Source organism: Oncorhynchus kisutch, linkage group LG30, assembly GCF_002021735.2.
Source record: "Oncorhynchus kisutch isolate 150728-3 linkage group LG30, Okis_V2, whole genome shotgun sequence".
NCBI lineage: Eukaryota > Metazoa > Chordata > Actinopteri > Salmoniformes > Salmonidae > Oncorhynchus > Oncorhynchus kisutch.
In genome coordinates, this window is record NC_034203.2 from 10,458,523 (window position 1) to 10,530,611 (window position 72,089).

A 72,089-nucleotide genomic window follows, 5' to 3' on the forward strand; every position below is an offset into this window, starting at 1 on the left:
AATAAGCTTTCTTCTTTTCAACCATTATATCTATAACAACAGTGGGACAGAGCAATATTTTGAGTGAAGGTTGAGTTGATCCTCATGGGTCCAGTAACTTCGACCCCTCTGTTTTTGATACAAAGAGAGCACCGACTTATATAACTGTCTAATACTGCCAACTAGAGGCCAAAAGCAGCACTGCATAAAAATGTATAAGTCCACTGAAAATTGAATGTTGAAACAGTTATACATTTGTTTAGTCCATTAATCAATGTATTTATTTGCGGTGCTTCACATTAATACATAAATACGGAAAGTCGGATGTTATGACCGATTAAATCAGGTTGCCCCTGAAGAGATAAATAAAGTTGTATTGAAGGGAATTCAATTCATGTCCATCAGTTCTAGCTTAACCTCTGTAGCTTGCACATGTAGATGGGCCCAAAGTTAGCGGTGAGGTGAGGAAGGACCAGCTGTCCCAAGTGGGGGTCGGGGGCGAAGTGGAAAGTGTCCTTAAAGAGGCGTGTGATGGGTCGGAGGTCGACTACTTGTAGGCTGATGCCGTGTTCCTCCCGGGCCAGGTGCATGGCCCGCTCCACCACATACTCGTTCTGCAGCTGGGATAGGGAGCAGGTGGAGTAGAGCACCTGTCCCCCCGGACGAACCGCTTCAATACCAGCACTGGTGGAAGAGGAACAGGGAGAGATATTAACTGAAATTATTATCAGATATCACATGATCAAAATAGGACCGCCAAAATACAAAACTACCCATACATAGATGCAATGAATAGACACAATCAAAGAATGATGATATACTAACTTAAAATATATATATTTATTTTATGTGATTGTATTGCTTTAACAGTAACATGATAAGTTACTGAACACTTACAGGAGGAGTTCTGTCTGCAGCTGGGGCAGCCTCTGTCTCTCCTTTGTCCTGGCCCTCTTGAAAATGTTGTTCTCATCCTCCATGACAGAGTGTCTGTCTGTGGTGCAGGGAACATCAACAAGGACCTGGAGAGAAAAAGGACATCAGTCTAACAAACTTTAGAGCCCTGTAGAATTGGGATAAGCTAATAGCAGTAGGGCGATTCCATTGTAATGGAGACTCCCGATTTGTTTCCTTAAACTCTTAAATATCAGCTCCGAATTAAAATTCAACAATCTCTGCAGAAAGAATGGGGTGTCAGCTATGACATGACACCTTGACTGGAACTACAGTAAGTGAAGTGGATCAACACCCAGTAACAGAATTGCGGTAACAGAATTTCGTCATGTGTCCCTGATCTGTACTACACAGAAATACATAATTATGGATACGAATGTCATTCTCTTCATGGTGATGTATGCTAAATAGGTACACAAAAAGGCAGAAATATGCAATATCCTCCTTTGCATATTTGGGTAATATTCAACACACTGGCTATTATTTTAATGAGGTCCACCGCAAACAAGACCACATTTGTTGGACATCAAAAGTACAGCACAGAGTTCCGTACATTATAGCGTACTCAACTCTAGTGTGCTCTACTGTGTACTTTACTGAACTCTACTGTACAGTACAGAAGTGTACTGCATACCTGGGTTCAAATACTATTTCAAAAATCTCAATAACTTTCGCATACATTCAAAGTATTGAGATATCTTGTATTCAGAAATCACAAATTTGAAGGGGTGTCCACATACTTGTGTACATATACCCAGTACCAATCAAGTTTGGACACATCTACTCATTCAATGGTTTTTATTTTTTTTATACTATTTTCTACATTGTAGAATAATTGTCAAGACATCAAAACTATGAAATAACACATCTGGTTTCATGTGGTAACCAAAACAAGTGTTATATTTTGATTTATTTTAGATTCTTCAAAGTAGCCACCCTTTGCCTTGATGACAGCTTTGCACACTCTTGGCATTCTCTCAACCAGCTTAATGAGAAATGCTTGTCCAACAGTTTTGAAGGAGTTCCCACATATGCTGAGCACTTGTTGACCGCTATTCCTTCACTCTGCGGTCCAACTCATCCCAAACCATGTAAATTGGGCTGAGATCGGGTGATTGTGGAGGCCATCTGATTCAGCACTCCATCACTCTCATTGGTCAATTATCCCTTACACAGTCTGGAGGTGTGTTGGGTCATTGTCCTGTTGAAAAACAAATGATAGTCCCACTAATTGAAAACCAGATGGGATGGCGTATCACTGCAGAATGCTGTGGAAGCCATGCTGGTTAAGTGTTCCTCGAATTCTAAATAAATCACTGACATTGTCACCAGCAAAGCACCCCCATACCTTCTTCTCTATGCTTCATGGTGGGAACCACACATGCGGAGATAATCCGTTCACCTACTCTGTGTCAAAAAGACACGGCAGCTGGAACCAAAAATCTCAAATTTGGACTCATCAGACCAAAAGAACAGATTTCCACCAGTCTAATATCCATTGATCGTGTTTCTTGGCCCAAGCAAGTCTCTTCTTCTTATTGGTGTCCTTTAGTAGTGGTTTCTTTGCAGCATTTCAACCATGAAGGCCTGATTCATGCAGTCTCGTCTGAACAGTTGATGTTGAGATGTGTCTGTTACTTGAACTCTGAAGCATTTATATGGGCTCCAATCTGTTGTGCAATTAACCAATGAACTTATCCTCTGCAGCAGAGGTAGCTCTTGATCTTCCTGTCAACGGACCCCAATTTTTGGGGGGTTGCAATTTATATGGAGCATTCTACCACTCGCATTCATGGAGCTAAAGAAGACACTTTGAACCAAAGCTTCTTGCAGCTGAAACACTTTGTGATGTGTTGCTGTGATATATTTTGAACCATGTATGTTTGTTTATTTAACTTGATCTCGGGTGGTGTATGCATCATATCTAGAGGATGACCGATTATGATTTGTCAACGCCGATACCGATTATTGGAGGACCAAAAAAGCCAATGCCGATTAATCGGCCGATTTTCTAAAAATGTATTTGTAATAATGACAATTACAACAATACTGAATGAACACTTATTTTAAACTTAATATAATACATCAATAAAAATCCATTTAGCCTCAAATAAATAATGAAACACGTTCCCAATTTGGTTTAAATAATGCAAAAACAAGTGTTGGAGAAGAAAGTAAAAGTGCAATATGTGCCATGTCAAAAAGCTAACATTTAAGTTCCCTGCTCAGAACATGAGAAAATATGAAAGCTGGTGGTTCCTTTTAACATGAGACTTCAATATTCAAGGTAAGAGGTTTTAGGTTGTAGTTAATATAATATTTATAGGACTATCTCTCTATACCATTTGTATTTCATTAACCTTTGACTATTGGATGTACTTATAGGCACTTTAGTATTGCCAGTGTAACAGTATAGCTTCCGTCCCTCTCCTCGCCCCTACCTGGGCTCGAACCAGGAACACATCGACAACAGCCACACTCGAAGCAGCGTTACCTATCGCTCCACAAAAGCAGAGGCCCTTGGGGAACAACTACTCCAAGTCCCAGAGCGAGTGACATCATCGATTGAAACGCTATTAGCGCGCACCCCGCTAACTAGCTAGCCATTTCACATCGGTTACACCAGCCATTAGGCTGATAGGCTTGAAGTCATAAACAGGGCTGTGCTTGCGAAGAGCTGCTGGCAAAACGCACGAAAGTGCTGTTTGAATGAATGCTTACGAGCCTGCTGCTGCCTACCATCGCTCAGTCAGACTGCTCTATCAAATCATAGACTTAATTATAACATAATAACACACAGAAATACGAGCCTTTGGTCATTAATATGGTTGAATCCGGAAACTATCATTTCGAAAACAAAATACGGAACCATTCGGTATTTTATCGAATGGGTGGCAACCCTAAGTCTAAATATTGCTGTTACATTGTACAACCTTCAATGTTATGTCATAATTACATAATATTCTGGCAAATTAGTTCACAATGAGCCAGGCTGCCCAAACTGTTGCATATACCCTGACTCTGCGTGCAATGAACGCAGGAGAAGTGACAATTTCACCTGGTTAATATTGCCTGCTAACCTGGATTTCTTTTAGCTAAATATGCAGGTTTAAAAATATATACTTCTGTGTATTGATTATAGGAAAGGCATTGGTGTTTATGGTTAGGTACAGTCGTGCAACGATTATGCTTTTTTCAAATACGCTTTTGTTAAATCACCCCCCAGCGTTGCATCGATTATATGCAACGCAGGACACGCTAGATAAACTCGTAATATCATCAACCATGTGTAGTTAACTAGTGATTATGATTGATTGATTGTTTTTATAAGAAGTTTAATGCTACCTAGCAACTTACCTTGGCTTCTTCTGCATTTGCGTAACAGGCAGGCTCCTCGTGGAGTGCAATGTAATCAGGTGATTAGAGCGCTGGACTAGTTAACCGTAAGGTTGCAAGATTGAATCCCAGAGCTGACAAGGTAAAAATCTGTTGTTCTGCCCCTGAACAAGGCAGTTAACCCACTGTTCCTAGGCGTCATTGAAAATAAGAATGTGTTCTTAACTGACTTGCCTAGTTAAATAAAAGGTGTAAAAATAATAAATGTATATAAAAAAAACGACAAAATCGGCGTCCAAAATACAGATTTCCGATTGTTATGAAAACTTGAAATCGGCCCTAATTAATCGGCCATTCCTATTAAATCGGTCGACCTCTAATCATATCTGCTAGAGCAGGGCCGGGGTCTTGGCCCCTGGGGCGGTACAGACGTCCAGCACAGAGTGTCCTTCCTGGACATCCAAAGTTATGTTTGCTGACAATTATTACACTAAATAAACGTTTGATAAAAAAAGAAAATCGGTTCAGATTGGGTGGACCCAATCTGAACCAACCATGGACGTCTATGTTTGGGTCAAATTAAGGTCAGCCCGGACAGTAAAAAAAAAACATGCTGGTTACAGTAGATGGAAAGAGAAGGGATTGTCCAGACTATTTTCACACTTGCTTTGACCACCATATGAGAGAAAGAAAAGTTATGAGCTGAACATAACAGTATGCCAGTGGAAGGGAGAACTGTAGCAGGTTACACAACTGGTTTGTGACTACTTACATTTCCCATTGTAGTCAATTCAATTGCAGTAATTCCATGAGTGATTTTTCTTTTAACAATGTGGTAACATAATTGAGTTTTAATCACTTAATAAATCAAACCAAATTGATATCAGTAAAAACATGAACTAATTGGTAGGTCTACCTTTATGTGTTACTTCTGTGAACTTTCAATATCACGAGGAAGAGAAATGAGAAAATATCTTAAAGAATTTCATGGCACAGGGTAATGTTTCTTGAACTTACAAGGCAAATCATTTCTCCGAAACTACACTGAACAAAAATCTATAATTTTTATTTAATTTAAAAAAGGTTTGTATTTGGTGTGACCACCATTTGCCTCACGCAGCGGGACACATCTCCTTCACATAAAGTTGATCAGGCTGTTGATTGTGGGCTGTGGAATGTTGTCCCACACCCCTTCAATGAACGCGTGAAGTTACTGGATATTGGCGTGAACTGAAACACGTACACGTCGATCCAGAGAATCCCAAACATACTCAATGGGTGACACGTCTGACGAGTATGCAGGTCATTTTCAACTTCCAGGAATTGTGTACAGATCCTTGCAACATGGGACGGTGGATTATCATGCTGAAACATGAGGTGGATGAACGGCACGATAATGGGCCTCAGGATCTCATCCACGGTATCTCTGTGCATTCAAATTGCCATAGATAAAATGCAATTGTGTTTTTTTGTCAGTAGCTTATGCCTGCCCATAGCATAAATCCATTCTGTTCACAACCTTGACATTAGCAAATCGATCGCCCACACGACGCCATACAAGCTGTCTTCCATCTGCCTGGATCAGTTGAAACCGGGATTCATCCATGAAGAGCACACTTCTCCAGTGTGCCAGTGGCCATCAAAGGTGAGCATTTGCCCACTGAAGTCGGTTACAACGACGAACTGCAGTCAGGTCAAGACCCTGGTGAGGACAACAAGCATGCAGATGAGCATCCCTGAGACGGTATGACAGTTTCTGCAGAAAATCTTGGGTTGTGAAAACCCACAATTTCATCAGCTGTCCGGGTGGCTGGTCTCAGACGATCCCGCCGGTGAAGAAGCCAGGTGTGGAGGTCCTGCCGTGGTGACACGTGGTCTGCGGTTGTGAGGCCGGGTTGGACGTACTGCAAAATGCTCTAAAACGACGGAGGGGGATTATGGTAGATAAATTAACAAAATTCTCTGGCAACAGCTCCGGTGGACATTCCTTCAGACAGCATGCCAATTGCACTCTCCCTCTGTGGCATTGTGTTGTGTGACAAATCTTCACATTTTAGAGTGGCCTTTTATTCTCCCCAGCACAAGACAAACCTGTGCAATGATCACGCCATTTCATCAGCTTCTTGATATGCCATACCTGTCAGGTGGATGGATTATCTTGGCAAAAGAGAAATGCTCACTAACAGGGATGTACATTTTTTTTGCGAAAAAACATTTAGAGAAATAAGCATTTTGCACATAGGTAAAATTTTTGGGATCTTTCATTTCAGCTCATTAAACACAGAATCAATACTTTACATGTTGCATTTATATTTTTGTTCAGTGTAAATATAAGTGTTGATATTAGTTGGCAAGGGTCTTTACTCCAACATTACGGTGTTTTAAACCTTTTCAGAACTTTTCTGGTAGATGTTTTCCAAGACCCCATTTCCATCTATTTGCCCAGAAATCAAAGCCTTAGAATATTCCTAATATTTACGATAGAAAATAGTTTAAAATGTATATATATAGCTTAATTTCACAAATGTATACATCATAGTTCATGGGTCCTTTTAATGGAAAGGCCCAATGTCTTACATTTTTTAATATTTTATAAAAGCAACAAATGTTGGTCAAATAATCTCAGTACTTACATTCTGAATTTTTTATAAAACCAAGTAATGTGAAATAATCTCAGTACTTACTCTGTCAAAGGTGTCCCTTTCGATTTCTCCCCATTTCCTGCCGTCAAAGGAAGTAATGCGCATTCTTTCTTCTGTCAACAGCTCTTTCGGTACGTAGCTGTTGAGGACCCGCTGGAGGCGGTAGGTACGAGACACTGAGATGTCATTGACACACAGAAATCCTGAAAAACCCATGTCATTACAAATAAATACCAGGTCAATGCAAACTTAAATAGAACTGTAAAAAAAAAAAAAAGAAGCTTTACCAGTCTGTGAATTAGATAGAACTTCAACAATGTGTATGCATCATATCTGCTAGACCGTCTTACGGATGGCCTGTGTCTGGAGCAGGGCCAGGGTCTTGCCCCCTGGGGCGGCACAGACGTCCAGCACAGAGTGTCCTTCCTGGACATCCAGGGCCAGGGCAGGCAAAATGGACGCCGCATCCATGAGGTAGTACCCAAGCATCCCATACAAGTCGGGTCTAGGAGGAGAATGGGAATTTAAAAGTCATACAACTTGGCAATCAAACAATATCACAATATAAAACAGACTGAAGCCCAGATTTCATCCTTTTCTTCTCGTGTGTCTGTAAAAGAAGCGACGCAAATCTCACCTAGAAGGCTTGAATCTGGAGATATCTCCCCCGGGGAAAACAAAGCACTTGATATTGGTGCGGAGGCGAGGAGGAGCCAGATCTTGAATGACACCAACAGACTCGAGGGTTGAAGGGTTATCGTGGAGAGGAAATCCAGGCGCCTGCAGTCTCTCCAGAGCTCCTACACCAACTGGTTGGCAGATAAAGTCTCTACATCCTTGGGACTGCAGGTCTGCGATGACCCCTTCTGTGGTGGAGAAATTGTTTACCAGGGCCCCGTACTTCTGCTCACAAAGCATGCTGACGCGGACAGAGGGCCACTGCTCTCCCAGCTGTAAGCTGTAGGTGGCATCAAAGTTCTGTAGGGCCAGGTTTGTGGCAGGGTACTTGGGCTGAGAGCCAGCCTGTTGAAAGAGGATTTGGAAGAATTTAGAAAAATTGCGCTCGTCTTGTGCCATTGTCTACCAACCGGTGCATATTTTTATTTTATGGTGGCTGGCAACCAAAAAAGGTTAAGTGCATCCTTCCTTTATCCATCCCTTGAAGTAATCATTGATTAGACATGGTTGGACACGTGATCACTAGGGCTCCTCCACCACATGGCTTTCACCTGCCCACTCATTCCTAATTAGGGATAAGTCTACGAGGGAGGAAGCAAGGAGGGCCAAGCACTTCAGCACATTATTAGCTGGAAGAGTCACAGAGAAACGCAGATAAAAACCAAAGCTGCCATAACGATATTGGAAACCATCTCATCATCAAGCATCTTAGCGAAGAGATCCTCCGGCTGTTAGCTCGGCTGCGAGAATAGGAAAACCTGCTTTCTCAGTTTTAAATGCCTCCTACAAGGAAAGCTGCCTGAGTCGGGCAGTGTTGACCTGTCCCAATCAAACGGACAGATGTGAAGCTCAACTCTGGGGCCCACGGGAGACTGGACACTCGCAAGGCGTAGGAGATCACGAAGGCAGTCTGGGCACCCATCTATTCGAGAAGATCCAATCCAGCTATCAAACTGCTTTGCCCTGCCTGAGACAGACCTACCAGCACCAGGAGTCAGCACGGATCCTGGGTGTATACCAATAGCCAGCAGGCACCCACAGCCACCAGGTCATTTCCCCATCAGATTCCATCATGACCACCATCGTGGGCAGCTTGATGGTGACCCAGGATCCCGGTTCTGGCCAAATACTCCAATATTGACACTGTCACTTAAGTAGGTTTTAACAACTTTCATTTTAGGTGATCTGAGGTAGGACTACATTTGTTTTTTAAAGACCCTCACTAGCACAGGGAAGAGAATACTTTTCTCTGGCCCCCTCCCGTGCTACCAGAAGGGTTCAGAATGTTTCAGCCGACTCTTTGTCCTAAACAAGTAACCAAAGAAACTTTGCAATGACAAGAGTCTCTTTTTGTGACAACTTTGATTTGCCGTGGGAGCAACCAGCTCTTTTTAAAAGAGATGGGATTCACCCTAGCCGCCGGGGTTCCAGGATTATTTCCAGCAACATCGCAAACTATTTTAGACTGACAGACCGGGTCTGGTAATTCTCCAGTTCTCCCTGTCAGAATAAGCAAGAGAGGACTTGGAAACAACATCAACTCCTATAGAAATGGCACTATGGTTATTGTCAGATAACCTTATGTTCCTTTAACTCCGCCTTCTAGCGAATTTTTTCAAACTGTCATCTACCATTCTGATAGATTGGGTTCCTGAGTGGCGCAGTGGTCTAAGGCACTGCATCTCAGTGCAAGAGGTGTCACTGCAGTACCTGGTTTGAACCAGGCTGCATCACATCCGGTTGTGATTGGGAGTCCCATAGGGCGGCGCATAATTGGCCCAGTATCAGCCAGGGTAGGCCGTAAAATTGTCTAGTTTTACTAGATCTTTCTCGTGAATGACTTCATTACTGAGCGCAAAGTTGATTGCATGTTTCTCATTGAAATGTGATCATCTTCAGACTGTGGTGCCGCGCTGGACTCCAACTTTTCATAGGGCTCCTGAGTTGTACTTATTTCACCTTTATTTAACCAGGTAGGCTAGTTGAGAACAAGATCTCATTTGCGACTGCGACCTGGCCAAGATAAAGCGTAGCAATTCGACACATACAACAACACAGAGTTACACATGGAATAAACAAAACATACAGTCAATAATACAGTAGAACAAAATAAAACTAAAAGTATATATACAGTGAGTGCAAATGAGGTAAGTTAAGGAAATAAATAGGCCATGGTGGCAAAGTAATTACAATATAGCAATTAAACACTGTAATGGTAGATTGGCAGAAGATGAATGTGCAGGTAGAGATACTGGGGTGCAAAGGAGCTAAATAAATAAATAAATAAATACCCGTATGGGGATGAGGTAGGTAGATAGCCCATCTGTAAACAGCCCATCTATGTACAGGTGCAGTGATCTGTAAGCTGCTCTGACAGCTGGTGCTGAAAGCTAGTGAGGGAGATGCGAGTCTTCAGCTTCAGCTTAAGTGGTGCAGTGGCCTAAGACACTGCATCTCAGTGCTAGAGGTGTCACTACAGACACCCTGGTTCGAATCGAGACTGTATCACAACTGGCCATGATTGGCGCACAATTGGCCCAGCGTAGGCCGTCATTGTAAATAATAACTTTTTCTTAACTGACTTGCCTTGTTGAACAAAAAAATCATACTCTATCAGAAAATTCTCTCAGCTCTAAGGACATTGAATTTGACTTTGGGTCTTTTGAGCATCATGCTATACTGTTTAAATGTCAGCCACCAGCGCTGGACAAACCCTGCATACGCCACCAAAGCACTGCCCCACTTTTTTTATTGATATTTCTGAACTATTGTCTACTGTCCTTGAGAACTATGATGAAATCATTGTGTTGGGTGATTTTAATATTCATGTTGACCAAGTGACTGACTCTAAGGCCATTGAATTTATGAATCTTTTGAGCTCTATAGACTTTATTCAACCTGTTACTGGGCCCATCCATAACCGCAGCCATACTCTGGACCTGATTATTACCAAGGGGCTTTCTATTGACATATCCTCTATTGTTGATGTTGCTTTATCTGATCACCACTGTGCATTTTTTACTACCTTGATGCCCATAGCACAGGGTAATAATGAATGCATTAAGAGATGCTATCTTACCTCTGAAGTTGCTACAGATTTGATTGAGTTTATGAACAATACAATACTCCAGTCTGCTTTCCTTGTGATGATTTAGTTGATAACTTGAATAGCAAATTAAAGACAACCATTGATTCCATAGCTCCAGTAAAGTTGAAAAGGGCCATGTAAGAAAAAAGGGACCAATATTTCACATGTTGCGTTTGTATTTTGGTTACCCCTTGGCAGCGTTATCAGAAAGCACAGCATTGATTTTCACTGCTAAGCAGACAATACACAACTTTCCCTTTGTGTCACCTGAGGATTTTTAGCTCCACGGATAAATTATTAGACTGTATTAATGATTTAAAATACTTGGATGGCTCAACTTCCTCAAGCTAAATCAAGACAAAACTGAGGTACGCATTCTTAGAACTAGTGACGCACCGATATTACATTTTTGGCCGATACTCAATATTTTCCTTGCCAAAACAAAAGAACGATAACGATAACCGATAAATAAAATTTTAGCGGCCTTTTAAGCATTCTAGTACAGTTAAATAGTTAACACACACACACGGACGCAGCAGTCTAAGGCACTGCATCTCAGTGCAAGAGGCGTCACTAGAGTCCCTGGTTAGAATCCAGGATGTATCACATCCGGCAGTGATTGGGAGTCCCATAAATGCGGCGCACAATTGGCCCAGCGTTGTCCGTCATTGTAAATAACAATTTGTTCTTAACTAACTTGTCTAGTTAAATAAAGGTTAATTTGTTGGCATTTACATGTCCCGATTACCATTACCAGTAAAACCTAATCAAAAACCTGTTTCTTTCACTTACTTGCTGTGCTGCTTCGTTCATTTGTTCAGTATTTTCATTCTCAACCAGGATTTCTATGGAACGCCGTTTGGATCGTTGCATGTCAAAAAAGATATGTCAAATAGCACTATTTGATGTGTCAAATAATACAACATCTGTTTCCGTAGCTATAGTTAGCTAGCTAACTATATAGCTAGGTGCCATCATCTAAAATAACCCTAATTTATAAGACGGTTCTCATTTGATTAATGGTGGTCAGACCCATCTATGTGAAGCTAGCCACAATAAGGATTAGCCTTTAAAATAAAAGTATAGCATAATTCTAATATTTGTATTAATTTGCATTACTGTCAATGACAATTTTATTTTGAAGGCAAAGCGCAAATTCCACTATTCTGCCTAATCCTTACTGTGGCTAGCTTCAAAACACATAACCCGGTGCGGTCGAGCCTCACTAGCCAGATGAAGCTAGCTGGCTGCTTATAACTTTAGGTTTGGGCAACAGAGTTAAGTTGCTGACTAGCTATTTATTTTCATGAACTGAAGTTCAATTTCAATAGGTGAACAACAAGTGGCAACCTAGCTAAAAACTTTCTCACAAGGATTCCTAAATCATTGCTAAGAATAATGAAAATGACTGCAGGTTCCACTGGTCATTGTTTTCAGGCTGATTGTATTGGTGCTAGCTAGGTACCAACCTAAAGCTTGCTAACCCAGAAGTTGCGGTCGAACAAATAATGCTTTATTACCAACGCGGTATGAACTGGAAACGAACATTTCCAAGATACTTTTTACTGAATCAAGAAGGAAGAAAGTATCGCCAAGAACAGGTTAGTTCAAATCTATGTCGGCGGTTTGTATGGGGCTTTCCTGTAACACCCAGTAATAAATATTTGGTGAAATCACATTGTACGTCAGATAACGTAAACTCACTCACTTTTATACATCGCCTTGGTCCATACAATTGACCTTATTTTATCGCCCCCAAAAACGTAATACTTCCAGATCAACTGTAATGTTAATACCATTGTAAAGCACAATTTCTCCCCTTTCCAACAAAATAAATGACGAGACCTTCATGATGCCCGTTTCTGCATAATTCAACAAGGCAATGAGCTCCGTCGGGTCTTTTTTTTAATGGCAGGTGGGGAAGCTAAACTAATGCGTGATAGAAAACTGCCTTTTTTCACTCGATCTGTCCAATTTATCACCTTATCGCCTCTAAAATTTTAATAAAACACTATAAAGAGTTTATATAATGTGTCATTACATACCTATTTGAAGGTTTGTGTCAAATTTAAATCGGGTTTTTAGGGCTTTCTAAAGTGATCTTCAGAGGTAAACATTGTCTTTTGAGAGTCATGATCGCGTACAGTGACGACGCAAAAAATGACTAGGTATCCCCCTTACCCCCCAGTCACTGTCCATTTCTTGTTTTTAAAGGATGAGAGAAGTGCTACACCTGGTGGAGAGAGATTGTAAGACAGAAAGTCGCCATATGCGTGCTATACGTTACACGTCACGATGTAATGGAGGGCCCGTTTTTTCAACTTTTTTCCAATGCTTTAGAACCATTACTATGTCGATCAACGCTTGAATAGAAACCTAGTTCACATCCCCGATTTTGAAGTCAACACAGTCCCATTAGATTTCTTTGTAGCCTTGTTTGAATGTTACGGTTGCACACTTTTTTACGGAATGGGGTGAGTTTACGTTAATCTGTAGCTAAAGTCCTGCATGTGCGCAAGCAATTGAATCTGAAGAGGCTTACTGGGGTCTTCAGCAATTAGCACTCCCCTAAACATAGGTGCAGTCATTTGTGAGATGAAGAAATGCACCTGCTGCAGCAGACCTACATTTTGAGAAGGTTAATAATAGCTAGGTACCTTCGTTGTTTTCATCTAAATTTCACCTGCATATCTTCAGTTACTGCTTGCTGTTGCCAGTCAAGAGCTAGCTAGCTGCTAACCCATTCAAACACAAACTACCATTAGCATCTTCTGGCTGGGGGAGTTTTGTTAAGAGCCCCCACGCTCACTCAATGTTAAAACACATCGCTTGAGGTAGGGTTAAGAAATGCATCTTTCATATCAGTAAGGAATCATTTTCAAAAAACAAAGGATAAATTACTACACACTTTTTATAGTGTAAGTGTTCCCACACTGTCATATCGCCATGTTACAGCGCTTGTTTGCGTAAAACAGATGGAAGACATAGGTTAAGGTTCAAACTAGAGGTCGACCGATTAATCGGAATGACCGATTAATTAGGGCAGATTTCAAGTTTTCATAACAATCGGTACCGTAATTTCCGGACTATAAGCCGCTACTTTATTCCCACGCTTTGAACCTCGCGGTTTATACAATGACGCGACTAATTTATGGATTTTTCCCACTTTCACAAGATTCATGCCGCCAGAAAACTGAGCACCGTCACATAATGTGACGTAAATCGAGCGCGCCCAAACTTCCCATCATTCTGATTACGGTAGTAATTTTGTCACCCTCATCATGGCAAAGACACGGAGAAATGCATATGATGCAGCTTTCAAGTTGAAGGCGATCGATCTGGCTGTTGGAAAAGGAAATAGAGCTGCTGCACGGGAGCTTGGCCTTAATGAGTCGATGATAAGACGTTGGAAACAGCAGCGTGAGGAACTGACTCAGTGCAAAAAGACAACAAAAGCTTTCAGAGGGAAGAAAAGCAGATGGCCCAAAGTATTTGCAGCCACTCAACATCAGTGTAAATCGTGCATTTAAGGTGGCGCTCCTTGTTCAGTGGGAGGCTTGGATGACAAGTGGGGAGAAATCCTTCACTAAAACGGGCCCATGCGAAGAGCAACTTATGGTCAAGTCTGCCAGTGGGTCCTGACAGCGTGGAGCATTGTCAAAAAATCCACTATCATCAACGGGTTTCGAAAGGCTGGACTGCTGCGTGTTGAAGGGGCAGCATGAGCTCAGCGGGGTATTTGCCTCCGGATGAAAGTGACGAGAGCGACAATGAAAACGATCCAACATCGGATGAAGCAAATCTGAGGCTATTCAAGTCCGACACCGAAGGAGATGACTTCAGTGGTTTCAGTGCACAGGAGGAGGAAGATAGTGACCAAGTTAATTTGTTTCAATGTACCGGTAGGCACCTGCGGCTTATAGACATGTGCGGGCTTATTTATGTACAAAATACATATTTTTTAATAATTCAGTGGGTGCGGTTAATATTCAGGTGCGCTTAATAGTCCAGCAATTACGGTATTTTTGGACACCGATTTTGCCTATTTTTTTTATTTTTATATATATATTTTTTTACACCTTTATTTAATCGTTATTTAACTAGGCACGTCAGTTAAGAACACATTCTTATTTTCAATGATGGCTTAGGAACAGTGGGTTAACTGCCTCCTTCAGGGGCAGAACGACAGATTTTCACCTTGTCAGCTCGGGGGATCCAATCTTGCAACCTTACAGTTAACTAGTCCAACGCAATAACAATCTGCCTCTTGTTGCACTCCACAAGGACACTGTTACACAAATACAGTAAGCCAAGGTAAGTTGCCCGCTAGCATTAAACTTATCTTATAAAAAACAATCAATCAATCATAATCACTAGTTAACTACACATGGTTGATGATTATTACTAGATATTATCTAGCTTGTCCTGCGTTGCGTATAATCTGACTGAGCATACAAGCATACAAGTATTTAAGTATCTGACTGAGCAGTGGTAGGCAGAAGCAGGCGTGTAAACATGAATTCAAACAGCACTTTAGTGCGTTTTGCCAGCAGCACTTTGTTGTGCGTCAAGCATCGCGCTCTTTATGACTTCAAGCCTATCAACTCCCAAGATGAGGCTAATGTAATCGAAGTGAAATGGCTGGCTAGTTAGCGCGCTCTAATAGCATTTCAAACGTCACTCGCTCTGAGCCTGTGGTTGTTTCCCTTGCTCTGCATGGGTAACGCTGCTTCGAGGGTGGCTGTTGTCGTTGTGTTTCTGGTTCGAGCCCAGGGAGGAGCGAGGAGAGGGACGGAAGCTATACTGTTACACTGGCAATACTAAAGTGCCTATAAGAACATCCAATAGTCAAAGGTTAATGAAATACAAATGGTATAGAGGGAAATAGTCCTATAATTCCTATAATAACTACAACCTAAAACTTCTTACCTGGGAATATTGAAGACTCATGTTAAAAGGAACCACCAGCTTTCATATGTTCTCATGTTCTGAGCAAGGAACTTAAATGTTAGCTTTCTTACATGGCACATATTGCACTTTTACTTTCTTCTCCAACACTTTGTTTTTGCATTATTTAAACCAAATTGAACATGTTTCATTATTTATTTGAGGCTAAATTGATTTTATTGATGTATTATATTAAGTTTAAATAAGTGTTCATTCAGTATAGTTGGAATCGTCATTATTACAAAAAAAAATGTTTAAATAACATGTTTTATTTTAAAAATCGGCCGATTAATCGGTATCTGCTTTTTTGGTCTTCCAATAATCGGCATTGGCGTTGAAAAATCATAATCGGTCGACCTCTAGTCCAAACACTTAAAAAGACACCCCCTATCCCCTCAAATTAAGTGGACACTTCTGATGACGTCTGACGAGTACACACATCCAGGGCAAGGGAGGAAAGAGTGATTTTTAAAATGGACCACCCTTAGCTGGAAATTTGTCACTCGTTCATCCCGTGATGATTGTGTTTTCAGCCACCAGTAGCTTGTGGGTGCTTTATATGTGATAGTCAATCATTTGTATTCTTATAAATATATAATTATGAATATACACCTACTGTATGATAGCTAGCTAACTAATATTAGCCTGCCTAGCTTGAACTTCTAAAGGAAAATGTTTTATTTCTACAATTTCCAAAAGATAAACAAACATTTACATTTTATGAGACTTTTGTGCCGTCATGTGCATTAGTAGCACAATTTCTAACTTATTTTAACTTACACTTGTATGTTGACTTCTCTATTGATGTTGTTTTTAAGTTCTCACAGACTTTTCTTTAACGGATGTACAATTGTCAGGAATTGAATTATGGGGAGTTTCAGGCCCCGGAGAGAACATAATTGTGCACTCGCAAAGCCGACCAGAAACGAGGGCAGAGGTGCTTACGTTGTAAACTTCCCTTGCTTGGCTAATCATTTGGACCGCCCTCCAAGATGGCGACGGGGATTCCCCCAAGGGCATAAGGCAAGCGTAAGTGGACGAGGGTGTGTCTTTTAAGTGTTTGGACCGCAGCTATAGTCTTTGGCCATTTGCCTAAATATCAGACTGTTACCATGGTTACTCCATGGCTTTGAGTCTGAAAGAAGTCGCTTTAAAAAAATATGAGTCTCTACAAGCCAGAGAAATTATTTGAGGTTACTTTACAGGTTCTACATGCTGTGGGTCCTTTTGGAGGTAGGTGGAGATAGGGTATCCACAGAAAAGCATTGTTTACCTGACATTTTGATCACCAGTAGGTTCTGTCAGTTATATTTTCAATCTCGGCTCATTGAATAATATGTAAACGAAGTAGACAACCAAATCACTTTTCGTCGTAATTAGCTGGAAGTGTTTGCCTTTTGATCTGTGGTTCAGTTAGGCCATATTGTGCAAGTGTTTGTCACGTGTAAATTGCAACAGAATTGAAAAATAAATAAACAGAAGTACAAATCGATATATAACGTTAGACTAGTGTACTGAAAGTCAGGTTAATAACACTACTTGGTGGATAGTCTCAATTTTCGAGCAGCAGAAGGACAAACTGCAGACAACCGGTAGAGAGAGTTTAAAAGTAATTAAGTCAACATTCTGGCGTGTAAGGAACAGTTACACAATTTTGCACACAAATGTCTTGGTCTGTTTTTTGCTTTTTCCAATATGCTGTGTGTTGTAGTCACGACAGACCAAGATATAAAGTTAAGCAAACTTTACTATGCATGTTGTAAACCAGCACATGCATAAGGTAAGTAACAATTGGTTTCTGTTTCCTGTGTAACATCAATATTGCTACATATACATCAATTAACTGTGCATTACTGCCTGATTAATCAGACTAGGCAGCCACTTGGGATAATTAGCCATTTAAGCGTGCTCTAAACACATGCGTAAGCCCATAACGGTGGAGGAAGTGTAGTTTGACAACTGGAGGCACACGCAGCTCATTGATCTGTGCAAAACTGCAACAGTACATATCTTTTAATTTTAAAGATGATTTTTTTGCGGATATGAAAGATATGGGGCATATCAGCATGTTTAGCAAGCGATGATTAACGTTTCTAAACGTTAAAACAAAGAATCGGAAATGAAGTTCACACGCAGCCAACCTTGGCCTGGTCGAAGCTAAACGCTGATAAGGGTTTTCGAGCGTTAGCTATAACCGCCAACTTTAGTCAACGACTGGTTGTCGATTGTTCCAATTATTGTTAGCTAACTACGTCGTACGTACCCATTTGGCTTTCACGCGATTCCGTCGGGGTGTCAGGCACCGTAAATCTTTAATTTTTCGAAGCAATATTCTCGTGTCCATGAGCGCCGCCATGTTGGTGTACGACACCCTTTCCAGTCCGTCTTTCCATCTGACAGAAAAGGTTCCCCCTAAAGGACACACTCTTCACACCACTTCGATAGAAAGTGCTTTTCGTAGCAGATTGGAATGCATTTTCGCAAACTCTAACTCATACTTTTTTGCTTACCTCAACCGAAGTCACATAACCTGCTACGTTAATTATCCTAACCTGCTATTAAAGTAACTTCGGTATCGAGGTGTTTCCCCCATCAGATGGGACGATCCCATACCAATCGTATGGAGATTGTTGGACTGCCATCTAGAGAAAATGGATGCATTCGTTCAGTGAACTCTATAGCTACGTTATTTCCTGCGTGTGACCTAACATCTCCAGATTCAAATCTTGTTAGCAAGGTCATTTTCCTTCAACCAGTATTGTCTAAAATCATGGTTTTCCAAAATGATAATGTATGGGGAGCCTGATGAGGTATTTTACAATATCAATCTTCATATTTCAATGTTTTCGCTGCTAATCCTAGCAATGTGTCAAGAGTGAAATTAGCATTACGCAGCTCATTAGCAAAATAGTGAGCCAGAGAATGCGAGACGTTGATGACAAAATGTGCCACGAAGGACTGCCTTCCTGTTCAAGTGAGCACAGCACAACATGAGTCCAAAAATGTATTAAATGCTGCTGCATAAAGGATGTAATATGCTAGGGAGATATGTATACTGTAGCTAAGAAAGTAATAGTAAATGTAAGCTGTGCCTCACCCTAATAATTTGGTCCCTTTTCCCCCTCATAATTTAGCCTATTGTTCTGACTTGGTGGTGCACATGTAGCCTATTAGCTTATATCTGAATATTGTAAGAGCTTTCATTGTCTGCTTATATGCCCCCTTTTTTATCCTACGGTTCTGACTTGGTGTACAGGGAGAATACTGAAATAACTGTTCAGTCGCTGTATATTTCAAAAGTGCTGAACAAAGTTATTGACTACATCCGTCATAGCTCGCTCATGTCTTAATCGAAATTACAGATTGCCTCTTATCCACTCTCTTATGCCATAGTTTGTACATCTCAATTGTCAGTAGAAACCACAATTGTGTAAGTAAGCCATATCAGCAATTAGTTTTTTTTAAAGGCAGTAAATGATTCTGAATGAACTGTTTCGTTGCCAGACAAGGCTCTGCTGATGACCAGGTGTAGCAGTGGTAAGGTGTTGGGAATCTACTGCTTTATGTAGGCTCTAACAGTTTGTGTGCACCTTTTGTCACTGGTATAGTCCAATTAATGTATTGTTTAGTGTTGTTGTGTAGTGGTATTGATGGCATGCATAACATTTGAGGGGAGTTTGCCCCACCAAGATTTACATGCTAAAATCACCACTGCACCTAGGTATGAAACATGGTATGAAAACTAGCTTTAGAAGTAGATTATTTGAAAAAATCTAGTTGCTTAACTGTCATCTGATCATCATTATCAAAAAAGAGTAGCTAATTGCTATTGAACCCATAACCTAATAAAGTTTACAATAGATCATTTTTGTCTCTGATTTCCCAAACTCATATTGACTTCCTATGTATCGAGTCAAATGTCACATTTTTACAGTTAAGGTGTATGCTGCATCCGACTAACATTGTCACTGAACAGGAGGAAGAGGCACAAGCAGAGGAGGAAGACATGGTAACTGTTGAATATATATTTCCATATGAATACATTTTTTTTCAAGAACTGTTTCATTCATTTTTAGACTTAACTCTCACACTTTTGTTAAACATTGAGAAGTTGTGTTTTGGATGCTGGTCGTCTGCAGTAGTTTGTCCCTCCCAGGATCCCTGAGACACAATACGGACAAAATGTGAGGCAACGGACCACTGCGCCCACTAAAGGAAGAGGCCGGAGGCTTGCGCAGCCTGAGTGGGCTCACGATCACACTGAGGAGGAATGCACAGAGGAACTTCCTACATGCACGGGACCACTAAGTGTATTCATGAGGCACAACCTGTGTGCGCACACTATTGCATGCAGAATATATGTAAAGTGAATGTGATAGCTGTTTATTTTATTTATCTACAGTGCATTTGGAAAGTATTCAGACCCCTTGACCCATACCCCATAATAACAAAGCAAAAACTGGCTTTTTAGAAATGTTAGTAAGTTTTAAAAAGGAAAAACTGAAATATCCTATTTACATTTAGACCCTTTACCTGATACATTGTTGAAGCACCTTTGGCAGTGATTACAGCATCAAGTCTTCTTGGGTATGACGCTACAAGTTTGGCACACCTGTATTTGTAGAGTTTCTCCCATTCTTCTCTGCAGATCCTCTCAAGCTCTGTCAAGTTGGATTGGGAGCGTCGCTGCATAGCTATTTTCAGGTCTCTCCAGCTCTGTCTGGGCCACTCAAGGACATTCAGAGACTTGTCCTGAAGCCACTCCTGCGTAGTCTTGGCTGTATGCTTAGGGTCATTGTCCAGTTGGAAGGTGAACCTTCTCCCCAGTCTGAGGTCCTGAGCTCTCTAGAGCAGGTTATCATCAAGGATCGCTCTGTACTTTGCTCTGTTTATCTTTCCTTCACTCCGGACTAGTCTCCCATTCCCTGCCACTGAAAAACATTTCCACAGCATGATGCTGCCACCAGCATGCTTCACCGTAGGGACGGTGCCAGGTTTCCTCCAGATGTGACACTTGTGACATTCAGGCCAAGAAGTTCACCCTGGTTTCATCAGACCAGAGAATCTTGTTTCTCATTGTCTGAGAGTCCTTTAGATGCCTTTTGGCAAACTCCAAGTGGGTTGTAGTGTGCCTTTTTACTGAGGAGTGGCTTCCGTCGGGCCACTCCACTATAAAGGCCTGATTGGTGGAGTGCTGCAGAGATGGTTGTCCTTCTGGAAGGTTCTCCCATCTCCAGAGGAAATCTGGAGCTCTGCCAGAGTGACCGTCGGGTTCTTGGTCACCCCCCTGACCAAGGCCCTTCTCCCCTGTTTGCTCAGTTTGGCCTGCTGACCAGCTCTAGGATGAGTCTTGGTGGTTCCAAACTTCTTCCATTGAAGAATGATGTAGGCCACTGTGTTTATTGGGACCTTTAATGCTGCAGAAATGTTTTGATACCTATCCACAGATCTGTGCCTCAACACAATCCTGTATCGGAGCTCTAGGGACAATTCCTTCGACCTGATGGCTTGGTTTTTGCTCTGACATGCACTGTCAACTGTGGGACCTTTTATATAGACAGGTGTGTGCCTTTCCAAATCATGCCCAATCAATTTAACTCCAATCAAGTTGTAGAAACATCTCAAGGATGATCAATGGAAACAGGATGCACCTGAGCTCAATTTCGAGTCTCATAGCAAATTATTTGAATACTTACAGTTGAAGTCGGAAGTTTACATACACTTAGGTTGGAGTTATTAAAACTTGTTTTTCAACCACTCCACAAATTTCTTGTTAACAAACTATAGTTTTAGCAAGTTGGTTAGGACATCAACTTTGTATGTGACACAAGTCATTTTTCCAACAATTGTTTACAGACAGATTATTTCACTTGTAATTCACTGTATCACAATTCCAGTAGGTCAGAAGTTTACATACACTAAGTTGACTGTGCCTTTAAACAGCTTGGAAAATTCCAGAAAATTATGTCATTGCTTTAGAAGCTTCTGATAGGCTAATTGACATCATTTTTGAGTCAATTGTATTTCAAGGTCTACCTTCAAACTCAATGCCTCTTTGCTTGACATTATGGGAGAATCAAAAGAAATCAGCCAAGACCTCATAGAAAATATTGTAGACCTCCACAAGTCTGGTTCATCCTTGGGAGCAATTTCCAAACGCCTGAAGGTACCACGTTCATCTGTACAAACAATGGTACGCAAGTATAAACACCATGGAACCACGCAGCCATCATACCGCTCAGGAAGGAGACGCTTTCTGTCTCCTGGAGATGAACGTACTTTGGTGCAAAAAGTGCAAATCAATCCCAGAACAACAGCAAAGGACCTTGTTAAGATGCTGGAGGAAACGGGTACAAAAGTATCTATATCCACAGTAAAACAAGTCCTATATCGACATAACCTGAAAGGCCACTCAGCAAGGAAGAAGCCACTGCTCCAAAACCGCCATTAAAAAAAGCCAGACTACGGTTTGCAACTGCACATGGGGACAAAGATCTTACTTTTTGGAGAAATTACCTCTGGTCTGATGAAACAAAAATAGAACTGCTTGGCCATAATGACCATCGTTATGTTTGGAGGAAAAAGGGGGAGGCTTGCAAGCCGAAGAACACTATCCCAACCGTGAAGCACGGTGGTGGCAGCATCATGTTGTGGGGGTGTTTTGCTGTAGGAGGGACTGGTGCATTTCACAAAATAGATGAGGTCATGAGGAAGGAAAATTGTGGATATATTGAAGCAAAATCGTTTAATTTGGGTCAAATGTTTTGGGTAGCCTTCAAGACATCAGTCAAGAAGTTAAAGCTTGGTCGCAAATGGGTCTTCCAAATGGACAATGACCCCAAGCATACTTCCAAAGTTGTGGCAAAATGGACAACAAAGTCAAGGTATTGGAGTGGCCATCACAAAGCCCTGACTTCAATCATATAGAACATTTGTGGGCAGAACTGAAAAAGCGCGTGGGAGCAAGGAGGCCTACCAACCTGACTTTCACCAGCTCTGTCAGGAGGAATGGGCCAAAATTCACCCAACATTGTGGAAGGCTACCCAAAACATTTGACCCAAATTAAACTATTTAAAGGCAATGCTACCAAATACTGATTCAGTGTATGTAAACTTCTGACCCACTGGGAATGTGATGAATGAAATAAAAGCTGAAATAAATAATTTTCTTTACTATTATTCTGACATTTCACGTTAAAATAAAGTGGTGATCCTAACTGACCTAAGACAGGGAATATTTACTAGAATTAAATGTCTGAGATTAAATGTGGCTAAGTTGTTTTACATGTATTTGGCTTAGGTGTATGTAAACTTCTGACTTCAACTGTATGTAAATAAGGTGTATTCTTTCATATTTTGAATATATTGCCAAACAATTTTTCAAAATCTGTTTTTGCTTTGTCATTACGGAGTATTGTGTGTAGACTAAGAATTGTTCTTTTTTTTTCATTTTAGAATACTGTGGAAAAAGTCAAGGGGTCTGAATACTTTCCGAATGCACTGTAAGTGTTAAAATATAGTTATCGTGTTTAACTAATTGATTATTTCTTATTTTCTCTCACTGGTAGCGCACAATCTCTTCCCCAACGTCAAATGAACCTCTCCTCCATTATCTGTCAATTCCAGTAGTTTATTGCAGCTGTGGAATCTATTTAAATACTACAGATTTGTAGTGTCAGGGAAGGCTTGAGACCACAGCCTGTGTTGTATCTATTCATGTTAATAAATCACAGATCTTGTTAATATTGTTTTTCTTCTGGACAAAATATTCTTTTCTGTATACACCAGCTACCTGAGCCATTAGACATTCAATATGTGCATTTGACTGTATATGGCTGACCTGCTGCTTGTATTGGTGATGGTTGAAAACTTATTTGATCTATTTTGTGGCCAGTGAATGAAGACAGGCCAGGTGACTAACCACTCTGCAGTTGGACTGTGTTAAAATTCTAAGCACTGCAGACCCTGTGTCCATCTACTTCTTCCAGTCTTTGCATTACAGTTCAGACCATGTATCTAGTTTATGGATGTTGAGTCAGAGAACATAGGCTATTCAGTACTTGATTTGACTCCAGGAGACCCTTACATGAATGATTAGCCTCAGTTGGTTACTACACTAAGTACTGTAGCTGTCAAGGAGCCCCAAAGTCATAGGATTGTATCCATTTTCCATATACCCAATGAATGGACACTTAGGCACTGTTCAAAGTTTGGACACACCTATTCATTCCAAGGTTCTGATTTATTTAAAAATATATATTTTCTACATTGTAGAATAGTACTGAAGACATCAACTATGAAATAACATGTAGTAAACAAAGTGTTAAACAAATCAATATATATTTTATTCTCCTTTGCCTTGATGACAGCTTTGCACGCTCTTGGCATTCTCTCCACCAGCTTCATGAGTTCCCACATATGCTGAGCACCTGCTGGCTGCTTTTCCTTCACTCTGCTGTCCAACTCATTCCAAACCATGTCAAATGGCACTTACACACACTGGAAGTGTGTTATGGGTCATTGTCCTGTTGAAAAACAAATGATAGTGGGACTAAGTACAAACCAGATGTGATGGAGTATCGCTGCAGAATGCTGTGGTTGCCATGCTGGTTATGTGTGCCCTGAATTCTAAATAAATCCCTGACAGTGTCCCCAGCAAAGCACAATCACACTTCCTCCTCCATCCTTCACGGTGGGAACCACACAGGTGGAGATCATCCGTTCACCTACGCTGTGTCTCACAAAGTCATGGCGTTGTAACCAAAAACTAAAATTTGGATTCATCAGACCAAAGGACAGATTTACACTGATTGAATGTCCATTGCTCATATTTCTTGGCTCATGCAAGTCTCTTCTTATTGGTGTCCATTAGTAGTGGTTTCTTTGCAGCAATTCGACCATGAAGGCCTGATTTGTGGAGTCTCCTCTGAACAGTTAATGTTGAGATGTGTCTGTTACCAAATAGGGCTATCTTCTATATACCACCCCTACCTTGTCACAACACAACTGATTGGCTCAAACACATTAAGAAGGAAAGAAATTCCACAAATGAACTTTTAACAAGGCACACCTGTTAATTTAAATGAATTCAGGTAATTTCATGAAGCTGGTTGAGAGAATGCCAAGAGTGTGCAAAGCTGTCATCAAGGCAAAAGGTGGCTACTTTGAAGAATCTCAAATATATTTTGATTTGTTTAATTATTTTCTGGTTACTACATGATTCCATATGTGTTATTTCATAGTTTTGGTGTCTTCACTATTATTCTACAATGCAGAAAATAGTTTTTTTTTTTTTAACTGGAATGAGTAGGTGTGTCCAAACGTTTGACTGGTACTGTACTTTGAACTATATGCTTCTAAAACTGCCAAAGTCCATTCCTTTTGGTTTATGACCTTACAATATAGGCCAAATATTAAGCAAAACCTTGAATTGAAACTGGTAGAAATGTCCAATATGCTGTCAAGAGTGGTTAATAAGTCATTTTTTTAATGTACACCAAGTAGTTCAACTTTTATTTGCTTAATCATTTCAGAAGTTCACACATGGTCAAAGTCATAATAAACAAAACAGTAACAGTCACAGAAACAGTTGCTGGCAGTGCAGGTCCTTGATGAATACGGTTGTAAAAATAGAGACCATCACTTGAAAGACATAAAACCATAAACAAAGGAAATGTTAAAATCAAGTGGTGTGGATACCAACAGAATCATGTGTGTGGTGTTGAGGATTTTCTCCTTACCAATAGTTCTCATTGTTATTTCTGCCCACAAACTTATCCACCGAGGCCTGCAGAGAGAAAGAGATCTGAGCCTTTTGCTTTGGACACAGAGTAGTGGAAGCTTGGACATGACACACATCATTAATGCCGGACCTGACCAACCCTCAACGGGGTGATTAAACTAGGCTGGATTTATGGACATCAATGAACCTTTTCTAACACAGGGTGGCAGTACACAGTAGGATAACAGTAAAGGTCACCTCAGACTTCGTCTGAGGTGCAAAGCCAAAAAATACACAAAGGAAGATGTGAGAAACTACTTGGACACTTCCCATTGCTTCAAAGGTTTGTATATTGAACAAATATATAAACGCAACATGCAACAATTTCAACTATTTTACTGAGTTACAGTTCATATATGGAAATCAGTCAATTGAAATAAATTCATTAGGCCCTAATTTATGGATTTCACATGACTGGGCAGGGGCACAGCCATGGGTGGGCATAGGCCCATCCACTGGGGAGCCAGGCCCAGAAAATCAGAATTAGTTTTCCTCCACAAAAGGGCTTTATTACAGACAAAAAGACTCCTCAGTTTCATCAGCTGTCTGGTCTCAGACGATCCCGCAGGTGAAGAAGCCAGATGTGGAGGTCCTGGGCTAGCATGGTTACACGTGGTCTGCGGTTGTGAAGCCGGTTGGATGTACTGCCAAATTCTCTAAAATTACGTTGGAGGCGGCTTCTGGTAGAGAAATTAACATAAAATTATCTGCCAACAACTCTAGTGGACATTCATGCAGTCAGCATGCCATTTAGAGTGACCTTTTATTGTCCCCAGCACAAGGTGCGGCTGTGTAACGATTATGCTATTTAATCACCTTCTTGATATGCCACACCTGTCAGGTGGATGTATTATCTTGGCAAAGAATAAATGCTCACTAACAGGGATGTAAACAAATTTGTGCACAGAATTGTAGAAATAAGATTTTTGTGCGTATGGAACATTTCTTGGGATCTTTTATTTCAGCCCATTAAATATGGGACCAACACTTTACATGTTGCGTTTATATCTTTGTTCAGTATAGTTTGACCATGTAGCCAAGTCTTAACGCATTCTGGTTCCTCGTTGTGTTTTTTTATTATGACATTTTCACAGACCAATGTGTTTCAATGGAAATGTTATACACACAGCCAGAAACGCTTACCTGTAGCAGTAATCACTCTTTCCTCCGCTTCCTGTAGAAGAACAGCAGGTCGGGGTCGGCTCGGACCACACGGGGATTAAAGTCCATGACCCTTAGGTCCTCCAGACTCCTGGCTTGAGACAGAACCAGTTAGGCCTGGCCTCTCTCGAAGACCCTCGCCAGGGAGATCTCCACACAGTCCAGCGTCTTGCCCTGACAAAACACACGCACAGAGTGGGTAAGATACATGCCCAAAATACAGAGACGCATAGATATACACTGAGAATGTGGTGGAAAACTGCCATACAGAGAGGAAGACCTATTTGATACACGTGATATGAGTCATCCTGAAGTGTAGTGAAAACCAGCTTTGTTTGGATAGCTGCAGAGAGGATGAGTCACATGAGTACCGAATCGAGATGTGTAGCTCTAAGCGATATATCTTCAATGCGAATATAGGCTGTAATTATCACAAGGTTATGATCTTGTGACATCACTCTGTGTCTGTTTCAACACCGCCCTCGGAGTCGAGGGGAGGGAAAGCAAACATGGATGACACTGATGGTGACCAATGAACTCAATTACCCAGAGGGCTTGGCTCATCTGTCTAGCCAATCATACGGACACATTTCAGAGCAATGAGAGCCAGTTCTTGGGGCAGGAGGAGAGCTGCAGAGTCGGTGGTGGGCTGACTAATAACATACAGGGTCAAACACAGCTGATAAGTAACCGGCGCTGTCTGGTGGTTTACTGGCAAGACGTGGGGTGAATGAGAATTTCTAATGAGAATCGCTAAATGGACATCCATCTTCTGAGGCTAGCTGGATTCCATTTCATCCAGAAGTATGTCACCTTTCCTCTCCCCTTAATAACACGGCCTTGAGTGGATATATAAAAGCAATATGGTGATTAGCAAGGTTAGCTGGAGTTTCAGAGATATTGCCTTTACCAACATAGTAACATTAGTTTGGCAGGGGCGATTCATCAAAGCCAAGGGGAGATGATAGAGTTTTCTAAATGTGATCAAAGGTATGACTCATGCACAGCCCTAGGTCCGTCACCATTGAGAGAGAGAGTGCGCATGTCTCTGTTTGAATGTTTTTAGGATGCATCCTTCCTTTCTCTCTTTGTGTTATCAAGGATCCAACACAATTGTACGGGACAAAGCAGGGGGTACACTGCATAGCTTGAACCAAATCGTATCAGATCACTGATTATCTCAAGGAAGTGCAGGGAAGGATGTATTTTATTTTTATTTGAATAAATGGCCCATGTGTGAAATTTCCACCATAGTCCCAGTCGGTATTAAATCTATTATTTCCCAGGCTGAAAGTCCACTACGACTGCTCGAGCCCCGTTGACCAGGCCCCTTTGGAAGTCCGGGTTCTTTGTGAGCATGACCTGGGGATACAAAGCAGCCAAGTCAGTGAGCCTACAATGGAACATTTATATTTACTTGACAATTATTAAATCAAGCTAGCACAACAGTTTAGAGATGCATTCACTCTTATGTAGTTGTGATCACTAAAGGAGTAGTCTCCATGCAGTGACTTGAACGCCCACTTTGAGCTGCAATAGCCCGCTGACTGGACTCTTGGTCTTCACCAACACAGGGTCGCTGTCCACTGCCTCAAACAACCACACTGACCCTGGGAACGAATGGAGGACCCATTTAAACTTTGCAAATATTTTCTCATCTCTGTCAAGTGGTATAATGACAGCAAACGGCTACAAACAGTTAAATTTTTTGGGGGGAGACACAAACAAACAGACTAAGAACATGTTCAGTCGGTTACCCCACAAAGGAGCACATTTAGATTCTGTTTTGAGCAATCAGGGCACATTCTTTCTTTTTTTTAACACCTGATGTTTTTTTTAGGTGGCAACCCTACTTTCAATTATCATCTCCCCATTCTCAATTTGAAGCCATGACCCTAAAAACCAGCATGTCACACAGAGATTGAACTCATTGTGGCTGGTGACAAAGGCTCACCACAGGTTGTCCCCAGTATCAAGGGTAGCATAAGGCTCACACACAGGGCAGCAAAAACAAAATAATTCCTTTCAATTGTTCTTCCCAGCTTAATCATGGGGTATGTTTGCTCGAGGTTGCAATTCATTGGTGAATTTTTTTTCTTTTCTACAAGCTGTGTGTAGGGGGTCTAACAAAGGAAATGCCAACAGGAAGTCAAGTGGGTTGGAACATGACTTCCTGGAATGGCCTGCTTATTGGGTTAGCACCCCAAAGCACATTTGTAACTGAGACCCTCAAGGTCCTATGGTTGTCAGGAAGTCAACAACATCAGTCAACAAATGACTCAAGCCTGTGACACACAGTACTGGCCAATCGTCACCTGCCTCAAGGCACTGGTTTGTCTCACACAAAAACGTAAGAACTGTGGGGATAACAGTCACAACAATGATTAAAACTAAAGAAAAAATGCCAAACCTGACAGCTGCTGGAGCTTCTTGTCATTAGTCATCTCCACGTCAACCTTGTGAGTGCACAGCCTGGTTACCAGGATACCGTCCAGCTCGATCTTGTGATAGGCGCTCTCCATCAGCATGGCAGTGACCTCCTCTGTGACTCTGTGGCATTTAATGATGGACATTGACAATACCATTACTTTGAATAAATACGTAGCTTATTGCATGATTACGATTGCATTCCAACAGATAGAAAAGTCAATTTTCTAATTAGTTCAGAAACTCCACTTGGTACAGTAGAACTGGCATTTTATCATGAAAGACCATGCATATCAGTTGTTGCACAGTGGATGCATTTCAACTGTCTATAAAGTGGCTTTGTCTCTTTCTTAGTCGCCTTTTGTAAAATAACTGGATAGGTGACAGCTCCTCTTTCACCCAACCCTCATTTCATTAAGAGAACAAGCATTAGAGAGGAAGCCACTTTAGACTATTGAGATGCACCCATTGAATAGTCCCAGTATATCCATTCCAAAATGGCTGCCACTGCTCAGCGAACCTGCCCACTCTCACTGCCTGCAGGAGGGAGATGAAGGACTGGTCCGCTCAGTCAGTTCCATGTTCAGCTGGATACACTTCCGCCAGATTCCCCCGCGATATGCAACTTTTCAGGGAAGTCAGGAACCAATATACTCTGTCAGTTTGGAAAGCTAAGGCTAGCTTTTTCAACAGAAATTTGCATAGCACTAATTCCAAAAGGTTTTGGGACACTGTAAAATCCATGGAGAATAAGAGCACCTTCCAGCTGCCCACTGCACTGAGGATAGGAAACACTGTCACCACTGATAAATCTACGATAATCAATCATTTCAAAAAGCATTTTTCTATGGCTGGCCATGCTCTCCAACTGGCTACCCCTACCTCGGCCAACATCTCAGCACCCCCTGCAGCTGCTTGCCCCCCCCCACTTCTCCTTCACCCAAATCCAGACAGTTGATGTTCTGAAAGAGCTGCAAAATCTGGATCCCTACAAATCAGCTGCGCTAGACAATCTGGACCCTCTCTTTCTAAAATTATCCACCAAATTTGTTGCAACCCCTATTACTAGCCTATTCAACCTCTCTTTCGTATCGTCTGAGATCCCCAAAGATTGGAAAGCTGTCGCGGTCATCCCCCTCTTCAAAGGGGGAGACACTCTAGACCCAAACTGTCGATAAGTCGAAAAAAGACAGTACTGTGCAGCCGTCTTCGTCGACCTGGCCAAGGCTTTCGACTCTGTCAATCACCGTATTCTTATCGGCAGACCCATTAGCCTTGGCTTCTCAAATGACTGCCTCGCCTGGTTCACCAACTACTTCTCAGAGTTCAGTGTTTCAAGGAGGGCCTGTTGTCCTAACCTCAAGGAGGGCCTGTTGTCCTAATACCGGCTACACCCGAAAGGGGGGGGGGGGGCACTCGTGCAGTTATAACTGTTCAGTATGTCTGGATGAAAATGGTCCGATGCAGCCCTTAAACCTGACCCCCTCTGCGGATTGTCACCGCACATGTCGTTCTGCCTACTGTTACGAAAAACACCAAATTGAAACATGGCACCACAAGGCCCGTAACTCTGTAAGCAGTTGTGACATTAACAAGAAATGTCCAAAATGCCATTCCAATTACAACCTTAAAATAGACAGCCCTAAACCTCATGTGTGTGGCTGAAGATGAACATTCAGAGAAATATGTGTTCAATGATTTTGAGACAAATCAGCAATCAGGGGTTAATTTGCCTATTTTTGTATCTACCATGACTTAAAAGGTGATAAGTGGTCGGGAGAGGGGCCCAATTGTGCACGGCTCTTTCTAAAACACTTTAGAAAACCCCAGTACAGAAACTTCACGTTTATAGTGCACAATTCTAGAGCCTATGACTCCTACCTTCTTCTGAATACAGCAAGGCGTTGCACCCAGTGTCATAGATCAAGGTAGTAAAATCTTGTGTTTTGTATACCCCGCCTTCAACCAGAGATACATTGACAGTTTAAGCTTCTTACTCATGAGATTGGCTCAAATACCAGAGGCCTTGGGTTTTGAAAACTCTGTGAAAGGCTGGTTTCCCCACTTCTTCACAACTGAGGAGATTCTACATTATATCGGATCTTATCCCAGCCCCGAAATGTACGGGTGTGATCAAATGTCTCCCAAAGAGCGAGAGAGATTCATGACGTGGTACGAGACAGTAAGACATAGCACATTTGATTTCCATAAAGAGATGGAATCATACTGTGACAATGATGTGGTTATACTTCGTGAAGGATGCCTCAGATTTAGAGAAGAGGTAATCAAAGATGCAGGCATTGACTCCTGGAGTTGTACAACTATTGCATCGGCATGCATGAAAACCTATCGTACACACTTTCTACCTACAGCATCTATAGCTATCCCCTCGCCTGACAACTACTGATGCCAATTCAAGTCATACTCTAGTGGGTCCATTCCATGTTTGGAGTACTTGGCCCAGGATAAAGAAATTTTTAGTCAACAGGGGTGAGAAGGCGTTTGGGTCTTATCATGTAGATGGATACACACCGATTGACGGTGTTGAGACCGTGTTTGAGTACAATGGTTGTTTCTTCCACTGTTGTAAATCTTGCTTTGTGCCCCAGGCCATGTGTGTCCTAACCCAAAAGACTTTTGGGGAAATGTACCGAGAGTTTCAAGACAAATTGGATTCTTTACAGGCTGCTTACGGGTTAAAAGTGAATGTGATGTGGGAGCATGAATGGATCGCACTCAAAAAGTCTGATCCTCATGTTCGAGCCGTCCTTTCCAGCTTTGACACACCAGAACCCTTGGAACCATGACAGGCCTTGTATGGAGGCCGTACCAATGCTTTGACATTGAGGTATGTAGCGCAACCCGACGAGACAATAGGATATGTAGATTTTACATCCCTTTATCCTCGTGTAATGAGTTCCTCATGCTATCCTATGGAGCATCCTGAAATTATTCACCGCGACTTTGACTTACCCCAAAAGATTTTTGTCTGATCAAAACAACTGTCTACCCTCCTAGGGGTTTGTTTATACCAGTGTTGCCTTACAAGGGACCTCAAGGAAAACCTTTCTTTCCCCTTTGTCGCACCTGCAGTGAAAACAACAACCAGGAAAACCCTTGTGATCACTCAGATCAAGAAAGAGCCCTGACAGGTGTATGGGTCAGAGTTGAATTCTCTAAGGCTCTAGAGATGGGGTATCGTGTGGCCAAAATCTTTGAAATGTGGAACTTTTCCAGGAAATCAGACACTCTTTTTAAAGAGTACATCAAGACCTTTTTGAGATGCAAGCAAATGGCTTCAAGACTATCACGACAGAGAAGGCATACTTCTTGACCCTGACAGAATAGAGGTCAACAAAACCAAAAGAAATGTGTCGAAATTGTAATTGAACTCGCTTTGGGGGAAGCTTTCGCAGAGATGCAATATGCTAATAACGTCGATCATTAAAGACCCCGAAGAATTTTTGGAATTTGTTTTTTCGGACCAATACAAAATTTCACATTTTTCATTCTTGAGTCAAGACATTGCCCTGGTGCAATGGAGGCGTAACAAGAAGTGGGTTCTACCCCCTGGTAATGTAAATGGTTGACCTGGTTAGCGTGCACTGTGCTCGGCCCGCCACAGGAGTCGCTGGTGTGCGATGAGACAAGGATATCCCTTCCCGGCCAAACCCTCCCTAACCCGGACAACGCTAGGCCAATTGTGTGTCGCCCCATGTAAAGCCTGGGCGTGAACCCAGAGTCTCTGGTGGCACAGCTATGCTTTTAGGACTAAAGACAATCACGTGGTGTTGAAAGCCAAAGGCGTAACTCAAAACTATGAAAATGCCCCGCGTGTAAACTTGGAATCAATCACACGCTTGGTCGAGGGGTTCATAATGACCGGAATAGTGACTTGGAGATTTTGAGCTCCTAAAAAAAAATTGCTTGGGATAAAAAGGGCTTCCACCTAAAGAATGCCCCACTTACTAAATTAATCAGGGTAGTTTATGACAAGAGACTGCTTTTACCTGATGGGTCCACATCGCCCTTTGGCTACTGACTTATGCTACAAGCCCCAGTGTGTCTTAAAGCTTAAGATATAATGGCTGCTGTAGAAGGTTTTGACCCCCGGTTGCAACTACCATTTTCGGCCTTAATCGCAGGCCCATCCAATTATGGTAAAACTTGTTTTGTAAAAGGTATTTTAGAAAATTCTGAACATGTGTCATCTCAAAAGCCTGACAATATTGTGTGGTGTTATTCATGTTATCAACCTTTGTATGATGAATTGTTGAAGAAAATAAAAATCAAGTTTGTTGAAGGAATACCTGAATCCCTGTCTGATGATGAACTTCTCCCTCATAAAAACAATCTGCTGGTTTTGGACAATATGCTATTTGCAGGTAGCGAACATCTCAAAATTGCACAAGCTTTTACTCAATATACTCATCATAGAAACCTGTCCGTGCTTTACTTGGTGCAGAATGTGTTTCACCAAGGTAAAAATAGTTGTACCATTAGTTTGAACGCCAATTACATGGTTTTGTTCAAAAACCCTAGAGGCAAACTACAAATTAACACTCTAGCTCAGCAGATGTACCCGGGAAGGAAATTCTACTTTATGGAGAGCTATGAATCAAATCAAATGTATTTATATAGCCCTTCGTACATCAGCTGATATCTCAAAGTGCTGTACAGAAACCCAGCCTAAAACCCCAAACAGCAAGCAATGCAGGTGTAGAAGCACGGTGGCTAGGAAAAACTCCCTAGAAAGGCCAAAACCAAGGAAGAAACCTAGAGAGGAACCAGGCTGTGTGGGGTGGCCAGTCCTCTTCTGGCTGTGCCCGGTGGAGATTATAACAGAACATGGCTAAGATGTTCAAATGTTCATAAATGACCAGCATGGCCCAATAATAATAAGGCAGAACAGTTGAAACTGGAGCAGCAGCACGGCCAGGTGGACTGGGGACAGCAAGGAGTCATCATGTCAGGTAGTCCTGAGGCATGGTCCTAGGGCTCAGGTCCTCCGAGAGAGAGAAAGAAAGAGAGAAAGAGAGAATTAGAGAGAGCACACTTAAATTCACAGGACACCGAATAGGACAGGAGAAGTACTCCAGATATAACAAACTGACCCTAGCCCCCCGACACAAACTACTGCAGCATAAATACTGGAGGCTGAGACAGGAGGGGTCAGGAGACACTGTGGCCCCATCCGAGGACACCCCCGGACAGGGCCAAACAGGAAGGATATAACCCCACCACTTTGCCAAAGCACAGTCCCCACACCAACTTACCATCCTGAGACAAGGCCGAGGTATAGCCCACAAAGATCTCCGCCACAGCACAACCTAAGGGGAGGGGGGGGGGGCGCCAACCCAGACAGGAAGATCACATCAGTGACTCAACCCACTCAAGTGACGCACCCATGTAATGCTTTGTAGGTTAGCAGTAAAACCTTGAAATCAGCCCTTGCCTTGACAGGAAGCCAGTGTAGGGAGGCTAGCACTGGAGTAATATGATCAAATATTTTGGTTCTAGTCAGGATTCTAGCAGCCGTATTTAGCACTAACTGAAGTTTATTTAGTGCTTTATCCGGGTAGCCGGAAAGTAGAGCATTGCAGTAGTCTAACCTAGAAGTGACAAAAGCATGGATACATTTTTCTGCATCATTTTTGGACAGAAAGTTTTAGATTTTTGCAATGTTACGTAGATGGAAAAAAGCTGTCCTTGAAATGGTCTTGATATGTTCTTCAAAAGAGAGATCAGGGTCCAGAGTAACGCCGAGGTCCTTCACAGTTTTATTTGAGACGACTGTACAGCCTCCAGTATTTATGCTGCAGTAGTTTATGTGTCGGGGGGCTGGGGTCAGTTTGTTATATCTGGAGTACTTCTCCTGTCCTATTCGGTGTCCTGTGTGAATCTAAGTGTGCGTTCTCTAATTCTCTCCTTCTCTCTTTCTTTCTCTCTCTCGGAGGACCTGAGCCCTAGGACCATGCCCCAGGACTACCTGACATGATGACTTTGATTTGATTTGATTAAGATGAATTGTCAGATTCAACAAAAGATCTCTTTGTTTCTTGGGACCTAGAACAAGCATCTCTGTTTTGTCCGAGTTTAAAAGCAGAAAGTTTGCAGCCATCCACTATGAGGATGCTACCAAAGCGGCATTTTCTTATTTTATCGTGGATTTAAAAGCAAATACAGAACACCTGAGGCTACGAACCAATCTGTTCCCATGTGAGTGGCCGGCTGCGTACATTCCTAAAAAGTAACCGCTATGTCTCTGCTTTTAAAAAGAAACCTGCCCCTCTTGAGAAGCCTAGTTGGGGCTACAGCTAAAGGAAGGAAGGCCATCTTGGGTCACTGTTCTTCAGATCTCCTATTATCCCTATGTGAGATTGCTTTGAATCTTCAAAGGACGCATTTCATTCACCCTGACCCAATTGAAAAAATTAAAGAGACAAAAGACTGCGATCAAACTCTTTGCCAATAAAAGTGCCAGGCTTCAAAAGAGAAGACATAGTAAAGGTAGAAGAAAACCCCCAGACTGTTGTATGCTAAGTATAGCCGTGCCCTTCATCACCAGCCTTATTGCTGCCAGACATGGGGATTGAACACAGAGTGTGATGGCCAATAAAATGTACTTGGTGCGTCAACAAGAGTTGGATAGACTTAAAAAACAAATGCAGGGTCCTGAAAATATCAGACAAACAGCGGGAAATGATTTGGATACGACCATGAAGGATATTTTGAACCAAAAAGGATTGAACCCCTATGATAAGGTCCAAAAATACACAAACCTATTGCAAAGGTATTTGGCCTTGGTAAAACAAGGTGAGAGAGAGACCAACCATTTAACGGTTTCCATACCTGACCCTTTAAAAGATGAGCCTAGCGAGAGCCAAGCCCCTGTAATGCCTATACCTGCAATCTTACCGGCTGAAGATCAAATGCCTGTTGAAGATAACATGTCATGCATAACTTTAACACGTTCCGGCACGTAACAGTTTTTTTTTTGATACATTATGAACAAGATAAGACTCAAAGTGTACCGCTACGTGGAATGACAAAGGAGAGTTTATCCTTCAGGTCGCTGTTGTCAAGGGTTCACATATGCTTGACTTGCTTAAAAGTACCACGGCTGCCCACAAGGTTGCTGATGACAGAAGACCTCCCGGGTGGCGTCAGTTTCTTAAGGCCCTGGCAATCCTCAACATTCCCCTCTCGAGGGTGCCCAACTATAAGCTTCATCAACAGATTCAAGCTTTTAAACAAAAACCTTCAATGAGATAAATCACCCTTAAAGATGCCCCAACAACCCCGCCCCTCTATGAAAGGGATGATGATAACTCACTTACCCCCCTGAACGTCTCTGGACCTTTTCCTAATCCCGATCTCTCAGGGTGGTTAGACTTTTGAATGACTATGATTAAATTCAATACATTTTATTTGAAAAAATAAGCAGGTTAACATTTGTGGCATTCTTGAAACATTTGACGTGAGCATACGCCTTGATTACACGGTCTTAAAGGACACATGTTAGATTTTTTCTTATTTTCCAACAAAACAAGCTATAGCGTTATGATTACTTCTTAAATCATCATTATAAAGAGACATAGCATCTTCAAAAGAAACTCCCCGGGCTCTTTGGCATAGGTAGAATACACAGTGTTGACCACATGTAGTGGGAAGGTTCTTGCACTTGTTTGATGCTGTAGTATATATTTGATCCGTTTTTGGTCAAAAACTCTTTAATAGATTTGGGAAAATGTGAAAAATCGGGGGGAAAGCCGTAGGAATCAAAAAAATTAGAGATTTTTCTTCCTCCTTCGTCTTCTAATGTCACAGCTAGCCAATGTTCCCCCGGCATGTGTTTAGGATGGGTATTGACAATAAACATGGCTGGCCGCTCCGGCCATTTCTCAATAGGTAATTCATCACAAGCCAACACAAAATTGGCCCGTCAACTCTTGGGTATTCATGTCTTTGCTCAACGATCCTTAATAATTATCCACTAAGACCTGTCTTCGGGCATTCACTTCCAAGATTGAATCAGAGCATGCATAAACAATCATGCTAACTGTACAGGCTAAAGGTGTACGGAAACGCAAATCCCAGCCTGAGGTTACCTTGGGACACCATCTACAGATTTCCTGAGGTGTCATCATCAGGTGATAAATTGAAAGCATACAATGTGTAACCCTCTGCAAAATCATTTCTGTCAATAGGTAAAGAGAGATCTTTTAGATGCCGCCCTGTAACAAGGAATAGATTGTCAAATTCTTACACAGATATGTTGTTATTAAATTGTGGTTGGAAAGCCTTAGCAAGGACCTGATGTCCATCTTGACAGAGAGCTACATACTCTGCATTGAAGTGTTGAAAATTAAATTGTTTTTTATCTAAGCTGCCCATATTAGAGGCTTGATCAACCAAATCTATAACCATGTATCGGGGTAAAGGGCCTAGAAAAAGGTTTTCTTGACTGCAGATTCTACTGCCCACAGGTGTGCTAAAGGTTTTCATGGTAATTCTTTAGAGAGGGTAAAGGGCATTTCCTTTCATCAAAGCCTGTGAGTGACCCAGACAAACTGCTGGAGATAGACACTTTTTTAATAAAAAGCGTTTCCTCCAACACTTTAAAAAAAGATTCAGCTAATGTCTTCTTTCGTGTAAATTGATGCAGAATTGAATGAAATTCCAAAACATTTTTTAAATGAAAATTCTGACTCTGCTAACGAATGTTCCCCGCATGTGGAAATCCTTAAAATGCCTCTGCGCAACTGTAGCCCATGCCACATACTGTAACAAATGTTATTATGGCTTTATTATAAAGGGTCTTTATCTTTCTTTTCATCGAATTGCATATTAAAAAAAATATTTAAAAAGCCCCAAGGCCTATGATTTATTAATCCGGCCCTGGGTTTTTTAATAATTTATGGACTAGGAACTGCCACTGAGCGTTTTTCTATGAGTCAAGACTGGCTCTTGAAATTGTATTAAATAAATGCCAGCTAAATAGCTGATAGACTGGCTGGCTAGCAGCATCCAACAGACTGGGGGTAGAGAAACACTGGTGCATAACATGTATTAGTTTATTAACAGCCCAGCAACGATACAGTACATGCAAATAATATTCTAACCGCCAACAACACATGGATAAGGTAACATTTCAGTTTGTGGGATTTCTGGGATGAATTGTGTCATGGTTTCAGAAATATATTTACTCATCAAGTAACACTCATAGATATTAATATGTAGGTTAACAGTCTGTCATGAAAGATGTAGTAATATACAGTTTTTAGCCTTCTTTATGTTTACTATTTTCTACATTGTAGAATAATAGTGAAGACATCAAAACTATGAAATAACACATATGGAATCATGTAGTAACCAAAAAAGTGTCAAACAAATCTAAATATATTTTAGATGCTTCAAAGGAGCCATGCTTCGCCTTGATGACAGCTTTGCACACTCTTGGAATTCTCTCAACAAGCTTCATGAGGTAGCCACCTGGAATGCATTTCAATTAATAGGTGTGCATTGTTAAGTTAATTTGTCGATTTTTTTCCTTCTTAATGCGTTTGAGCCAATTGGTTATGTTGTGACAACGGGTGGTATACAGAAGATAGCCCTATTTGGTAAAAGACCAAGTCCATATTATGACAAGAACAGCTCAAATAAGCAAAGAGAAATGACAGTCCATCATTACTTTAAGACATGAAGGTCAGGCAATGCAGAAAATGTCAAGAACTTTGAAAGTTTCTTTAAGTGCAGTCGCAAAAACCATCAAGCGTGTCATGGAAATTCTAATCACCAATCAGGATATTACTTTATTAAATAACATTGATTAATTATTGCAATAATGAAGCTGGTCGACAAATTACTCCTAGATGATTCGTTGAGATGCTTTGAGTCACAGCATTTTATGGCAAAGTACATCCTCCTAAATGTTCATGGCAAACAGATGTATGGAATGGATCACAAGGTGAGACTTGATATATGAGACTGTTCTTATTGTACAGAGTTTGCCCCCTAAGATCTCGTCCTTGTTACTTCACAGTACAGAAACAGCAAGTCATTCTATGGCATAAATCAATTGTAAAGTCATGAGGGGAGTGAGTCTCTGGGTCATACACTATCCCAGGATAGGTGCAACATCAGAGATGACGTACAATGGTTCCAGACACTAACCCACACATCTCTTCTCAGACCTTATCTCCCAAGTCCAAAGGAGGGAGTGACTGGTGCACAGACATTGTGGAGACAAGTAATTGGTTCCCCATTAATCACGCCAGCTCTTCACATGGTTTAAAATAGGAAAAGAAATTCCAAAAAGTTTGTGACAGTCCGTAGAAACATGTCAAACGATGTGTAGAATCAATCTTTAGGATGTTTCTAACATAAGTCTTCAATAATGTTCCAACCGGAGAATTCCTTTGTCTTCAGAAATGCGACGGAACGCAGCTAACTCTCGCATGGTCAGCGCATGGTCAGCTCGTGGCACTCTGGGAGATCTCCTCTCATTCGCCCCCACTTCACAGTAGAAGCATCTAACAAGGTTGTAAAGACTGTTGACATCTAGTGGAAGCCTTAGGAAGTGCAACATGACACCATATCCAGTGTAACACTTTAATTATTTGTTCAGGCCAGGGGTTATTGTTATTGTGGTTGATTAGGGGTGTGTCGAGTGTAGGCTTGGCTGCCTGAGGCGGTTCTCAATCAGCAGTCAGGTGCTTCTCGTTGCCTCTGATTGGGAACCGTATTTAGGTAGCCTGAGTTCGCTTTGTATTTCGTGGGTGATTGTTCCTGTCTCTGTGTTGTGTCACCAGATAGGCTGTATTAGGTTTCACGTTCCGTTTGTTGATTTTGTATTTATTAAGTTATTTCATGTATCGTCACTTTTCATTCATTAAAGAACATGAGTAACCACCACGCTGCATTTCGGTCCGACTCTCTTTCAACGAACGAAGAACGCCGTTACACTAGCATCTGGGCCTGAGTAACAGGCAGTTTACTTTGGAAATGCTTTTCATCCGGATGTGAAAATACTGCCCCCTACCCCAAAGAAGTTAAATATCCTGTTATGGCACAACTCCACGCGCAGGGAATTCAAAAATATTCTTTAGAAATATTTAACTTTCACACATTAACAAGTCCAATACAGCAAATGAAAGATAAACATCTTGTTCATCTACCCATCATGTCCGATTTAAAAAATATTTTACAGCGAAAACACAACATATATTTATGTTAGACCACCACCAAATCAAAGGAAAAACACAGCCATTTTTTCCAGCCAAAGATAGTCACAAAAGCAGGATTAGAGATAAAATGAATCACTAACCTTTTGAAAATCTTCATCAGATGACTCATATGACATGTTACACAATACATTTATGTTTTGTTCGATAATATGCATATTTATATCCACAAATCTTGGTTTACATTGACGCCATGTTCAGAAATGCCTCCAAATTATCCGGAGGAATTATAGAAAGCTATGCCAGATAACAGAAATACTCATCATAAACTTTGACTAAAGATACATGTTCTACATATAATTAAAGATACACTGGTTTTTAACACAACCGCTGTGTCAGATTTTTTTTTAACGTTACGAAAAAAGCCTACCATGCAATAATCTGAGACAGCGCTCAGACGTAAAAGTATATCTCCTCCATGTTGGAGTCAACAGAAATACGAAATTACATCATAAATATTCCCTTACCTTTGATGATCTTTCATCAGAATGCAGTGCAAGGAGTCCTAGTTCCACAGTAAATCGTTGTTTTGTTCCATAATGTGCAATACTAGTGTCCAATTAGCTGCATTTGCTAGCACTTTCAGCTCACGTGCCCAAAAGCTGACGCTGGTCCAGGACAACTCGCACGAAAACTTCAAAAATATATATTCCAGGTCGAATAAACTGGTCAAACTAAGTAGAGAATCAATCTTCACATCTTTACATCACTTGCATATGCCTTAAAAAAGGCTTCTAAACTGTCTAACTACAGGGCAAAACAGACCAAAAGGGCAAAACAGACCAAAAGAACATAGCGGAACACTCAACCATTAACGGTTTGATTAACTGATCTCTTCCCATTAAAATGTTACAGACCTACAACCACACTTCAGTTAAATTGGTACAGCACTCTCACTAACGGGTCCAACAAATTTAGCCTCTTACAAGGCACACCTCAAAATATGTTAATGAGCCAGAAACATCAATATCATACGCCAACTAGCGTCCAAAAGGTTTTTGGCCCTCCAAAAATACAGTGTGGGGGTGTATTCTGTGGAGTGGTACTAAATTACCCAGATATTATTGACAAGCTGAGTATTGCACCGCTTGAAAAAAATATCTTCATGACAGTAACACGGAGGGCACCGAGCTTAGATTCTATATCACTCTGTACGCCTACAAATCAAATATGTACAAACAGAACACACACCTTCACTCACACACTCATTACTGACGCCACACACTTACACCCACACACACACACCCTGACATTTACACTAATTGCTATAGCAATTATTGATTTGATTTATTACTACCATTATGCTGCTGTCGCGTTTGTGAGGAAAGGCAGACCAAGGCGCAGCGTGTGTTGAGCTCCACATCTTTTAATAAAGTGAAACTTCTAAACAATCCAATAAACAAACCAACGAAACGTGACATCCGTGGTGCTACATGCACATACACAAAACAATATCCCACAAAGCAGGTGGGAACAGGGAACCCTTAAGTATGATCCCCAATTAGAGACAACGAACATCAGCTGCCTCTAATTGGGAACCATACTAAGAGCACCAACATATAAATAAAAAAACTAGAACACCCCCCTAGTCACGCTCTGACCTAAACACCATAGAGAACCAAGGGCTCTCTATGGTCAGGGCATGACAGCTGCTGTTCATTGATTATTGATTGACATAACCATTACTATCTACCTATTTATCTTGCTACTAGTCACTATGACTCCAGGTTACATGTATATATTACCATTAATATAACAATATGAGTATTTATATATTTCTACTACCAGTCCCTTTATATGTATAGACCTACCTTCACCACTCCAGTGTGTTTTTTTCAGGGGGTAGATCAGCTATAATATTGCAGATAGATTGTAGCTTCCATCAATGTAATTGTCTGCATCATTTCCAATCCCCCATATATTTTTGGGGTGAATATATAAAACATATATATTTTAATATATATTCTCCTTTATTATTTTTTCCTAACCCTACCACCCCTCCACAATTAGAGCAAACTAATGGACAACAACACTTAGGCTTCTGCTTCCAGCATATACATACTATATACAGTGCCTTGCGAAAGTATTCGTCCCCCTTGAACTTTGCGACCTTTTGCGACATTTCAGGCTTCAAACATAAAGATATAAAACTGTATTTTTTTGTGAAGAATCAACAACAAGTGGGACACAATCATGAAGTGGAACGACATTTATTGGATATTTCAAACTTTTTTAACACATCGAAAACTGAAAAATTGGGCGTGCAGATTTTTTCAGCCCCTTTACTTTCAGTGCAGCAAACTCTCTCCAGAAGTTCAGTGAGGATCTCTGAATGATCCAATGTTGACCTAAATGACTAATGATGATAAATACAATCCACCTGTGTGTAATCAAGTCTCCGTATAAATGCACCTGCACTGTGATAGTTTCAGAGGTCCGTTAAAAGCACAGAGAGCATCATGAAGAACAAGGAACACACCAGGCAGGTCCGAGATACTGTTGTGAAGAAGTTTAAAGCCGGATTTGGATACAAAAAGATTTCCCAAGCTTTAAACATCCCAAGGAGCAATGTGCAAGCGATAAAATTGAAATGGAAGGAGTATCAGACCACTGCAAATCTACCAAGACCTGGCCGTCCCTCTAAACTTTCAGCTCATACAAGGAGAAGACTGATCAGAGATGCAGCCAAGAGGCCCATGATCACTCTGGATGAACTGCAGAGATCTACAGCTGAGGTGGGAGACTCTGTCCATAGGACAACAATCAGTCATATATTGCACAAATCTGGCCTTTATGGAAGAGTGGCAAGAAGAAAGCCATTTCTTAAAGATATCCATAAAAAGTGTTGTTTAAAGTTTGCCACAAGCCACCTGGGAGACACACCAAACATGTGGAAGAAGGTGCTCTGGTCAGATGAAACCAAAATTGAACTTTTTGGCAACAATGCAAAACGTTATGTTTGGCGTAAAAGCAACACAGCTCATCACCCTGAACACCCTATCCCCACTGTCAAATATGGTGGTGGCAGCATCATGGCTTGGGCCTGCTTTTCTTCAGCAAGGACAAGGGAGATGGTTAAAATTGATGGGAAGATGGATGGAGCCAAATACAGGACCATTCTGGAAGTAAACCTGATGGAGTCTGCAAAAGACCTGAGACTGGGACGGAGATTTGTCTTCCAACAAGACAATGACCCAAAACAGAAAGCAAAATCTACAATGGAATGGTTCAAAAATAAACATATCCAGGTGTTAGAAGGGCCAAGTCAAAGTCCAGACCTGAATCCAATCGAGAATCTGTGGAAAGAACTGAAAACTGCTGTTCACAAATGCTCTCCATCCAACCTCACTGAGCTCGAGCTGTTTTGCAAGGAGGAATGGGAAAAAATGTCAGTCTCTCGATGTGCAAAACTGATAGAGACATACCCCAAGCGACTTACAGCTGTAATTGCAGCAAAAGGTGGCGCTACAAAGTATTAACTTAAGGGGGCTGAATAATTTTGCACGCCCAATTTTTCAGTTTTTGGTTTGTTAAAAAAGTTTGAAATATCCAATAAATGTCGTTCCACTTCATGATTGTGTCCCACTTGTTGTTGATTCTTCACAAAAAAATACAGTTTTATATATTTATGTTTGAAGCCTGAAATGTGGCAAAAGGTCACAAAGTTCAAGGGGGCCGAATAATTTCGCAAGGCACTGTATAGTGCATTCGGAAAGTATTCACACCCACTGACTTTTTCCACATTTTGTTACGATACAGCCTTATTCTAAAATGGATTATATAAGGAAAAATAAACATCAATCTAAACACAATACCCCATAATGACAAAGTGAAAACAGGTTTTGTAGACATTTTTGCCAATGTATTAAAAATAAAAAAACTGAAATACCTTATTTACATAAGAATTCAGACCCTTTACTATGAGACTCGAAATTGAGCTCAGGTACATCCTGTTTCCATTGATCATCCTTGAGATGTTGGAGTCCACCTGTGGTAAATTTAATTGATTGGACATGATTTGGAAAGGGCACACACCTGTTTATTTAAGGTCCCACAGTTGACAGTTCATGTCAGAGCGAAAACGAAGCCATGAGGTCGAAGGAATTGTCTGTAGAGCTCTGAGACAGGATTGTGTCGAGGCACAGATCTGGGGAAGGGTACCAATAAATGTCTGCAGCATTGAAGGTCCGCAAGAACACAGTGGTCTACATCATTCTTTAATGCAGCTGCAGCTGTACATAGTCTATTGGTAAATAGCCCACCCTTTTTCACCTACCTCATCCCCATACTGTTTTTATTTATTTACATTTCTGCTCTTTTGCACACCAATATCTCTACCTGTACATGACCATCTGATCATTCATCACTCCAGTGTTAATCTGCAAAATTGTAATTATTTGCCTACCTCCTCATGCCTTTTGCACACATTGTATATAGACTCCCCCTTTGTTTTCTACTGTGTTATTGACTTGTTAATTGTTTACTCCATGTGTAACTCTTTGTTGTCTGCTCACACTGCTATGCTTTATCTTGGCCAGGTCTCAGTTGCAAATGAGAACTTGTTCTCAACTAGCCTACCTGGTTAAATAAAGGTGAAATAAAAAAAATTATAAAATAATGGCAGAAGTTTGGAACCACCAAGCCTCTTCTTAGAGCTGGCCGCCCAGACAAACTGACCAATCGGGGGAAAAGGGCCTTGGTCGAAGAGGTGACCAAGAACCCGATGGTCACTTTGACAGAGCTCCACAGTTCCTCTGTGGAGATGAGAGAAACTTCAAGAAGGACAACTATCTCTGAAGCACTCCACTAATCAGGCCTTTATGGTAGAGCGTCCAGACGGAAGCCACTCCTCAGTAAAAGACACATGGCAGCCCGCTTGGTTGTTTGCCAAAAGGCACCTAAAGACTCTCAGACCATGAGAAACAAGATTCTCTGGTCTGATGAAACCAAGACTGAACTCTTTGGCCTGAATGCCAAGTGTCACGTGTGGAGGAAACCTGGCACCATCCCTATGGTGAAGCATGGTGGTGGCGGCATCATGCTAAGGGGATGTTTTTCAGTGGCAGGGACTGGGAGACTAATCAGGATCGAAGGAAAGATAAATGGAGCAAATGGTATTGCGAGATCCTTGATGAAAACCTGCACCAGAGCGCTCAGGACCTCAGACTGCCGCGAAGGTTCACCATCCAAAAGGACAATGTCCCTAAGCACACAGCCAAGACAATGTAGGAGTGGCTTCGGGACGAGTCTCTAAATGTCCTTCTCTGAATTTTGCTTCAACAAAGTAAAGTGTCTGAATTCTTGTGTTTCTAAACATTTCTAAAAAAGCAGTTTTTGCTTTGTCATTATGGGGTACTGTGTTTAGATTGATGAGGAAGAAATGCATAATATCAATTTTAAAATAAGGCTGTAACTTAACAAAATGTGGAAAAAGTCAAGGGGTCTGAATACTTTCCGAATGCACTGTACATTTTACAGACACCATAGTTATCTTTTATTTTATTTTTAGTCCCATCCTTCAGTTCCACTCAAACCCTCCCATCTATCTCTGAACACCATTCAGTTTTGATTTCTATTTCCAATACATCATTCCCATATCTCTGCATTGTTGGGAAAGAGCTCTCGAGGTAAGAGTTTCATTGTGCTGTTTTACACCTGGTGTATCCTGTGCACGTGGTCAATAAGCTTTGAAACTACACACACGATCGTTCATTATTTTGAACGTAAATAAGATGTGATTACATCTGCATTATGAAACCATTAAGAAGCAAGAAACACTGTTGCTACCATTGCCAATATCGTCTTGTTCACCAAACGCCTGGCTTTACCTATTAATAAAGCCAGGCTATCTGTCTACCTCTCTCTCCTCTCTCTGCCTTTAGTGCACTCCTCCTTTACAGCAGAACTCATCTAACCCTTTCCCCTGTTCAGGGATGGTGTCCTTTCTTACAAAAATAATAATAAAAAAAATAAGCAGTGATGTCAAATGTCATTGGCTTTAGCAGGAGCTTTTGGAGCAGTGACTTCTGACATTTTCTGTATCAATAAGCCATTTCCCAGTGACAGGTCAAATAAATCTCTGTCTCCTGGTGTGGAGGTGGTGGAGCTGTTAATAATACAAATAATCTGACAGTGACACGCACAGATTATCCCTTTATTTGTTTCATAACGCAGATGTAATCACATGCCAATCTTATTTCCATCCAAAGTAATGAGATTATCTGTCTAGTTTCAAAGTTTATAGGCCACGTGTACGAGATACACCAGGTGTAAAACAGTACAATGAAATTATTACCTCAAGCTCTTTCCCAACAATGCAGTATTAATAATAATAATAATATAGATAATAACAGAAAATGTAATAAACTATTAAATAATAATACAGGCCGATGCCATATTCAATGTGCAGGAGTACTGGAGTGGTTTGGGTAGGTTTAAACATATAAAGAGACTGGTAGTAGGAATCTATAAATACTTATGGTATTATATTTCTGGTAATACAGTGTATTTGGAAAGTATTGAGACCCCTTGACTTTTCCACATTTTGTTACGTTACAGCCTTATTCTAAAACTGATTTAAAAAAAAAAAATCTAATCAATCTACGCACAATACCCTATAATGACAAAGCAAAAAGAGGTTTTAAAAAACGTAAGATCACATTTACGTAAGTATTCAGACCCTTTACTCTACTTTGTTGAAGCACCTTTGGCAGCGATTACAGTCTCCAGTCTTCTTGGGTATGACGATACAAGCTTGGCACACCTGTACTTGGGGAGTTTCTCCCATTCTTCTCTGCAGATCCTGTCAAGTCCTGTCAGGTAGGAAGGGGAGTGTCGCTGCACAGATACAGGTCTCCCCAGAGATGTTCAATCAGGTTCAAGTCCAGGCTCTGGCTCGGCCACATGACATTCAGAGACTTGTCCCGAAGCCACTCCTGCCTTATCTTGGCTATGTGCTTAAGGTCATTGTCCTATTGGAAGGTGAACCTTCGCTCCAGTCTGAACATCCCCTCAGAATGATACTGAACCACCATGCTTCACCGTAGGGATGGTGCTAGGTTTCCTACCAGACATGACACTTGGTATTCAGGCCAAAGAGTTCAGTCTTGGTTTCATCAGACTAAAGAATCTTGTTTCTCATGGTCTGAGAGTCTTAGGTGCCTTTTGGCAAACCCCAAGCGGTCCTGAGAACTCTGGAGCAGGTTTTCATCAAGGATCTCTCTGTACTTTGCTTCGTTCATCTTTTTCTCGATCTTGACTCGTCTCCGAGTCCCTACCGCTGAAAAACATCCCCACAGCATGATACTGCCACCACCACGCTTCACTGCAGGGATGGTGCCAGGTTTCCTCCAAACTTGGCACTCAGGCCAAAGAGTTTAGGCATGGTTACATCAGAAACCAGAAGTGTTTTAACACTGCATGGTGTAAAGCCATATTTGCATATTTCCCAGGGTGCCTTTTCTTGTCGATTGAATTGTAGTTACACACGGTTATTGACTTTTTTCCTTTTAAAGGCCTGTGGCTTTCACCAAGTGAGTACCTAGATGGATGCTAGCATTAAACTTGAACTTGATTGCAATACAATACACTACAATACATACAGCATATCCTAAGGTCTTTGACGGCCTAGGTTTATTCTTACACAGTGGTGTTAGGAAACTCTTGGTTTACAGGCCACATCAGGCCTGCAAGTCACATTATGCTGGCTTGCAAAGTGATGTGTAATTCAAAGATAAAGACCCCCAAAAAAGCATGTTTGAATGACACTGAGTTGCAACGTTGTTACATCTAATGCCTGTTTGCCTGAGACAGACTGATCCTGCAAAGCTGTTTGTATGCGTGTACATATGCATATACACACACTCGCATTCAAACGCACACACGTGTTTTATTCTCGGGTGGGGGGGACTCGGATGGACGAGGGGCAGCTCGAGGGGAACTGTTGGGGGGGGGGGGTGATCTTGGAGGGCTGGTGGCTGATAGGTCGCTGGTTAGGGTCCTCGTTTTTGACCTTGTGGGAGATCTGTCAACGTGCCCTTGAGCAGGGCTTTAGGGCGTTGACCCTGATTGCTTCTGTGGGTCACTCTGGATGGGAGTCTGTTAGATGACTGAATGTAATGTAAATGTTGAGCTTCTTCACTGCAAGTAGATTGTATGCTTTAATATAAAAAAATTAAAATGTATATAATAATAACAATAATACACATACAGTATACAAAAAAAAATACAACCAAGAAATAGAAACATATTTTAGTGGGCAGGAATAATAGGAATATATATATACATAATAGGAATATGCAGACTATGATATGAATTATACAGAATACGCTAGGATGTGCAATAAAGTAAATAGTCATAAATGTAAAAAGATATATATATATATATTTTTTTTAAGTGTAATTCCTAGTGATGGAGAAATTAAGTTTCCTGAAGCATTGAACATTTCCAGCATATTGTGTCGGAAAAAGGTTCATTGCTCAAGGCTTTGGTCAACACAGTGTACAATAGTGGCACCTGCTGGTCAAAAGAATTTAGAACAGCAAAATGATTGTAGCGCATGCGCAGCGTAGCATTTGTGTCTTATACCAAACCAATAAGATGGTTGTTTGATGAAATAAAGCTTCAGATGTCATTAATCACACACTGATAATGTGATAAAAGCATCAGCACACCGCTTCAAAATAAACTGCTTAGCGATTTCGACAAATGCCCCAGAGCTCCAATATTAAAAGTAACATCACTAGTAATTCTTATTAGAATCCAGCCTTTTAGGATAGCCAACCGATGGAATGTTTTTTGTCAACCTCAATCTGCATTCATAACGACTGTCAGGATTAGGTAAATTGAATAGAAGACTACCTAAACCATTTAAACTGGAACAACCATTTAAGTAACGGGTGCAATAAATCTAACCAACTGATTTAGAATAGTTTAGAAAAATGTAATATGTATCTTTGTGTAAGCATTAATTAATCAATCAATGCAAAAATACAGATATTAAAAACACATCAGCCTGCAGTAGAGCATTCTGGGAAATATGATAATGATGGGTGTGGTTTTGATGGGATTGTTTTACTTTCCAAAGTTTAAAATTATAACTCTGGTGAGTGTTAATTTCACTCTTACACTAGAAATGTTACACTGAAAAATCAACACTGGAAAATATGCTGTGCAGTTTGTCAATAATCTCTGGGCAATTTGTTTGCTCCTTTAATTGTTCTCACCAGTGGCAGACAGAAGCAAATGTCATTAAGACTATAAGATACGTTTTCAGACACCTTGATTCAATGAACATTGACTGTGTCTACGCAGACAGACAGGAGCTGTTAATGTAGTCAGAAGATTCCACAAGACACATACGCATGCACACACACACATAGCATGTTTTCCTATTCTTGTCGGGATTTCAAATGGATTTCCATTCAAAATCATATTTTCCCTAATCCTTAAGATAACTCCTAACCCCTAATCACTTACCCTAACCCTAATTGTAACCCTCACCCTTTGTCCTCGTGGGGACGTGGTAAATTATTCGCTGTAGTTACAAGCAGGTGTTGGACTTGGAACCAAAATGATTTTCCATGAATTTCGTTGTGAACAGAACCATGGTTGATATCGTTCCTTTCGGTTCATTTTTAAACCTCTGAAATCGATAAAAAAATGTACATTTAGTGCAACATTAATAAATGACTTAACCAATGGATAGAGCAGCTGGCTTTGGAGCAGGCAAGCCATGTACATGCATTGGATGGACAAGTGTAGTGTAGAGTGGGATATGCGACAAAAATGTTGTGGGTGAGAAAAGCGCTGGGCATAAAACGCTGGGCCGCTTGTTGTTATGACATTAATTATCTGAATTCTGTCCACATTATTATACCTATGGAGGAGCAGCTTCTATGAAGGAACTTTGAATGTCTTTGAACTTCATAAAGTTGGCTTAATTAATGTTGGACCAGAGCTAGCCCTTGATCATGACTCTCAGTTCCAGTACATTACACATAATGCCGCCTCGAGTATTCAAGAGCTATACCAGAGCTAGCTAGCTAGCTAACAAGCTTGTGTGTGCAGAGCGAGTTCTGCAGGCTCTAGTATTGTCTAATCTTGATTATTGTCCAGTCGTGTGGTCGAGTGCTGCAAGGAAATACCTAGTTAAGCTGCAGCTGGCCCAGAACAGAGCGGCACGCCTTGCTCTTCATTGTAATAAGATGGCTGATTTAAGTACTATGCATGTCAGTCTCTCTTGGCGAAGTGTTGAGGAGAGACTTGTTCCATCACTTCTTCTTTTTATAAGAAACAATGTGTTGAAGATCCAAGCTCTAACACGAACACTTACCCCACCAGACATGCCACCAGGGGTCTTTTCACAGTCCCCTATTCCAGAACAAATTCAAGAAAGCAAGTATTATATAGAACCATTATTGTATGGAACTCCGTTCCATCTCATATTGCTCAAGTGAACAGCAAACCTGGTTTAAAAAAACAGATAAGGCAACACCTCACGGCACAACACCTCTCCCCTATTTGACCTAGATAGTTTGTGTGTATGTATTGATTTTTTCTTCTGGAAAAGTTTTATTGTTGCATTTACTTTAAAACAGCTCACATATATTTTTGCACGTCATTGTATACACATAAAAATGGCATAAAAGCATAAAACACAGCATTTGAATATTACATTTAAATTAGTTAAAAAGTACATGTTGTTAAAAACAATAGAAACAACCATGAATAAAAATGACTTTTTCTTGTCAAACATCCAATCTGTAAAATCCATTTAAAATGTGTACAAATGATTTAACAAAAGTAAAACATTTTTAAGACATGAAAACAAAAAGTGACTTTGTTAAAAAGCGGTCTTCGGTCCTTTGTGTGTATGTATTGATATGTAGGCTACGTGTGCCTTTTGTCAAAAAAATAAGAAAAAAAAGAAAATAAAAGATATGTAGTTCTGTTCTTGAGCTGTTCTTTTCCGTTAATGTTCTATATTATGTCATGTCTCCCTTTGTTACTCAGTCTTCCTGCTCAAACCCAACCCCCTTTCCTTTATGTAACCAGCCGTCATGTCGGCTCCGTCCACCAGGGACGGTTTCTTTATGACATAATTTGTAATCAATGTATGATCCATTCTCTGTATATGTAATTCTGTGTGATTAGTTAGGTATTTAGTAAAAAAATAATTAAACCAAATTTTGTATTGCTGATTCAAGTTGTTAGCCAGGGTTCGTGACGATAACCAAGAATTTACAACTTTCAGATGAGACTAAATTAAGGTGAGGATTAAATATTGACTGCTACTGACGTAAAAGATAACCAGGTCTTTAAGAGTTTATTCTGAAGATAACAGCTCAATAAACATCATTTTATGGTGCCCCGACTTTCTAGTTAATTATTTACCTGAGTAGCTTAATTAGGTAATATTAATTACAGAGAAAGGATTTTATAGAATAGCATGTCATATCACTTAATCCGGTATAGCCAAAGACGACACGACACTAGCAATGATCATCAACGCATTTGACAGAGCTATATCAGCTAATGTCACGACTTCCGCAGAAGTCGGTCCCTCTCCTTGTTCGGGCGGCGTTCGGCGGTCGACGTCACCGGCTTTCTAGCCTCCGCCGATCCACTTTTCATTTTCCATTTGTTCTGTCTTTGTCTTACACACCTGGCTTCACTCAACCAATTACTTGTTTATTATTTAACCCTCTGTTTCCCATGTTGTGTTTGTGAGTGATTGTTTATTGTAATTCGGTCCATCTTTGTGGGCTTGTGATGTTACTTTGTATATTTGTCTTTTTGAGTAAAGTTAGTTGATTACTCATATCTGCTGTCCTGCGCCTGACTCTCTAAACCAGCTACACACAGGACCCTTACAGAATCACTCACCTGAAGAATGGAGTCAGCAGGATCAGACGCCCTCCCTGTTGCAGTGGAGGAGCGCGATCAGCAGCACACGACCATGTTGCAACGTCTGGGCACAGCCATGGATCGTGTGCTGCAGACGATGGATTGTTGGGAGAGAGGAGGAGGTTTTCCAGCGCCTCCACCATCCCCACTGCGGCAGGTCCCACTATCCACCCCTTCACCCGGTCCCAGCGGGATTCGACACGCGCTCCCGAGGGAGTATGATGGGACGTCTGCCGGAGGCCAGGGGTTTCTACTCCAGCTGGAGCTCTACCTGGCGACCGTCCACCCGGCTCCTTTGGGGCGTGAGAGTGTGTCCGCCCTCATCTCCTGCCTCTCAGTCAAAGCCCTGGAGTGGGCCAACACCGTATGTAGTGAAGGAGACGCGGCGTTTGGCCCATTACGCAGAGTGAACGTCTGTTCCACCTGAGGCAGGGGATGAGGATCGGGCAGGATTTCGCCTTGGGCTTCCGGACCGTGGCCGCCAGCGCGGGATGGAATGACAGGGCCCTGATCGATCACTACCGGTGCAGTCTGCGCAAGGACGTCCGTCGGGAGTTGGCCTGCCGAGACACCATCCTCACACTGGACCAGCTGGTGGACCTGTCCATCCGGCTGGACAACCTGCTGACTGCCCGCGGACGTCCGGATCGGGGCCTGTCAGTTCCATCCCCCAGCACCTCTGCTCCGACGCCCATGGAGCTGGGAGGTGTTACACTTAGGGCGACCGGGGGAGGGGCCATTTCCTGCACCATCTGTGGCCGCAGAGGGCACACTGCTGGTCGGTGATGGGGGGGTTCCTCAGGGAGTCAAGGCAGCAGGCAGGGCACTATTGTGTCACCCCAGGTGAGTCGGCACCAGGCTCATCCAGGGCCACCTGTTGCTCACATGTATGTGTTTATTTCATTTCCTGAGTTTTCCCCGCATTCCCAGCATAAGGCGCAAGTAGAATTTTATTGAATTTCATTTGCCCATAGTTTAGGGATCCCCCTTGTTCCTGTGGATATGCCCTTCCCGGTGCACGCCCTAGATAGTCGGCCATTAGGGTCAGGAAAGATTAGGGAGGCCACCGCTCCACTAGACATGGTTACGCAGGAGGGTCATAAAGAGAGAATCAGTCTCTTCCTTATTTATTCTCCTGCGTTTCCCATGGTGCTGGGCCTACCCTGGTTGGACTGTTATGACCCCACTATTTCGTGGCAACAGATGACTCTCAAGGGGTGGTCACGAGAGTGCTCAGGGAGGTGTGTGGGGGTTTCCATCGGTGCGACTACGGTGGAAAGTCCAGACCAGGTCTCCACCGTGCCAATTTGCCAATTTGGCTCTCGCCTTCTGTAAGAAGAGGGCGACTAAATTACCACCTCATCGATGGGGGGATTGTGCGATAAATCTTCTGGTTAGACGCAGCACTTCCCAGGAGTCACGTGTATCCTCTGTCACAGGAGGAGACGGTGGCTATGGAAACACATGTCTCCGAATCCCTGGGGCAGGGATATATTCGGCCCTCCACTTCACCTGCCTCCTCGAGTTTGTTTGTGAAGAGGAAGGATGGGGGTCTGCGCCCGTGTATTGACTATCGAGGTATCAATCAGATCACTGTGTGTCAAGTTGTCTAGGTGTTATAATTATTTCAGCTCTGCCCAAACTTGAAAACGGCTTGCTCAACATGTGAAGGATGCAAAGGGACAACTCAATTCCTTTTTAGTGTTTTATTATGGTTTTGATGACATTTGTTGAATATGTTGAAACAGTTGATTTGTTGAATAGAGTAGTTGAATGACAGAGGAATAAGGAATAGGGAATAGGAATAGGTTGATAACCTTAAACAGAGAATAAACATGCATTATTTTACACAATAAACAATGCATGACACAGCAACAAAGCATGGCTTTGAATAAAGTAAACGTTTAAACAATTTAATCTAGCACTTCAAGCAATTACTTCTGCAGTCAGAAAATATCCACAAAAAAGAAGTCACCACTCCTACCAGAGTTAAACATGTAAATTGTGCTAAGCACTGGATGCAACATAAAATAATTCCAAACATTACATACCAGTTACGTCTTTAGGGTTGAACAATGAGCTGTTTGTATGTTAATGACCCAAGCAAAGCTAAGCCCAAACATTTTATACCCATGCTTATCTGCCAGGTGCGCATTGTAAAAGTAGTCCCTCCAGAAATCCTGGCTCAATTTTTTAGCTCTACCCGTGTTTTTGGGTTATCTGCCCTCTTGAGGCCTGGAGTTCTTTAAAGGAAGAGCTGCCATTGTGCTCATGTTTTGAGTGTTCTGTTTTTTGACGCAACACCTCCCACTTGACCTCCTGGTTCTTGAACCCAAGGAGGTCACACGAAACTCGGTGTTGGGGCAGGTTCGATTTCAGCTATCAGGTTTTTCCTTCTTCAACAGGAAGTAAAACAATGATGCGTCTGACATCCCTATGAAGAACTGTAGCAGGTATTTTAGTTGAGAGTTTCTTTGACTTCTCTTGAGCAGGCTTCACAGTTGGGACTGGGTAGCTGGGAAAAGTTCTGACATGCACATCTCTGACGATGCCCTTCTTGTCAATGTTGACACTGATGACTCTGGCTAGTTTGTAGTGAGCCCTCCAGGCATTTTGGTCAGCCAGCCAGACAACATCTCCAACAGCCACATTCCTATGTGTTGTGTGCCATTTACTCCTCACGAATAGATTGGGCCCATCTAACTGACTCCACTTCCGGCAAGACCCGGTCAACTTCTGTTTGGATAACTCTCAATCTTTTGTATGGGTAGCTGTCAAAATCAAAGCATCCAAGATCTCCTCTGGGTCCAGTCCGTCCAAGCAGAAGGGAATTTGGGCTGATGTATTCTATGCAGTCCTCCCGGCTTTGAGTTCTTGCATCTATGGGCCTCTCATTGGCAAGGTTAGCAGCCGTGTAGAGAAATGTTTGAAACTCACTCCATGTGAAGAGTCCTTCTCCTCCCAGGTTGTGCAAAGCCTGCTTCACAGTACAAACAGCTGCTTCTGCAGCTCCATTCCTGTGAGGGGAGTCTGCTGGGTGGATTTTCCAGCTCCATTCTGTCCCATGCTCGGAAGCTTCATTTTCAAGCTCAGATTTACTTAGTTGATCCAAGAAGAGGTAGAGTTCTTTGAGGGCAGGTCTGGCACCCACAAAGTTCTTTCCAGGATCTGACCACAATTTCTTTGGGTGCCCTCTCAGTGCCGTGAATCTTTGGTAAGCCAGTAGGAAGCCTTCAGTCGACTGGTCACTGACAACATCTGTGTGTATAGCTCTGGATACCATGAAACAGAAGACAATACCCCACACCTTGAGCTTGGTTTTCTTTTTCACCTCGTCCTTGACTTCATACGGTCCAAATAAGTCCACTGTCCACTCAAATGGTCTGGCTGGTGTTATCCGCTCGGATGGAAGGTCACTCATGATCTGTTGGCACTTTCTGGCCCTGGCTTTTCTGCACACCACACAGTTGTCAACTCTCTTTTTAGCCAGCTTCCGCCTTTTATCACCCAGGCTTTCTTCCTCATCCGGAGGAGTGTGCCGGCTATTTCTTAATGGTTTGCACCATGGGCCTCTTGAGCTAGGAGAGTGGATATCCATGCCTCATATGGTAGAATTGGTATGGCAGTTTCGTCCTCATCAAAGTTCTGGAACCTTCCTCCACAAACTAAGAGCCCAGTCTCTTTATCTCTGTAAACAGTGAGTCTGTTGAGGGTGGTGTCTTGAACGGTTATACCTTCTTGAGCTGCAAGGAACAAGTCTCTTAGTACATCTTCACACTCCCCGACAGTGAGTACAGCTTGTTTGGCTCTGGACCTCCAGTTTGTTGAAAGAGCGTCCTCCCACTTTGGTTTATCTGAGGCTGAATTCTTGGTCAACATTTCTTTACATCTCGTTGCGGCTCTCCAAACCCAGGCAATGACTCAGCAGCCTGGTCAGACTGCTGAATTTCCTGATGTCAATCAGTTTGGTTACCGCAGAGCCGGCTGGTGATCTTCGGATCTGAGTCTTGGGTTCATCTGGGTTATTTTGCTGTGCATCACTCTGGTTTCTCTTGACCTGCGCTCTGGTCAGTGTTGCCGAGAAAGATTTCCTTCGAAGTTTGTTTATGCCTTCCTTGGCATACGCAGCGATTTCTTTGGCTGACTTATGTGGCCACTCTTTCACAGGTTGCCTCAGGAATGCTGGTCCATCCTGCCACATGGAATCTTCCTGGAGGTCTTCTGGGGCTGCCCCTCTTGTTATGATGTCAGCACTGTTCAGGCCTCCTGGGATCCACCACCAGTCTTCTACAGATGTGGATTTCTGGATCTCTCCAACTCTATTCGCAAAGAAAGTTTGATATCCATAGCTGTCTCTCTGGATTGATCACAACACAGTTTGACTGTCCAGTAGATGCAGCCATCGTTCAATTTCTATTCGACTGTGCTTTTTTCAACGTACTTTCGAAGTCGTGCTGCATAGACAGCACCGCAGATTTCAGCTTTTACTGGTTCTCCCTTTTGGTCCAATGGTGTGAGCTTTGCTTTGGATTCAACCAGTCTGACTTTGATGCCTTGCTAGGTCTCCCATCTTAAGTACACTACGGCTCCATAGCTCTTGTCACTTCCATCAGAGAATGTTATTCCCAAAGGTTTTCCAATCCAGTTGACTGGTGTGAGGCTTCTGTTAAAGGTGATTTGGCCAAGACGTATGTATTCCTCAAAGAATTGGATGGCTTCTTCCCTCTAATTTTCAGTCAAAGGTTTGTCCCAAGTGTCTCCGGTCAGAGTTTTGCCTCCAGCTTCCTGAAACGCCTTTCTGACAAGAATGGCACCCTTTTGTTTGGCAGGTGTGACGAGGCCTATTGGGTCATACAGGCTAGCTACCTGGCTCAGCAGTTCTCTTCTCGTCAGTGGGTTTGGAGTTTTCCCTCTCACCTCTTCATCAATGAGATTTCGGCCGACTCTCATTTTCTTTTTCCTCTTTGAGAAATTGATTGAAGTCATGAGGTACAGTTTATCCTCCTCAACAAGTTATCCAACTCCAAGGGCTTTATTGTCTCCTTCCCTCATTTGTTTTGGGAGAATGAGTGCTGTGCTTGACTGCGCTCCTTGTTCTCCTGGTACGATCTCCTGCCTCCCACTTTGATCTGACCGGATCCAGGGCTTGAGGAAGAAGCCGCCTGCCTTCAGGATCTCTTCAACTCTTCTGGTGTTCTGGTCCAGTTTTTGCAAGTCATTATGGGAAGTCAGGATGTCATCGACATAGGTATCCTCTTCAAGGATCCTACGTTCCTCCTCCAGGTGAGCAAACATGGGCAGTTTGGCTGTCTCTCTCATAGCCAATTGCGCAATGCACCCTCCTGGTCGATCGCCAATGTTGACTCTGGTGATCGCATACTCTTCAATCTCTTCCTCCTCAGTGTCTCTCCAGAGAAATCTGTGGAGGTGCATCTCCAGGTCTTCCAACCACACAGAATTGTACATTTTCTTAATGTCGCAGAGGGCAGCATGGATGCCTCTCCTGAACCTGAGTAGTACTGGCTCGGATGGGATTGAGGACATCAGGCCCTTTCAGCAGAAGGTCATTCATGCTGACCCCTCTAAACTTCTGGCTGCTGTTCCATACCAGTCGCACAGGTGTTGTGAGAGAGTGCGGGTTTGGCGCCACCAAGTGGCTGACATACCATACTGGCCCCTTCTAGCTGGCAATGAGCTCTTTGGTGAGTTTCTTCGCTGCTCTTCTCTCCACCATTTCATGGACTTGAGCTGTGTATGCTATTCTCCACTCTGGCTCTTTTTTGAGTTGCTTTTCTGTTCTCAAGAAGGTGGCATCCACCCCACTCCTGTTGTCAGGAAGGGAACTTGGATCTTGAATCCAGGGGTATTTTGTATCCCAGTGGGGTTCATCACTGTGAGCATCTCCTTTGATGTAGGTGAGGCCTTTCCTTGTGAACTTCAGCTCTCTTTCCTCACACAGAGTAATTTCCTTGCCTCCTGGTTGACAGTTGCCGCACCGGCATCCTCCACACTTTGGGTCGCAAGCTGCTCCAATGCTGTCGCAAGCTGCTCCAACTGTGACTTTGGTTTCAGCTGTGAACAGCTTAGCTATCTCTTGATACTTGACAGCGGTTGCTCTCATGGATCGGGCAAAGTGTGTTTCAGACCTCTGTGCGGCTATATCCACTTCTTCAAACAGATCTGGCTGTGCTCCACCAACAGTCTTTCCTAGCGGGCCTTCCCACAAGACAAGGTCTCCAATCACCTTCAGTCTTTGCGGAGCAAGTCTTCCTTCTCGGTGGCTTATCAGTAGCTTATCATTCCTCTGACTCCATGAACGACTAAAGTGATGTTTTCACTTCGAATATTTAATCTTCTGGCAGCTCTGTGAGTGATGTAGTTTGTGTCCGATGCCAAGTCGATCAGGGTTCCAATTTTTGCCCTGCATTGGCAGTTACCTTGAGCAGCATTACAATAACTGGCAATTCTTCTACTGCACTTGACTCAGTCACTCCCAGCTGATTCTTTTCGACACAGTTTGTTTTCGCAGTGATGTTGGTGAATGCTTTCTTGAATTTCTCTTCCATGTCTGGGGAGAGCTTAGATGCAAATCCCTCACACCTTCTCACATTGGATTGTCTTCTGTCTGAGTCACTCCTCTTGCAATCTCCCTTCAGACAAAGAAATAAATGGTCTTTTTTACAGTCTCATTTCCTGCACAGGTAAGTGTCTTTGCATTCATCATCTTCTCCATGACAGACCAAGCACCTCTTGCAGGCCCCCAGCTTTTCTACAGCACCCAACTTTTCCACAGGCTTCAGTTCTTTGAAACGCTTGCAAAAGAAGAACTTTTCTCTATGCTTTTCATCTCCACAGGCAACACAGCCGCCTTTCCTTGTGGAACATGTGGACGCATATTTTCTCTCCACACAAGGATGTTTATTTTCTGGCTTTTCACTCACTCCCAGCTGCTCTAATTTTTCAAGAATTTCCTCCTCTGTTTTCAGGAATTTAAGAAGGTTCTCAAAGTGATTGTCCAGCGTGACATTATTCCTCGGGTTAACCATGAAGACAAGCCAATCTCGCTTGATGTTGTCAGGTAACTTGCTTTCTATGGATTTGATCACTAGAGGGTTGTTGATGGCTCCTGTGCCTCCAAGCTCTGTGAGATCATCCAGTTCTCTATAGTTTGGATCATGTCGATAACTTTCCTTGGCTGATTTGCTCTTAAAGCAGGAATTATCTCCAAGGCAATTGTAGACTTGTTTCCATACCTGTTCTCAAGCACCTTGAACATGTCCTCAGCAGTATCGTAAGTAGACAAACGGAGGTCTCTGCACATTCTCTCATCTACACTGTCAAGGAGTTGGATCTTCTTTACTTCAACTGAGCCTGTTGGTTCCCCCTGCTTCTGTAGACTCTCCCAGTCTCTCCTCCATCGATGGAAATTCCTTTTATACCCACTGAACCTGGGTAAACAGGTTGGTTTTATTCTCAGTGTCGGCTGTGGAGCTGGCATGGGCCTCTGCGGCACTCTCCCTCTGTCTTTATCCTCTTCTGCAATTCTTTGCGTTGTGAGAAATCCTTCCCTCCTTGCTTCAAGGTTGTTTCTGAATGCTTTCAGATCCTTTACTCTGGCTTCCAGCCATTCTTTTTCTGCTACTGGAATCCATATCTCCCACTCTGCTAGGCTTGTGATTGCATCTTGGACTTGTGCCTTCGCACCATCCCACCGTAGCTCGAAGCCATCTCTATTTACAGCATTAACAGGTATTTGAGCAACTCCATCACAGGCGGTCTCAGCTTCTTTGATTGCAGACTTCACCTCGTCCTCCCCGTATCTAGGCCATAGGTTGGACTGGATCATCCCCCTGACCTCATCCAATTGTACTTCGCATTCTTGGAATGTCTTCTCAAGTTGTCTGCTGCTGCTTGCTCAGGTCAGCTTCTTCACCCTCATCGGTTTCAGCTTCAATGTCTGCCAGAAGTCCAGCCCTGTATTCATCATTTGTCTCATTGACCTTCCTTGCCTCCAACGTGAGCTTCTTGAACTCCTCTCGCAGTTCGCTCTTAGTCATGTGTTTTGCCATGTGTCATGTGTTTTCGCTCTTAGTCATGTGTTTTTCCTAATGTTATTAGGAAATTTGTCTCAATTTCATTAGTCAGCTAAAATGAGCAAACTATTCAATTTGAGAAAATGACGTTTGGTTACGTACATTAGTGTAATTCCCGCGAGAGAGTAACGGTTAATGTGATTGGATGTTAATTATTTGACTAGGCTACCTGTATTTGACATTGTGTTGTTATTTTGCTGAACACTAGATGGTTGAATTTTAAATTTGACAGTGAAACGAGGATACTCAGGTGAGAAAAAAACCTCACCCAAATGTATAGCCCCATGGGAAAATATAAATGGACTGTTTGAAAAGGTGAGTTTTTTTTTTTTGAAAATATAAATGTTTAAAAAAAGTTAATTTTACTTTAATGTGAATCATATTTTCATTTGGCGTACCCCCGACGGCATTGCGTGTAAATAACAATTAATTATATTCAAACGCTGTCTTGTGAGAAACATTCCCTTGATTTTTGGGTGATGTTGTTCCGCCAGGAAATGAGAACTGGAATTTGCTGCCCATCTTACCGCAAATAATCTACATAGTTTTTTGCCCCTTTTCTCAGCCAGGGCATGACTGTGTATCTGAAACATTTGATAATTGAACATCACCCACTTTCAAACAGTTGTACCTACATAAAAACATAATACCCAAACATCACTTTATGATACATTACGCAGCATGCATAAGACAAATTGGATCTTTATCACATATGTGGAGCATGAGTTTTTAGGCAAAGCACAAAATCTTAAAGAACACCCTCAAAAACTTCAAGAACATTACTAAGTCCCTTGCCAAAAAAACACCAATTTGCTATACGCCATCACTGAGAGACGTCACCATTGCAACATACTGAGTATGGACCGATGAAAGCATTTTCCCCGATTGAGTAATAGTCCGATTATTGTCAACTTTGTCAAGAAAAGTGCATACCTAGTCTTAGGAGGACTTCCACTTGGGTTAAATAGCAACTCTGCAAATACTCTTGTTCTCATATAGTACATATACTGAGGTGCCTGCGATGCAATAATTTCATTCTGATGCAGCTGTGATGCACTGAGTTCATTCTGATGCGCCTGTGATGCACTGAGTTCATTCTGATGCGCCTGTGATGCACTGATTCCATTCTGATGCGCCTGTGATGCACTGAGTTCATTCTGATGCGCCTGTGATGCACTGATTCCATTTTAATGCGCCCTCTCTTTGTGGCCTAAGTAAAGGAAACAAAACAGTCACTACTCTTGTAACGAATCCTTTATTGCTCCTTTATTGCTCATTAGCGGAGTCAGTGTGCCACTAGACATTTTATAGCCTACTGTAGCCTATAATATATACAGGACATATACACTGAACAAAAATATTATCATAATATGTAAAGTGTTGGTCCCATGTATCATGAGCTGAAATAAAAGATCCCTGAAAGATTTCATACATGCATCTTATTTCTCTCATATTTTGTGCACACATTTGGTTACATACCTGTTGTGAGCAATTCTCCTTAGCCAAGATAATCCATCCACCTGATAGATGTGGCATATCAAGGAGATGATATAACAGCTTGATTACACAGGTGCGCCTTGTGCTGGGGACAATAAAAGGTCACTCTAAAATCTGCAGTTTTGTCACAAAACACCATGCCAAAAATATCTCAAGTTTTGAGGGAGAGTGCAATTGGCATGCTAACAGCAGGAATGTCCACCAGAGCTGTTGCCAGAGAATTGAATGTCAATTTCTCTACCAAATCAAATCAAATCTAATTTTATTTGTCACATACACATGGTTAGCAGATGTTAATGCGAGTGTAGCGAAATGCTTGTGCTTCTAGTTCTGACAATGCAGTAATAACCAACAAGTAATCTAACTAACAATTCCAAAACTACTGTCTTATACACAGTGTAAGGGGATAAAGAATATGTACATAAGGATATATGAATGAGTGATGTACCATAAGCCACCTCCAATGTTGTTTTAGAGAATTTGACAGTACGTTCAACCGGCCTCACAACCGCAAAGCCCGTTTATGGCGTTGTGTGGGCGAACGGTTTTCTGATGTCAACGAGTGCCCCATGGTGGGGTTATGGTATGGGAAGGCATAAGCTACGGACAATGAACACAATTGCATTTTATTGGTGGCAATTTGGATGCACAGAGATACCGTGATGAGATCCTGAGGCCCATTTTTTTAAGGTACCTGTGACCAACAGATGCATATTACCAGTCGTGTGAAATCCATAGATTAGGGCTTAATGAATGTATTTCAATTGACTGATTTCCTATGAAATGTACTGTAACTCAGTAAAATCTTTTAAATTGTTGCATGTTGCGCTTATATTTTTGTGCAATGTATATAATATATATATTATACAATCTGTGTTGCTTCATTGGCCTGGGTTATTGTTTGTTTGAATTCAAGACCAGATTGTTCTCCGTTGGCCAGTGTCAGAGTAACCACTCAATTTGGTCATTTGTGTGGTATTAAAAAAGATGAATCTAATATCTTCATCATGTAAATGACGTAGAATTGCATGAAATGCATTTAAGAAAAAATTATCATAAATCGGACCCTGCTATCAAATGTTCGCCGTGTGTGGAAATCCTCAAAACGCCTCTGCTCAACTGTAGCCCATGCCACATACTGTAACAAATGTTATTATGGCTTTATTATAAAATGTATTTTTCTTTCTTTTCACCGAATTGGGTGGGGGGACCTATAAAAATAACAAAGCCCCAGGGCATATGATTTATTAACCGGGCCTGGCTCAATCAACTCTAGGTGGTTTTAATACTTTATGGACCAGGAACTACCACCAAGCATTTTCCTATGTGTCATGACTGGCTCTTGAAATTGCTAAATAGCTGATAGACTGGCTGGCTAGCAGCATCCAACAGACTGGGGGTAGAGAAAAACTGGTGCATAACATTTAGTTATTTATTAACAGCCCAGCAATGATACAGTACATACTTTACAAACGACATTCCATCCACCAACAACACATGGATAAAGGTAACATTTCAGTTTATGGGATGAAGTAGGTCATGCTTTCAGAAATATATCTGCTCATCAAGTAACACTGATATAAACTCAGCAAAAACAAGAAATGTCCTCTCACAGTCAACTGCGTTTATTTTCAGCAAACTTAACATGTGTATATATTTGTATGAACATAACAAGATTCAAGAACTGAGACATAAACTGAACAAGTTCCACAGACATGTGACTAACAGAAAGAATAATGTGTCCCTTAACAAGGGGGGGGGGCAAAAAAATAAAAAGTAACAGTCAGTATCTGGTGTGACCACCAGCTGCATTAAGTACTACAGTGCATCTCCTCCTCATGGACTGCACCAGATTTGCCAGTTCTTGCTGTGAGATGTTACCCCACTCTTCAACCAAGGCACCTGCAAGTTCCCGGACATTTCTGGGGGGAATGGCCCTAGCCCCTTACCCTCTGATCCAGCAGGTCCCAGACGTGCTCAATGGGATTGAGATCCGAGCTGTTCGCTGGCCATGGCAGAACAGTGACATTCCTGTCTGGCAGGAAATTGCGCACAGAACGAGCAGTATGGCTGGTGGCATTGTCATGCTGGTGGGTCAGGTCAGGATGAGCCTGCAGGAAGGGTACCACATGAGGAAGGAGGATGTCGTCCCTGTAATGCACAGCGTTGAGATTGCCTGCAATGACAACAAGGTCATTCCAATGATGCTGTGACACACCGCCCCAGACCATTATGGACCTTCCACCTCCAAATCGATCCCGCTCCAGAGTACAGGCCTCGGTGTAACGCTCATTCCTTAAACTCGAATCCGACCATCACCCCTGGTGAGACAAAACCGCGACTCGTCAGTGAAGAGCACATTTTGCCAGTCCTGTCTGGTCCAGCGACGGTTGGTTACACGGTTATTCTGACCATTGTGGATAGATTCAGCAAGTTTGCCCACTTTGTTCCCCTCTCCAAGCTGCCTTCTGCCACTGAGACGTCCGAGATCCTGGTTAGGGAGGTGTTCAGGGTCCACGGGTTGCCCTGTGACATTGTTTCTGACCATGGTCCTCAGTTTACCTCTGCTGTCTGGAAGTCCTTCTGTTTGGCCATTGGAGCTACAGTCAGTCTCACATCTGGATTTCACCCCCAATCTAATGGTCAGGCGGAGAGAGCCAACCAGAAGATGGAGTCCACACTGCGTTGTCTTGTTTCCTCTGATCCCACCTCTTGGTCCTCTCAATTACCCTGGGTCGAGTATGCTCATAATACTCTCCCTTCATCTGCCACTGGGATGTCTCCCTTCCAGTGCCTGTACGGTTACCAACCTCCCTTGTTTCCTTCTCAGGAGCGGGATCTCTCGGTTCCTTCTGTCCAGACCCACATTCGTCGTTGCCACCGCACCTGGCATCGGGCCAGGAAGGCCCTCCTTAAGGTTTCTGACCGGTATCAGATCCAGGCGAATCGTCGCCGTATTCCTGCCCCCGCTTATACCGTTGGAGATAAGGTTTGGTTGGCTACACGGGATCTTCCTCTACGGACTGAGTCGAGGAAACTGTCACCGAAGTTCATTGGTCCGTTTGTAGTGGAGAAGATCATTAATCCTGTTGTGGTCCGACTCAAGTTGCCTGCTACACTAAGAGTACATCCCACCTTTCATGTCTCCTGCCTCAAGCCGGTTCTCCTCAGTCCTCTGTTGCCCCCTCCTCCTCGTCCTCCTCCTCCTCGGATGATCGGAGGTGGTCCTGTCTACACGGTGCGCCGCATCATGGACTCCAGACGGCGGGGTCGAGGGTTCCAGTATTTAGTGGATTGGGAAGGATATGGTCCTGAGGAGAGGAGTTGGATTCCTCGGCGTCAGATCCTTGACGATGACCTGCTTCGTGACTTTTACCGCCTCCACCCTGGCGCTCCGGGTAGTCCGCCCGGTGGCGTTCGTCGGAGGGGGGGTACTGTCACGAATCCCGTTTCCTGAGTCTGTTTTTGCCAGTGTTCTGTCCTGGAGTGTTTTTTCCGGCGTCCTGGAACGCACCCTGTCTGGTTGCCGGGCAATGTAGCCAGTTGGGAGTTCTGATTACCCGCACCTGTATCCCATCAGCTATCTGCACACCTGGTCCTGATCATCATCTCTCCTCTTCATAAGCCCGGACCTGACAACCATTCCCTGCCGGATCGTTAGCCATGAACAGTATGTTGTGCCATAGTATCAGCCTCAAGTTGGATAGAATTTGTTTTGTTGTTTTGTACGTCTTGCTTGCCTTCAACTTACCTCCGTTTGTTCTGTCTTCAGTTACTCACCCGGATCATTTACCCCATTCCCGCCTGGTCGTCGGAGGATTCCGCTTCCCCATTGGATCCACCTATTTACTCCCATCAACTCACCACCGCTGCCCGCTACGCCACCTGGATGTATCTACCCACTCACATTCACTTGTAAATAAATACTCACCTTCTTCCTACTCTCCTTGTCCTGGTCTGCTTCTGGGTTCAATTTTGAAGAAACGTGACAGCCTTCTACAAGAATTGACCTCATACCCCTCCCTGAATGTGCCAGCATTCTCTACTCTACCTACTAAGCCAGGTTTTAGAAGTGGGGGGACTACTTTATTTTTTATAATTCTTTTAATAAAATCCAGTCAGACAAACACTACAGCCTACCCGAACGCTCGGAGTCGTCCGCATGGTCCTAAAGCAATCATGTCATGTGTCACATTCCAATGACAAAAATGCATTCTGGGGTCCCCAGAATGTGGGGACCCCACGTACCAGTCAGGTGAGACTACATGTACAGTTGAAGTCGGAAGTTTACATACACTTAGGTTGGAGTCATTCTAATTGTCTTTATGGAGGCGTGTTTGTTAACAATAAAACTGAAAATATCAAAAAAGAAGGTCCAAGCGTCTTTGATGGGATCACGCTGATTATTTACCAATTTACAGAGGCCAGGTCATGAAGGAAGGCTTGCTAATTAAAAACATTTAACAGATGTCTATGACAAATCAGGAGAGGATGTTTTACTGAACAGCCATTACGAACACAGGCTGTAAAGGTCATTACAGAAAACACCAGAATGATACCTCTCAGGATTATTTGTGAGGATAACATTGAGGAGAGTAGCCTTTTCTTTGTATTTGGAGTCATACGTTGTGGGATTGGTAATAATCTGAGAAAGATTTAGAGAGTCCCATTGCTTTAGGACTTTGTCAGGTGGTTTAAGCATGTCCCAGTTTAGGTCACATGGGCAGGACAAATTCAGACTTATTCAAATCAAATTTTATTTGTCATATGTGCCGAATACAACAGTGAAATGCAAATGGTCTGGGTAGCCATTTGATTAGCTGTTCAGAAGTCTTATGGCTTGGGGGTAGAAGCTGTTTAGAAGCCTCTTGGACCTAGACTTGGAGCTCAAGTACCGCTTGCTGTGCGGTAGCAGAGAGAACAGTCTATGACTAGGGTGGCAGGAGTCTTTTACCATTTTTAGGGCCTTCCTCTGACAGCCTATACAGCCTGGTATAGAGGTCCTGGATGGCAGGAAGCTTGGCCCCGGTGATGGACTGGGCCTTACGCACAACCCTCTGTAGTGTCTTGCGGTCGGATGCCAAGCAGTTGCCATACCAGGCACTGATGCAACCCGTCAGGATGTTCTCGATGGTGCAGCTGTAAAACCTTTTGAGGACCTGAGGACCCATGCCAAATGTTTTCAGTCTCCTGAGGGGGCATAGGTTTCGTCGTGCCCTCTTCACCACTGTCTTGGTATGTTTGGACTATGTTAGTTTGTTGGTGATGTGGACGCCAAGGAACTTGAAGCTCTCAACCTGCTCCACTACAGCCCAGTCGGTGAGAATGGGGGCATGCTCTGTCCTCCTTTTCCAGTAGTCCACAATCATCTCCTTTGTCTTGATCACGTTGGGGGAGAGGTTGTTGTTCTTGCACCACATGGTCAGGTCTCGGACCTCCTCCCTATAGGCTGTCTCATCATTGTCGGTGATCAGGACTACCACTGTTGTTTCATCAGCAAACTTAATGGTGTTGGAGTCGTGCCTGGCCGTGCAGTCATGAATGAACAGGGAGTACAGGAGGGGACTGAACACGAACCCTTGAGGAGCCCCCGTGTTGAAGATCAGCTTGGCGGATTGTGTTGTTACCACCTAAGGGGCAGCCCATCAGGAAGTCCAGGATACAGTTGCAGAGGGAATTGTTTAGTCACAGGGTCCTTAGCTTAGTGATGAGTTTTGAGGCACTCTTAAAGGTGTTCCTTTTGTCCAGGTGGGAAAGGGCAGTGTGGAGTAGAGACTGCATCATCTGTGGATCTGTTGGGGCAGTATGCAAATTGGAGTGGGTCTAGGGTTTCTGGGATGATGGTGTTGATGTGAGCCATTACCAGCCTTTCAAAGCCCTTCATGGCTACAGACGTGAGTGCTATGGGTCGGTAGTCATTTAGGCAGGTTACCTTAGTGTTCTTGGGCACAGGGACTATGGTGGTCTGCTTGAAACATGTTGGTATTACAGACTCAGACAGGGAGAGGTTGAAAATGTAATTGAAGACACATGCCAGTTGGTCAGTGCATGCTCGAAGTACACAACCTGGTAATCCGTCTGGCCCTGCAGCCTTATGAATATTGACCTGTTTAAAGGTCTTACCACATTGACTGCGGAGAGCGTGATCACACAGTCGTTCGGAACAGCTGATGCTCTCATGCATGTTTCAGTGTTACTTGCCTTGAAGCGAGCATCAAAGTTATTTAGCTCGTCTGGTAGGCTCGTGTCATTGGGCAGCTCTCGGCTGTGCTTCCTTTTGTAGTCTGTAATAGTTTGCAAGCCCTGCCACATCCGATCTTAGTCCTGTATTTATGCTTTGCCTGTTTGATGGTTCGTCTGAGGGCATAGCGGGATTTCTTATAATCTTCCGGGTTAGAGTCCCACTCCTTGAAAGCGGCAGCTCTACCCTTTAGCTCAGTGCGACTCTTTCCTGCAATCAAATGCTTCTGGTTGGAGTACGTACGTACAGTCACTGTGGGGATGACGTCTTCAATGCACTTTTTGATGAAGCCAGTGACTGATGTGGTGTACTCTCAATGCCATCGGAAGAATCCCGGAACATATTCCAGTCTGTGCTGGAATATGTAGTTTAGCATCTGCTTCATCTGACCACTTTTTTAGACCAAGTCACTGGTGCTTCCTGCTTTAATTTTTGCTTGTAAGCTGGAATCAGGAGGATAGAATTATGGTCAGATTTGCCAAATGGAGGGTGAGGGAGAGCTTTGTATGCATCTCGATGTGTGGAGTAAAGGTGGTCTAGATTTTTTCCCCCTCTGGTTGCACATTTAACATGCTGATAGAAATGATGTAAAACTGATTTAAGATTCCCTGCATTAAAGTCCCCGGCCACTAGGAGTGCCGCCTCTGGATGAGCGTTTTCCTGTTTGCTTATGGCGGTATACAGCTCATTGAGTGAGGTTTTAGTGCCAGCATCGGTCTGTGGTGGTATGTAGACAGCTACAAAAAATACAGATGAAAACTCTCTAGGTAGATAGTGTGGTCTACAGCTTATCATGAGATACTCTACCTCAGGCAAGCAAAACCTTAAGACTTCCTTTAGATATCGTGCAGCAGCTGTTGTTTATATATATGCATAGGCCCCCGCCCCATGTTTTACCAGAGGCTGCTGTTCTATCATGCGGATAAAGTGTATTACCCACCAGCCGTATGTTCATAATATTATCGTTCAGCCATGACTCAGTGAAATGTAAAATATTACAGTTTTTAATGTCCCGTTGGTAGGATATACGTGCTTTCAGTTCATCCCATATATTTTCCAGCGATTGAACGTTAGCTAGCAGGACCAAAGGCAGATTAGCCACTCGTTGCCTGATCCTCACAAGGCACCCTGATCTTTAACTGCGAAATCTCAGTTTCCTTCTCCAGCCAATGACGGGGATTCGGGCCTGGTCGTGTGTCTGTAGTATACCCCTCACATCCGACTCATTGAATAAAAACTCTTCGTCCAATTTGAGGTGAATAATCAGAGTGCTGATGTCCAGAAGCTCTTTTCAGTCATAAGAGACGGTAGCAGCAACATTATGTACAAAACAAGTTATGAACAATGCAGAAAAAAACTAACAAAATAGCATGGTTGGTTAAGAGCTGATAAGACGGCAGCCATCCCCTGCGGCGCCATCATCATTCCACACCAGGGGAGAGCTTAGGGCAGGTAGGGTACAGGCCAGTGCTGATTTAGGATGATAGCACCCAGCAACAGTCAACGAAGAGCTATTTGAACGTTTTATGCTTAAAACTAGCAAATCAAATTGTTTGGGTACAGACTTGGTGGAGGCAACCGGGCACTGAAGGTGATCCTTGGTAAAGATTGCCATTCCTTCACCTTTGGAAGATCTGTCTTGCCGAAAAATGCTATAGCCAGAAATATTAACATCACTATTCAAAACACTTCCTTAACCACGTCTCAGTAAGGACCAACACATCTGGATTGGAGCTGTGAACCCACACTTTCAATTGATCCATTTTAGGTAATAAGCTTCTAGTGTTAACGTGCAGAAAACTCAGGCTTTTATGAGAGCAGAAATCAGTGAAGCAGATATCAGAGCACAAGTCAGAATTGGGGCTAACAACAGTAGATGGGCCAGGGTGTACATGCACATTTCCAGATATCATCAACAGTAATACAATCAAGGCACGGCAGAGGACAGGGAGACGGCAACAAGATTGTACAGCAATTTCATCAGGAACATGAATACAAAGCCAGCGAGAGGTGGTTAGAATAGAATGGGAGGCCACGAGTCCGTGTAAACAATAGCGAGTCAGAGTCCCGAGTGTGAGAACAAACATAGTCTGTCCCATGGTTGGATATTCAAGAAAATTCATAGTCAACAAAGCATGCAGGAGTTTTGAGGCGAGTAGTAAAATGCACAAGAAAAAATATATATATAACGACTTGGGACTTGCCATTGTAAGTTCAGAGTCACTCGCCCCAGCAGTGCCTGTATGCTGGAGGCATAAAGCTCGGGAGAGAGTGGGGAGTACTTGTACCAGACAGGGGGAGACAATCCAGGGCAGACAGTGAACAGATCGCCAGGTGGAATCCAAGCAGCAGTGCAGCAGTCAACGGGAGTAGGTGTCACACCCACTTGGAAGAAGATTTTATTTCTGGAGGCAGATTTCTTGTAGAAAATGGTAGTGGATGGTCTCTGAACTCCGGGAGATGGCTTGTGAGATTCCTGCCATTTGTTGGGCTCAAAGCCTTCGACACCTCTCACTTTACAATATATATGATATTGGGGTTGTTGGTCAGTTTCTTTCCTATTAGCTTGTAACCTTATTTATTAACATCTCTAGGATAGGGGGACAGTCGCGTCTCACTTGGCCAAAAGCCAGGGAAAATGCAGAGCGCCAGATTCAAATAAAATTATATAAAAATCAAACTTTCATTAAATCACACATGTAAGATACTAAATTAAAGCTACACTCGTTGTGAATCCAGCCAACATGTCAGATTTGAAAAAGGCTTTTTGGCGAAAGCATAAGATGCTACTATCTGATGATAGCACAACAGTAAACAAAGAGAGTAGCATATTTCAACCCTGCAGGCGCTACACAAAACGCAGAAATAAAATATATATCATGCCTTACCTTTGACGAGCTTCTTTTGTTGGCACTCCAATATGTCCCATAAACATCACAAATGGTAAGTTCTGTTATACTCACAGACATGATTCAAACTTCAGAGTGTTTTCTATCCAAATCTACTAATAATATGCATATCTTATATTCTTGGCATGAGTATCAGGAAGTTGAAATTGGGCACTCTATTTATCCAAAAGTGAAAATGCTGCCCCCTATCCCAAAGAGGTTTTAAGCTTTATGTAACAAAATTCCCTAGAGATTATTGTCTTTTACTTTTAGCCTTCAGAAGTAGGTTCAGACTGAACGTTACTCACTCAGTGTTGTTGCGGATGGTATTTCCAGGTTCCGCTCTGTTTCTTCTGCAGGTTTTGGTTTTTCACCTTCCAACAGGACAACGACCCTAAGCACACAGCCAAGACAACGAAGGAGTGGCCCAGCCAGAATCCGGACTTGAACCCAATCAAAAATCTCTGGGGAGACCTGAAAATATCTGTTCAGTGACGCTCCCATCCAACCTGACAGAGCTTGAGAGGATCTGCAGAGGAGAATGGGAAAAAGTCCCCAAATACAGGTGTGCCAGATGTGTATTTATTATTTTTTTTATTTTTTTTTACTTAACTGACTTGCCTAGTTAAATAATAATAATTATTTACAGTTACAGCCTACCAGGGAACAGTGGGTTAACTGCCTTGTTCAGGAGCAGGATGACAGATTTTTACCTTGTCAGCTAAGGGGATTCAATCCAGTAACCTTTCGGTTACAGGCCCAACGGTCTAACCACTAGGCTACCTGCCTCTCCAAAATTGTATCGTCATACCCAAGAAGACTCAAGACGGTAACCGCTGCCAATGGTGCTTCAACGATGTACTGAGTAAAGGGTCTGAATACTAATATAAATGTGATATTTAAGATTTTTTAAAACCTGTTTTTGCTTTGTCATTATGGGGTATTGTGCGTAGATTGATTAGAAAAACATATATGTTTAATCAATTTTAGAATAAGGCTGTAACGTAACAAAATGTGGAAAAGTCAAGGGGTCTCAATACTTTCCAAATACACTGTATTACCATAAGTATACAGTGCCTTGCGAAAGTATTCGGCCCCCTTGAACTTTGCGACCTTTTGCCACATTTCAGGCTTCAAACATAAAGATATAAAACTGTATTTTTTTGTGAAGAATCAACAACAAATGGGACACAATCATGAAGTGGAACGACATTTATTGGATAT

General features: G+C 42.3%; 1 protein-coding gene across 1 annotated transcript; it reads right to left on the bottom strand.

The window, feature by feature from the left end:
• Positions 1–229: 229 nt before the first annotated feature.
• Positions 230–18,319, bottom strand: nsun4 (NOP2/Sun RNA methyltransferase 4). Its single transcript, XM_020467505.2, has 6 exons — positions 17,888–18,319; positions 7,549–7,934; positions 7,262–7,416; positions 6,954–7,114; positions 877–1,001; positions 230–663 (listed from the first exon to the last, which is right to left on the bottom strand). Exons 1-6 carry the CDS (start codon positions 17,978–17,980, stop codon positions 387–389), a joined length of 1,197 nt encoding a protein of 398 aa, XP_020323094.1. The 5' UTR covers positions 17,981–18,319; the 3' UTR covers positions 230–386.
• Between the last annotated feature and the right edge of the window lie 53,770 nt (positions 18,320–72,089).

What these genes read in the sequence shown, in the direction of transcription:
- nsun4 (XM_020467505.2), bottom strand. Translation starts at nt 17,980, where the DNA reads ATGGCGGCGCTCATGGACACGAGAATATTGCTTCGAAAAATTAAAGAT. An exon ending in GCTCCAGACACAGGCCATCC is followed by an intron (nt 7,115 to 7,261) that starts GTAAGACGGTCT and finishes TGGGTTTTTCAG; the next exon opens with GATTTCTGTGTGTCAATGAC. An exon ending in CTGCAGACAGAACTCCTCCT is followed by an intron (nt 664 to 876) that starts GTAAGTGTTCAG and finishes CTCTTCCACCAG; the next exon opens with TGCTGGTATTGAAGCGGTTC.